This window comes from Diaporthe citri, assembly GCF_014595645.1.
Source record: "Diaporthe citri strain NFHF-8-4 chromosome Unknown scaffold_7, whole genome shotgun sequence".
Lineage (NCBI taxonomy): Eukaryota > Fungi > Ascomycota > Sordariomycetes > Diaporthales > Diaporthaceae > Diaporthe > Diaporthe citri.
The window spans coordinates 3,351,282-3,423,370 of record NW_025064852.1 but is presented as its reverse complement, the minus strand read 5'-3'; the positions used below and the strand labels follow the sequence as shown (position 1 = coordinate 3,423,370).

Sequence of the window (72,089 nt, the reverse complement as noted above, 5' to 3'; positions counted from 1 at the left end):
AGTTAACTTAATTTTAATATTTATAAATTTTATAAATTATATAATTTATATTAAAAAAGAGCTTATAATTTTAAGTAATAATAAGCTTTTTTAAATAAATATTATTATAATTAAAAGAAAGTATATAATTAAAAATATTAAAAATTAAGATAAAGTTATAAAAATTATAAAGGCTAATTAAACTTAACTTAAAAACTTTAAAAAAATAAAAAATAATTAATTTTAAATTATTAATAATAAGTTATAATTAAGGAATAAAAAAAAAGGTAAGGGAAAGAAAAAACTTATTTATTAATTAAAATTAAACTTAAAAGGAAAATGCTAAGTTTCTTATAATAAAAGTAAGCTTAATAAATATAATAAACTTAAAATTAAAAAAGTATACTTAATAACTCTTATTATTTAAGAAAAAAGTAGCTTAAATAATTTTAATTATAATTATTAAAATAAGTATTATAAATATTTTAATGCTTAATAATATTAATTTAATTTTAATTAAGTACTTATTAATAATATAATTTAAAATATATACTTTATTAAAGGTACTTTTTAAGCTAGTATATCTTAAGGATTACATTAAAAACTTATCTTTTAAAGTTAATATAATTACTTTCTTAGGAAATAATATTAAGGTTAATACTTTAATTAATTTATTATAAATTATTTAATATTAAGTTAATTTTATTGCTGCATTTATTATAAATATAGTTAATTAAGAATGTTTTAATTTAGCTTACTTAATAATTTATATAAAAGTAAATAATTATTCTTTATAGCTTGCTTTTTTAAATATTAAAGCTAAGATAAATTTCTTGCCTTTATTATATTATAAATATAATAAACTTTTATATACTTTACTTAATAATATAAACTTAATAATATATAATAAAGATTTTTTATTTTTAATTAAAATTATAAAAGAGTAAGTTTATATTAATTTAAATAAAATTAAAGCTATATTCTTTATTATTAATAATAAAGCCTTTAATATTTTATATTATATTTTTTTAAAAATACCCTTTTTTTTAAATATAAACTTAATATTTAAATAATTTAAGGGATACCTTTATACTTATTTTATCCTTAATAATATTAAGGTAATATATAATTTAAAATAAAAGAATTAAAAGCTCTTTAAAGTAATTTTATTTAAGAAAGCTTAAGTTCCTTAAAAGTATTTATTAGCTTTTATAAGTATTTTTTTACTTTCTTTAAGTTTTAATTAAAGCTTAATATTAATTAATATATTAATTATATTAATTTATTTTAATATTAATATAAAAGAAGATAAAAAGATTTTAAGTATTCTTTTAAATAAAGATATAAGAAGTTTAATTCTTATATTTATAAAAAACTTTTAAGCTAAAGTTTAAAAGATTTATTAAGTTAAAGGAAAAGGTTAATAAATATTAACTTATATTTATAATGCTTATTTATAAAAAAAAGTTATATATATTAAAAAATAAATTAATAAGATTCCTTTTATTTTAATTATTATTAAATTAATTAATAAAATTATTTAACCTTTAATTAAAACTTTTTATAAATAAATAAGCATTAAAGTTTATTTTATAAATAATTATTCTTTTAATAGTATTATTTTTAAGGATATAATTAATTAAAAATTTACTTATAAAGAAGAAGTAAAATTAATTATAAATAAGAATTATGGAAATAAATATAATATTTAAATTTAGCTTAAGTTTTCTTTAATTAATAAGGGATTAAGATTAATGCTTAATTAATTAAATACTCTTTTATAAAAAAATTATAACTCTTTTTTAAAGTAAAAAAAAGAAATATTTATTTATTTACTTTTTAATTAAGAGAAATTTTTAATATAGAATTAATCTTATATTGCTTAAATTAATATTAATATAGCTTTATTGCAATTTATTTAAATAATTCCTTATAAAGCATATTAAGCAAAAATAATTTAGCTTTTAAGAGCTTTAAAAAAAATAGCTATTAAAATACTTAAGGATTAATAAGTTAATAAAGTTATTAAGGAATTTTATATTATTTATAAGAATTAATAATTTCTTATAAAAAAGAAGGACTTTAATTATTAATTTATTAATAATATCTTAAAAGCTAATAAAATTATAATTAAAGATATTTTTATTTTATTATTAATAAATAAATTTATTAAGGAATTTGCAATATATAAAATATTATTTCTTTTTAATTTCTTTTTAAAATATAATTAAATTAAGTTAAATAAAAAAAGTTAAGATATTATAACCTTTTTTATTTTAATTAAATTATTTTAATAATATGGCTTATTTATAAAAGTTATAAATTTTATTACTTAGTTTATGCAATATATAGTTTAAATTTTTTATAACTTAATTTTTATAATATATAAACTTTTTCTTAATAATATTATAATTAAGGGTTTGGAAATAAATTATAAGAATAAAGAAATACTTACTTTATTAAGGGTTTAAAAATATATAATTAAGTATATTAAGAATTTTAATAATGTTTTTTATAATTTTAAGTTAATTAAAAGGGTAATTAATATTATTAAATTAAAATAATATAAGTAATAAGCTAATATTATTAATTATATTTATAAAATACTTAATTAATTTCTATTAAATAAAAAGATTATTAAAATTAATAAGTAAAATATTTATAAAAATATAATTAAGCTTAAATTCTTTTTAGGCTTATTAAATTTTTATAAAGCATAAATGCCTTTTTATAAGATTATTATTAAGTTATTATTTAATTTTTTAAAGAAAGGTATATTTTATTAATAAACTTTAAATTATTAAAAAGCTATAAATGCTTTTAAAGCTATAATTACTTTAAAGTTATATTTAATTAATATTAATTATTTTAATAATAAGATTATTTTTATAATAAATATAAATTTTAAGGAATAAAGTATATACTTTATATAAATTAAAAATGGAATATAATACTTAATTTAATATAAGAATAATACTTAAATAAAGGCTAAAAAACTATATAATATAATAAAGTAAAAATGTAAAGTTATTTTATATATAATTAAGCGCTTATGCTTTTATATTTATAGTATTTATTTTACTTTAAAAATAAATTTAAATATCTTAATTTAATAATTAAAGGAATTTATCTTAAATATATTAAGTATTTATATTATAAGATGGCTAATAGTAATTAAAATGTATAATTTTACTATTTATTATATTAAAGGCTTTAAAAATATTATTATAAATATATTTTTTAAAAAGCTATTAAGGTTATTAAATAAGGTAAATTATAAATTTAAAGGAAATATTAAGAATTTATATAATGCTTTTCTTAATTAATTATTTTAACTTTAATTATTTAATTAAGAATTATTATTGCTTAATAATTATTTTTAATTAAAAGAATTACTTAAGATTATTTAATACTTTTATTATAAAACTTATTTTAAAAACTTAATATTATAATAATAATTATTTTTTTATAAAAAAGCTTATTATTTCTTTATTTATAAAGAAATTCTTTAAAAATAATTTAAAAAGAATTTCTTATAATAATAAGTTATAAATAATTTTAATTAAAGGTATAAGATTATTAAGAATTACTATGCTTTTTTTAAATATTATAAAAGGAATATTATTTATTTTTGGATTTAAGCTATATATTATTAAAAAGGAATATATATTAATATTAAAAAGGTTATTATTAATTATTTTTATTATAATAAGTAAAATACTTAAATTTATAATAATAAAATTATTTTAATTATATTAAATTAATTATTTATTAAGATTTATATTAATATTTAATATTTACTTTTTAATTAAGGATATAATAAGCTAATTAAAGGATAATATAATTTAATAAAATAAGTTAAAGCTATGCTTTTTAAGGTAATTAACTTAAAAAGCATTAAAAAGTTCTTTATTTAAAAATTCCTTTTTAAATAAGGGCTTTTAATAAAGATAATAATAAATAAGGAATGAAAAAATATAAGTTAATTTATTTAATATTTCTTAATAATTAAAGTTAAGAAAATTATAATTTTAATATATAATCCTTATATTAATAATATTATTAAATATAAATACTTTATTATTATTATTATTATTAAGAAGATATTTAATAAAGGGATTAAAAGCTAAGTATAAATATTACCTTATGCTTTCTTTATTAATTAAACTTTACTTAAAAGATTTTATAAAAAAAATTCCTTTTATTTTTTTTATAGCTTTAAATTAATTATTTTAATTAAGATTATTATTTTTATATAATATATTTAAACCTAAACTTTAAATATATTTTCTTAAAATGCTTTTAATTCTTAGCTTTAATTACTTTTTAATTTTTTATAAAATATAAAGGTAATAATTAAATTAATTTTTAATTATAAAAAAAAAGCATATAATAAGATATATATTATAATTTCTTTTAATTTATTTTCTTAAAAAAGAATAACTTAATTTTGCTTATTAATAAGTAAAGAAAAGCTAATTATTCCTTATTTTAAAAATTAACTTATTATTAATTTAATTTTTTTATTATTTATAAAATTTATTATAATAATATTTATAAACTTTAAATACTTAATAATATTTATCTTTTAAGTATATTTTTATTAAAATAATTAAAAAGATTTATTAATTATTTTAAAATATAAAAACTTAAACCTTATTTGCTTTGGGAAATTAACCTTATGGATATTATGGATAATAATAACCCCTTTTTAAATATTTTAATGGATTTTAATTTATTTAACCTTATCTTAAATAACCTTAACTTTAATTATTATTAAGATTAATTAAATATATTTTTATTTATTACTTAAATATATTAATTATTTATAAGCTTAAATTTATTAAATTCTTTAAATTTTAATATTTAAGATATTAAATTTATAATATGCTTATATATAAAATAAAGAAATTTAAGAAATAAGCCTTTATAATTTATTAATATTTCTTTATTTTAATTAAATAACCCTTAATATTCTTAATATAATTAATTTAGTAATACTTTTAAATTTTAGCTTAAATATTTATTTAAGGGGGGGGGGTTTATCTTTTCTTATATATATATATATATATTATTTATTATAATATAGAATTTTTTTTTATATATATTTATTTACTTAATTAAATTTAGCCTTGGGTTTAAATATAAAATATTGTATTTTAAAAAATATATTATAAAATTTATTATATATTTATTTATTATTTTCTTATTAAAATTAAAAACTTTCTTTTTCCTTTTAATAACTTAATTTACTTTTCTCTTTTTCTTTTTATCTTAATTATTATTTATATTTTATTAAAAAGCTTATTTTTATAATTAGCATAGTAGGAATTTTGCATTATAGGGTTATAATTGCTAGCTTTAAATAATGCTGGCTTTCTTATTTTAAATAATATTAAAGTTAATTATTTCTTTAAGTTATATTATTTTGCTAATAATGATTATAAAGTTAAGTATATTTTTAAACTTTACTTATTTAATTATTATAATCTTTTATACCTTTTTTATATTATTATATTTATTAAAAATATAATTAAATTTCTTAATATAATAAATATAATTAATATAAGCATTATTATAAAAATTATATAAAGAGTGGTAATTAAAGAAGGGGATTATAATAAGAATGTTTTTATTTATAATTAAGGAGAAGTTATAACTTATATATTTTAGGTAATATTTGCAAAGAAAAGCATTTTAATAATTATAAAAGGCTATAAGTAAAGCTGCTTAATAGTAATAATTAAAGTAATTATATATTATTATTATATACTTTTTATAAAAAGCCTTATTACTTTTCTTAATAATAATAATATTTATATAGCTTTTAATTAAATTCTTAATATTATTTAAAAACTACTTTTTTTATAGCTTATTAAGAAATTTATTAAATAATTTTTTAATTACTTTTTTAAAGGTAAGATTAATAAATTATTAAGTAAGGTATTAATTTTATTTAATATTAATAATTTTATATATATAAATATTTTTTATAAAAGTATTATAAAGGATAATTTTAATAAATTAATTTTTATTAAGAATGCTTTTTAGCTTAAAGAAGGTATAAATACTTTTAATTAAGATTTATTTAACTTATAAGTTATAATAAATAGCTTAAAAAGGGGAAGGGGAATTTTTTTATATTAAACTTCTTAACCTTAATTAAGGAAGGTTTAATAATAAAAATGTTATTATAAAAAGATATTTAAGGATAAGAAGATTATAATATTTTATTTTAATTTTAGCTTAACTTAAAGGCTAATTAAAGTTAAGAAAATATTAAGAAAAAAAAAGAGGAAGAAGAAACTTAAAGAAAGAAAGAAAATTTATATATATAAAGTTATTATAATAAGAAAAGGTAGGCAATCTTAATAATAAGCTATTTTATTATTAAAAGAAGTAATTTACTACTTTGTTTTTAATTAAGGTTAATTTATTACTTAAAAGGAATTATTTATTATTAATTTCTTACTTATAAAAAAGTTATTTATTTTTTTATTATAAAGAAACTTTAGCTAAGTAATTTATTTTAATTTATATTTAATAAACTTATAAATTAAAAAGGGAGTACTTTATAATTAATTATTATTTAAGAAAAATAAAAGATTATATATTCCTTTTACTTTAATTATTAATAAAATAATAAATTAATAGCTTTTAATAATAACTTATAAGCCTCTTTATTATTCTTTTTTTTTAATTAATATTATTATTTAATTTAAGGGTAGTAAGTTATTAGTTTTTGCTACTTTAGCTTATATGCATTGCTATATTTATTTATTTACAATTAAGCCCTTTTTTTCTTTTTTTTTTTTTTTTCTTCTTTTTTTTATCTTTATATTATTATTAATTAAAGATTAAAGGTTAGCTATTATTTAGCTATTTTAATAATAGTATACTTTTAATATATTAATTTTTTTTTCTTTATTTAATTTTTATTTAAAAATAAATAATAATTATTTATAAAAGCTGCCTTAAGTTATAATTAAATATTAATTATATCTTTTTTTTATTTTTAATTCTTTTTATCTTAATTACTTATATAGCAATTCTTAAAAATGCAAGGCTTTTTTTATTATTATACCTTTCCTTTTTATTATTTAACTTTTATTATTTATTCTTTATTTTATTATTTATCTTTTTTATTTCCTTTCTTTATAATTAAAAATTAAAATATTTTTTAATTAAAAAGGTAAGGTAAAGAAGTAATTTTAATTACCCTTATATTATAAGATATTTTAAAATCTTAATGCCTTAATTTTAATAATTAAATTTATTAATTTAAGAAAGAATAATTTAGTGTTAATAATTATAAAACTTTTTTATTTTAATAATTTTAAAAACTTGCTTAATAAAGCATTATAATTCTTAAATATTATAAATATTTAAAATTAATAAAACTTTACTTAAAAAGTAAGTATTAACTTTTTTAAAAATCTTTTTAAAATAAGAATTATTATAAATAAGGTTTGCTTAAATAATATTTAATAATCTTAAATCTTTAATTAGTTATTATTTTTTAATATAAAATAAATAGTATTTAATAATAAGTTTATAAAGATAATATAAGAATATTTCCTAAGTATTAATTTTTATTTTAAGCTAAAAAAATTAATTAAGTTAATAAATTTAATAAGATAATATTAAGCCTTTCTTACTTTTAATCTTTTTAATATAAAAGAGATGCTTTATAAATATAAAGAATTAAAAACTTAATATATTATAGCTTTTATAATTTAATAGCTTTTTAACTTTTAAGATATTATATTTTTACTTAAAGAATCTTTATATTATAATTATATTTTATTTAAGAAATATTAATAATATAAATTAATAAAGAATTATAAATTTATTATTATGCTTATTTATATATTTAATTATTAAATAATAATAATTTTTAATAAGATAAAGAATTATTACTTATTATAAAATAGTTTTATATTAAGAAATAAGAAAAGTAAGATAAATAAGGATATTAAAGTATTTATTTATAAATATTTAATAGCTGCTTTAAAAGATAAAATGTAAGATTTTAATAAAGAGTTTACATTAAGATTAAGATAAATTAATAAAATATTTTATAAATAGTATATTATTAAGTTTATTAAAAATTATTTCAAGGAAAATTAAGGAAAAAATAATTAAAAGATATAGGATTAAGTTAAGGCTTCTTTAATTAAAATTATATACTTTAAAATACTTAAAGTTGTTATTAGCATTATTATTTAAATATTTACTATTTAATTAAAGCTTAATAAAACTAATAAAGCTATTTAAATATTTATATTAATTCTTCTTATTAAAATTAATAATATAAAAGTAATTAAAGTAAAAAATAAGTTTTTATTATAAAAAGAAATTATTTAATAGCAGTTATTTAATTTATAATATGCTAAGATTATTGCTAATTATAAAAAGGGTATAAGGGAAATAATACCTTTAATGTAAATTAATTTAATAATTTAATTTTAAATATTTAATATATAGCAAGGTATAAACTTTTAAATAGCTTAAAATTAGCTAAGCAAAACTTTAATTAAATAAGTTTTTAGCTTAAGCATTATATTATAAGATATTTTAAAGCTAGTAAGAAATGCTTATTTTAATATATATAAGGATCTTTTTTATTTACTTATCTTAATAATAAATATAAATAAAACTTAAAGTATATTAACTAACTTAAAATAATTAAAATAATAATAAAGTTTATTTAAAAATAATTTAAAAAGCTTATAAATAAGTTAATTAAATAATTAAATATAAGGCATAAATATTAAAAGTAAAAATATTATAAAAAATAAAAATAAAAGTAAAAGCTTTATAAAAAGTAGGAATAAAAGTTAATAAAGCTAATATATTATGCTTAATATAATAATTAAAAAAAAGAATAAATTTACTTTTTATTTTATAAAGGTATTTAAGTTTTTAATAGCTATATTAATATTAATTATTAAAGTAAACTTTAATAGTTAAGAAGATATAATTAATAAATATATTATTAAGTAGGTTTTAAGAATATTTAAAGCTTTTATAAAGGAGTAAAAGCTATAATAAGATAAATAAGCAAGGAATTAAAGATAATAATAATAATTAAGATTATAATAAAGTAAATTTTGCAACTTAAAGGCTTAATTAAAAATAATAAAGTTTTATTTTAATAATTTTTATAATACTTATTATAAAGTATTTAAAAAGGGATATATTAGCGGGTATAGGGAAATATATAAAAAATGGTATTATATTAAATTTTAGCTAATTATAAAAAGCTAGCTTTTATACTTATTTTAAATATTTTTTTAAGAAATTAACTCTTTTCTTTTCTTATATATTTAGTGCTTTAATTAAGCTTTTTTTATCTTTTAAGAATTTTTAAAATATTTATTTTTTCCCTTTTTTTAGCTCCCTTTTATTCTTATCTTCCCTCTTTATTATATTAAAGCTCCTCCTTAAGTTATCCTTAAGAGGGTTTAGCAAAACCTATTCTCCATTTATTTAAGTGGCTTGTTTTTAATATATTATATATTATATTTAAGATAATTAGCTTATTATTAAAGCCTCTTATTAAGTTAAGTATAATTTTCTTTACTTAAATTAATAATTTAAGCAGCTATAAATAAATTAAATATAGCTTTTAATTAATAAATAAAAGCTAAGTAAGTATTGCAAGCTTATTACTTAGCATATTATTATTCTTAATTAAAAAAGGTAATTTAAATAAAAGTAATCTTTATACTTTAGCCCTTTTAATATATATTAATAATATCATTTTTTATAATAATAATCTTTATATTATTAAAATTAAGTATTATTTTAAAGGTAAGTATTATTTTTAGCTTATATTAAATATTTACCTTTTTAATTTTCTCTTTCTTTATTATTAAAAATATTAAAGTAATAATAAAGAAAGTATTATTTATTTATATAATTATAATGTTAAAGTTATTTATATTATTATTTAAAATAAAAAAATATAAGTTATAAGTAAAGATAATTATATTTAATTTCTTATAATAATATTTATAATATATTATTTATTAATATATATTAAATTTAGCAATATTATATAAAGATTTAATAATATGTATAATAATATTAAAAAAATATTTATTATAAATTTTTAATAATAACTTTATAAATATTATATATTTAAGTTTTAACTTTAATTATAAATAGGCTTAAATAATATCTTAAAGCTTAATATATATTCCTTATTAAAGAAAAAATAATATTAAAATAATTAAAAGTTATTAACTTAATTATTAAATAATAAGGAATTAAGTAAGAATTTCTTTTTTATTATAATTATTATAATTAATTATTATAAAGTATAACTTTTTATAAGGCTTTTTAATCTTATTCTTAATTTTATATATTATTTAAAACTTAAAGAGTTATATATTATTATATATTTTCTTATTATAAAGTATAAATTTAAAGATATTATATTTAATTAAGTTTAATACTTTCTTATAATTAAATTTCTTAAATAAATCTTTAAGTATAATAATTATATTATTTTATTAAAGCTTTAATATAAGTTTATAATTATTCTTTTTATATTAAGTAATAAATATTTAATTAAGAAATGCTTAAATAATAAATATTTATATTAAAAATACCTTAATAAAAATCTTTAGCTTATTCTTTATTCTTAAAAGTTATCCTTATTGCCTTAATTTTAAAAAATTTAAGTATATATTTAAAGGATTTAACTTAAAATATATAATATATTATAAACTATTATTTAATTATAAAGTTTAAATTATAATATCTTTTATTTTATTATAATAATATAATTATATTATTATAAATTAAAAGATTATTAAGTTATTTAAAAGATTTAAAGTAAGGTTATAATTATTAATAATAAAAAGTTTATATAAGCCTTATTATTTATTTTTTTTTTATTATATTTTTATATTATTTTATAATAATAAATTAAGAGTTTTTATAATATTAAGTTTATTATAAGTATTAAAAGTTATATTTACTTATTATTTAATATTTATTTTTCTTAAAAACTTTATAGCTATTTTAATAACTTTAATTTACTTTTATATTAAAGGAATTAAAGCTAAGTTTTTTATAAGATATAAATAAGTTTTAAAAATAAATAATATAAATATAATGCCTTAAGGGCTATAAGTATTATTAATAATCTTTATTATTATTTAAAGAATAACCTTTTTTATATAAGTAATAATTAACTTAGCATATAAAATATTAAATATTTATTAAAAAAAAGCATAATAATATTTAATTTTATTAATAAATTAATAAGCTTTTATTAAAACTTATTTATAAGCAATTCCTATTACTTATATTATCCCTTAAAACTTAATAAATATAAAGTTTATATTAATATTATAAAGAATTTAATTAAAAGGGCTAAAATAAGTATTAATTTAATATTTATAAAGTACTTTTTATATATTTTTAATTAAAAGTAATTTAAGAAATTAAGCTATTTAAAATATTATTATTAAATTAATAATATAAAGAATAAGCTTATTTTTAAAAAGATATATAATATTAATAATAATCTTATAATTAAAATTATAATTATTTTTTAAAATAAATTTAAATTTTTATAAAGCAAAATTATAAAGTTAATAATAATAATAAAACTTTATAATAATTTTTAAAGCCTTTATTTTTATATTATATTTAGCATTTTTTAATAAATAGTTAAGATATTTAATTAATAAATATTTAAAATATTAATATAATTAATATAATTCCTTTTTTATAAAGAATATAATAAAAATATATAAAAAGTATTATAAATATTTCTATTTTTAAGTAATTAAAAATATCTTTTTAAAGTTATTTAATTATTATTAAATTAATTTATTTATTATATTTTATAAATAAATATATAACTTATTTATATTACTTATATAAAATAAGAAAGAAATATATTTTTTAATAATATAAAAAGTAATTAAATTAATTATAGCCTTTATTATTATTATTCTTAAAGATAAAGCTTATAATTCTTTATTAAATTTAATAAGTGTTTTTCTTATTTATAAGGTATTAAGTTAAATAAAAAGGTTTTTATATTAAAAAGCAAGGTATTATTTATATTTTATTATAAAAAAGATTATAGCCTTTATATTAAAAATAATGCCTTAAAATTAAATATAAGTATATTTTTTAATTAAGATAAATTAAAAAGTAAAAATAAAAATAATTATTATATTTTTTTTATCTTTATTAATATTATCTTTTTTAATAATTATATTTTTTAAAAAGAAATTATAAAAAAAGGCATTATTTATAATAATTTAATAATATATTATATTATCCTTATAATTATTTTCTTTTTTATTAAAGGTAATTCCTATATTAAGTTTTTTATATTTTATAAAGAATATAATATAATTAATATTAATAACTTTATAGCTAATATATTTTATTTATATAAAATATTAATTATAACATTATTAATATTTTATTAATAAATAATTTAAAGATTAATAATTAATTTTATTATAAATATAATACTTTTTATTTTTTAAGGTATTTTATTAGCTATTATAGCAAGAGTTATATTAAGAATAAAAGCTATTATTGCTAAAGTTACTTTAATTAAAGTTATTATAGCTAAAGCCTTTTTAATTATATTTATTATAACTTAATAGCTTATTATCTTAATATTAATAATTAATATAATATGCTTTATTTTCTTTATTATTAATACTTTAATTATTTTTATTATAATATTAATTAATATTATATTAAAAATTAAATTTAAGAAAAAATTTTAATTTTAAAAATAATGCTTTATATAAGTATTTAGGATTAAAAAGTATATATTATAATTTTAATATATTTATATAAGCATAAATAACTATTATTTATAAAAAGTTATTCCCTTAATAAAATATATTAAATGCTTATTAATATAATTATAATTTATTAAATATTATAATAAAAACCCTTTAAGAATGCTTATTAATATTCTTTAAATTAATATATATATTATTAAATATAATTAAGGTTTAATTATAAAAATATTATTAATAATTAACCTTTATATTAAAGTAAGCTTTAAGCTTTAAGTATATATTATAAATAAAGAACTTTATATTAATATAATAAATATAATAAATTTTAATATAGTTTTTAAGAATTAAGGAAAATATTATATAAAATTATTTAAGTTTAATATTTATTATTTAATAAATATTAAGAAAAATCCTTATTTTATTATTTAATAAATTATATAATTTATTGCCTTAATTTTTATTTTTATCTTATATTTTGCTAAATTATATATTGCTATTAATATTAAAAAGATTATTTACTATTTTTTAAAAGGATAAGTTTTAATATAAATTATATAATTATAAAGATTTTAATATTATAATAAATAATAATATTAAGTATAGCGTTTTTATTAACTTCTTAAGGGGAATGCTTATAAATTATTTCTTAAGTTATAAAGTTTTTAAATATTTTAATAAATTTAGTTTTTATTAAAATAATATTTCTTAATATTTTAAAAAAGTTCTTATATTTAATTAATTAAAGGTTTCCTTTTTATAAGATAATAATTATAATATTTATTATAAAAAAGTTAATTAAATAAAGTTTTATTTTAATTTTATAAATAATTAAGGATAAGAAAGTTATAATTTTTAAAATCCTTTATTATTTTTAATAAAGAGAATTGCTTACTTTAAGTTTTAATAAAAAGAAGTTATAAATAGCGGAATTATATTAAAAGCTAGGGTTTCTTAAATCTTTTAAATAATAAGTATTTTTTAAGTATTTATTATTTTTAGCTTTTAAGATTAAAGCCATTAAATATAAAACTTAAAAAGTTTATATATATTAGCTGCCTTATATAATTCCTTTTCTTGCTATAAAGAATACTTATTATATATAAGTAATACTTTTAAGTTAATATATTGCTTATTAATGCTTTCTTTAATATTAACTTTTCTTTCCTAAAGGAATTTCTTAAAGTTTTAAATAATAATTAACTTCTTAAATATTATTATATTATTGGCGGGTGCAGGGAATTATGTAAGAAATGGTATTGCGCTGAATTTCGGCTGGCTATAAAAAGCTAGCTTTTACATTTATTTTAAATATTTTTTTAAGAAATTAATTCTTTTCTTTTTTTATATATTTAATGCTTTAATTAAGCTTTTCTTATTTTTAAGAATTTTTAAAATATTTATTTTTTTCCTTTCTTTAGCTCCCTTTTATTTTTATTTTCTTTTTTTATTATATTAAAGCTTTTCCTTAAGTTATTCTTAAGAGGGTTTAGCAAAATTTATCCTTATTATTTAAGTGGCTTGTTTTTATTAATAATTTAGCTTAGGTTTAATTTTAATTTTATATATCTTTAATTAATAATAAGAAAAATATAAAGTTAGTTATAAGTTAATTATTTATTAATTTTATTTTTTTTTATTTTTATATTAAATATTACTAAATTATTTTATATTTTAACTTAAAGCTTTAATTAAAGCTTGCATTTATCTTTAACTTATTATAAAGAAAAGTTAAAAATAATTAAACTTATAATAATATTATAAGTATTTTAAGATTATTTTTTAATTTTAAAGTACCTTTTATACTTTTAATATTTAAATAAAATATTACCTTAATTTTATATTAATATACTATTAAGCTTTAAATTTATTTTAAGTTTTTTATTAAAGATTATGCTTAAAATATAGTAGTAATATAAATTTAAGATTAAAATAATAAATTTAAACTTTATAAATATTACTTAATATTAATTAAAAGTACTTTAAACTCTTAATTAATATTTATTATTATTATTATAACTTTAAATTTAAAATAAAGGGGGTTATAATGCAAAATTAAGGTGCTTACTTTATTTATTTATAGGTTTAATAAATAGCATTATATTATATATTTTTATATTAATTAAATTATATAAAAGGCTTAAACTTAAAGTATAACTTTGCTTAGGCTTTAATTAAATTTAAATTTAAATTATTAAGAGTTTAATATAATATTAATAAATAAGGTATTAAATATAAATTTAAGAGGCTTTCTTTATTATAATTTTATAATACTTATTTTTTAATAAAATATCCTTTTATTAAGTTTATTTTATTTATTATATTTATTAATACTTTTATTTTTTAAGTTTTAATTTAAATATTTTATAATAATATTAAAGATAAATTTCTTAAAAGTAATTATTTTAATTAAAGATATTATTGCTTTTAAGTTTTTTTATTTTTTTATTATTTTAATAAAAATTATTATAATATATATATTATATTTTTAAGCTTAAAGCCCTTTTAAATTTACTTTTATTTTAAAAATACCTTTAAATTTTAAAAATTATTTATTTTTTTTTACTTAAAGCTAAGAAAGGAATCTTAAGAAATTTATTAAGGAAAAAGGGAAATTTAATTTTACTTATTATTAATTAAAGTATTAACTTTACTTTAATTAAATTTTATAATTTACTTTTAATAATAAATTAAGGATTTAAATTAATATTTTAAAAGTTTTATTTTTTATTAATATAATAATTTTATTATAAATAGCTTTATTTATAATTTATAATTTAAATACTTTAAAGTTTAATAAAATTAATATTATTAAGGTTTTAAATAATTTTAAGATTATTATTTATTAATTCTTTTACTTAAATAATTAAATTTTAAAATTATTTAAGTAATATTATATTATTTTAAATTTAATAAAAATAATTAAAAGTGTGGTTATGGACATATCATAAGGGAATAGCAGCATTAAGCATAATAGGCAATATGGGTGATAGGCACTATAAGCAATTAGCACTAGAGCACCGATAGGCAAGGGTTACGTATGGCAACACATGACTACCTTAGATAGTTTATAGCCAGAGGGAGGTTCTGCAGCTTATAGCCACAACCCTCCTTCCTTTTATATAGCTAATTTAAATACAACTAATTTGCTATTAATTAATATATATTAACCCAGCTAATATTAATTAATAATTGCTTATAAGTAGTTATAAATAGCAAGGTAAGCAAGTAATAAATCTATATTACTATTAATTAAATAGTAATTATTAATAATAAAAACCATTATAATTAAGTTGCGATATTTACGCTAAATAGTTAATATTAATATTATAAAGGTAGGTAATTATTAATAACAAAACCTTACCTAATTAAATGCTAATAATTATGCTATAATTAAAACTAATAAGAAAAGATTAATAATGCCTTAACCTTTTTATTATAAAGATCCAACCTATTAATTAATAAGTTCTTAATAATACCTTGGATTTATTAACTATATAATGCATTTTATTATGCAATTAATGCTAAGAATACCTATAATTACTTTACTTTAGCATAAATAATAATTTATATTCACTTAAGTTAATAAATACTTTTTAATAAATATTCTTTTATTATATAATTAATACTCTCTTTTTATAATTTAAAATAACCTTATTATATTTCCTTAATTACTCTCTTTCTTTTTCCCCTATATATAAATTACTTAAATATTTTAATAGCTTAGCAAGATAACCAAATTTAATAACAATGCTAAGAAGATACCCTTAAATATTAATAATACTTTTATGCAAAAACTTTAATTACTTTTTAACCTTAACAAAAGGTTTTAAAGTTAATAAATTAATTTTAATTATTAAGATAAATTAATAATAAAGGTAAATAGCATAATTAATTAAGTAAACATTATTATTCTTAAGTTTATAAAGGAAATAATAAAATATTAAGATATAAATAATAATTTATTTTAATGCTTTATAAAAGACTTTACTTCCTAAAACGTAATAATATTTAAAAAGTTAATTATTATCCAAAACTTTAAGAAATTTCTTTAAGAAAAAGGAGTTAATATTAAAAAAAGCATTAATAAATAATATATTAATTTAAAAATATTATTTATATATAATAAATATCCTTTATAGCAGGAAAAGAAACTATATAAGGTAGCTAATATATATAAACTTTTTAAGTTTTATACTTAATAGCTTTAATTTTAAAAGCTAAAGATAATAAATACTTAAAAAATATTTATTATTTAAGAAATTTAAGAAACTTTAACTCTTAATATAATTCCACTATTTATAACTTCTTTTTATTAAAACTTAAAGTAAATAATTCCCTTTATTAAAAATAATAAAGAATCTTAAAGATTATAACCTTTTTATCCTTAATTATTTATAAAATTAAAATAAAACTTTATTTAACTAACTTTTTTATAATAAATATTATAATTATTATCTTATAAAAAGAAAACCCTTAATTAATTAAATATAAGAACTCCCTTAAAATATTAAGAAATATTATTTTAATAAAAATTAAGTTTATTAAAATACTTAAAAACTTTATAACTTAAGAAATAGTTTATAAGCATTTCCTTTAAAAAGTTAATAAAAACTTTATACCTAATATTATTACTTATTATAATATTAAAACCTTTATAATTATATAATTTATATTAAAACCTACCCTCTTAAAAAATAATAAATAATTTTCTTAATATTAATAATAATATATAATTTAATAAAATATAAAATAAAAATAAGAATTAAAGCAATAAATTATATAATTTATTAAATAATAAGATAAGAATCTTTTTTAATATTTATTAAATAATAAATATTAAACTTAAATAGTTTTATATAATATTTCCCTTAATTCTTAAAGATTATATTAAGATTTATTATATTTATTATATTAGCATAAGATTCTTTATTTATAATATATATTTAAAGCTTAAAGCTTATTTTAATATAAAAGTTAATTATTAATAATATTTCCATAATTAAACCTTAATTATATTTAATAATATATATATTAACTTAAAGAATATTAATAAATACTCTTAAAAGGTTCTTATTATAATATTTAATAAATTATAATTATATTAATAAGTACTTAGCATACTTTATTAAAAAAATAACTTCTTATAAATAATAATTATTTATGCTTATATAAATATATTAAAATTATAATATATATTCTTTAATCTTAAATACTTATATAAAGTATTATTCTTAAAATTAAAATCTTCTTTTAAACTTAATTTTTAATATAATGTTAATTAATATTATAATAAAGATAATTAAAGTATTAATAATAAAGAAAATAAAATATATTATATTAATTATTAATATTAAGATAATAAGTTATTAAGTTATAATAAATATAGCTAAGAAGGCTTTAATTATAATAATTTTAATTAAAGTAACTTTAATAATAATAGCTTTTATTCTTAATATAACTTTTATTATAATAGCTAATAAAATATCTTAAGAAATAAAAAGTATTATATTTATAATAAGATTAATTATTAATCTTTAAATTACTTATTAATAAAATATTAATAATATTATAATTAATATCTTATATAAGTAAAATATATTAATTATAAGGCTATTAATATTAATTATATTGCATTCCTTATTAAGTATAAAGGACTTAATATAAAAACTACCTTTAATAAAAAAGAAAATAATTATAAGGATAATATAATATATTATTAAATTATTATAAATAATGCTTTTCTTTATAATTTCTTTTTAAAAGATATAATTATTAAAAAAAATAATATTAATAAAAATAAAAAGAATATAATAATTACTTTTACTTTTATTTTTTAATTTATTTTAATTAAAAGATATATTTATATTTAATTTTAAGGCATTATTCTTAATATAAGGGCTGTAATTTTCTTTATAATAAAATATAAATAATACCTTACTCTTTAATATAAAAACCCTTTTATTTAACTTAATACCTTATAAATAGGAAAAGCATTTATTAAATTTAATAAGGAATTATAAGCTTTATTTTTAAAAATAATAATAATAAAGGCTATAATTAATTTAATTACCTTTTATATTATTAAAAAATATATTCCTTTCTTGCTTTATATAAGTAATATAAATAAGTTATATATTTATTTATAAAATATAATAAATAAATTAATTTAATAATAATTAAATAGCTTTAAAAAGATATTTTTAATTACCTAAAAGTAAAAATATTTATAATACTTTTTATATATCCTTATTATATTCTTTATAAAAAAGGAATTACATTAATTATACTAATATTTTAAACATTTATTAATTAAATATCTTAATTACTTATTAAAGAATATTAAATATAATATAAAGGCAAAGGCTTTAAAGATTATTATAAAGTTTTATTATTACTATTAGCTTTATAATTTTACTTTATAAAGATTTAAATTTACTTTAAAAAATAATTATAATTTTAATTATAAAATTATTATTAATATTATATATTTTCTTTAAAATAAGCCTATTTTTTATATTATTAATTTAGTAATAATATTCCAAGCAGCTTAATTTCTTAAGTTACTTTTAATTAAAGATATATAAAAAGCATTATATAAGTATTAAATTAATACTTATCTTAGCCCCCTTAATTAAATTCTTTATAATGCTAATATAAACTTTATATTTATTAAGTTTTAAGGAATAATATAAATAATGGGAATTATTTATAAATAAGTTTTAATAAAAGCTTATTAATTTATTAATAAGGTTAAATGCTATTATGCCTCTCTTTAATAAGCATTTAATATCTTATATGCTAAGTTAATTATTACTTATATAAAAAAAGCTATTTTTTAAATAATAATAAAAATCATTAATAATATTTATAGCTTTTAAGGCATTATACTTATATTACTTATCTTTAAGGCTTATTTATACCTTATAGAAAACTTAGCTCTTACTTTTTTAATATAAAAGTAAGTTAAAACTATTAAAATAACTATAAAGTCTTTAAGGAAAATAAATGCTAAATAATAAGTAAATATAGCTTTTAATACTTATAATAAACTTATAATTATAAAAACTTTTAATTTATTATTATAAAATAATATAAAAGTATAATAAGAAAAAAATAAATAATTAAGCTTATATAAGCTTTTTATTATTAATAGTTATAATTTTATTTTAAATTTTTTAAATAGCTTAATAATTTTTTAATTTATAATAATATAGCTATATTATTATAATAAGATAAAGGATGTTATAATTTAAACTTTATAGCTAAATAATAATTTATAATATATTATATACTTTAAGTTAAATCCTTTAAATATATATTTAAATTCTTTAAAATTAAGGTAATAAGGATAACTTTTAAGAGTAAAAAATAAATTAAAGACTTTTGTTAAGGCATTTTTAATATAAATATTTATTATTTAAGCATTTCTTAATTAAATATTTATTATTTAATATAAGAAGAATAATTATAAATTTATATTAAAGCTTTAATAAAATAATATAATTATTATATTTAAAAACTTATTTAAAGAATTTAATTATAAAAAAGTATTAAACTTAATTAAATATAATGTTTTTAAGTTTATACTTTATAATAAGAAAATATATAATAATATATAATTTTTTAAGTTTTAAATAATATATAAGATTAAAAGTAAGATTAAGAAGCTTTATAAAAAGTTATACCTTATAATAATTAATTATAATAATTATAATAAAAAAGAAATTCTTACTTAATCCCTTATTATTTAATAATTAAATTAATAACTTTTAATTACTTTAATACTATTTTTTCTTTAATAAGGAATATATATTAAGCTTTAAGATATTATTTAAGCTTATTTATAATTAAAGTTAAAGCTTAAATATATAATACTTATAAGGTTATTATTAAAGATTTATAATAAGTATCCTTTTAATATTATTATATATATTATTAAATCTTTATATAGCATTATTAAGTTTAATATATATTAATAAATAATATATTATAAATATTATTATAAGGAATTAAGTATAATTATCTTTATTTATAATTTATACTTTTTTATTTTAAATAATAATATAAATAACTTTAACATTATAGCTATATAAATAAATAATACTTTCTTTATTATTATTTTAATATTTTTAATAATAAAGAAAAAGAAGATTAAAAAAATGAATATTTAATATAAGCTAAAGATAATATTTATTCTTAAAATAATACTTAATTTTAATAATATAAAGATTATTATTATAAAGGATGGTATTATTAATATGCATTAAAAGGGTTAAGGCATAAAGATTGCTCTTATTTAAATTATTTTTTTTAATTAAGGATAATAATATGCTAAGCAATAAGCTTATAATACTTATTTAACTTTTATTTATTAACTAGAAGTTGCATTTAACTTATTTATAGCTGCTTAAATTATTAATTTAAGTAAAGAAGATTATGCTTAGCTTAATAAAAAGCTTTAATAGCAAGCTAATTATCTTAAATATAATATATAATATATATTACTTAACTTAATTATGGCTAAATTGCTTATTTTTATTAATAATTTTTTCGCTAATAATTAAAATCTTAGCTTTTAAATAAGCTTTATTATTACTCTTATTAATAAAACTTAAAGCAATAGCTTTATAAAATTAAATATTTATAGCAATATTATTTATTAATCTTTTATTAAGTATAAAAGAATTATTAAAAGCATTTTAGCTTTTAAGATTTATAGTATAATTTATAAATTTAATATAAATATTATTTTAATAGCTACTTTATATTAAATTACTACTTATCTTAGCATTAATATTATTTCTTTTATAATTTATATAAATTTATACTTTTTATATAAGTGCTTAGTTAAGCTTAATATAATTAAAGAAAAACGCCTTATAATTAACTTAATAATACTTTAATAATTATATAAAAAATGTAAGATTTTTAAAATTTAATAAATTGTTAATAATTACAACTTAATAAATATCTTTATAAAGAGTATGCTAAATAAAACTTTTAAATAGCTTATAAATATTAACAAAATTATAATTAAGATATAAGGATATATTAATTAAGAATAATTATTTACTTAAGTAAAAGGAAAAGGTATATTAAAGCTTAACGTATTGCCTATTATTAAAAAAACATTTAAATAAAAGTTAATAAAAGTTAATAAGTTAGGTTAATTACAAATAAAATTATAAAGAAAAGATTGCTAAAGCAACTTAATTTTTACTTTTATTTAATAAAAGTATATAAAATTAATAAAAGTTTAAATCTTTCTTTTATTAATTAATTATAAATTACCTTAAGAAATAATATAATATAGCCTATATTTAAAATTACTTTCCTTTTAAGGATAAACCTTATAATTAAGATTTTTATAATAATGCTTATATATTAAGGGTTTAGGTAATAAGGGTTATTACTATTCCATAAGCATTTAAGTTGCTAACTTATATTTAATAGGCGTTTTTAATTAAATTTTATAATTTAATACTTATATATTAATCTTATATATATTTTTATTTATTAACTTAATTAATATTAAATAATTTCTTAATAATCCCTTGCACTTAACTTTTCTCCTTTATTTAAATACCTTATTTATTAAACTTTTATAACTTATTTTACCTATCTTTCTTTTATAATTAATTAATCTTTATTTAATTATAAAGATTAAGTATAGTTAAGCTTAAGCTAAATTAAATTAGGGCATATTATAAGCTAAAAATTAAATAATAATATTATTAATCCAAGAGTTTAATTTAATCCTTATTTAACTTAAGCGCTATAAGCAATAAAAGCATAAATTTATAAAATGCATTATAAATAAAATATTTATATAATAAAAGTAATAATTTACGCTTTATTAATTAATATAATTAGGATAATTTGCTATGCATAATTATTAAAATAATCTTTATTTATTAATCACATACTTTAATAAAACAATTAACTTTCAACCCCTTAATAATAACCCAGGCCTTTTTATATGCCTACCTTTTATAAGCACTTAATATAATTAAATAAGTGCACACCTTTAATTAATTTAATTAATTAATAAATTTAAACTTAGCGGCTTTAAGTTTAATTTAACTTCTTTTTCTTATATATTTTTTAGAAATATATATTAATTACTTAATTAAAGATTATTAATATAGTTATGAATATATTATAGGGGAATAGCAGCATTAAGCATAATAGGTAATATAGGCGATAAGCATTATGGGCAATTAACATTAAAGCATTAGCAGGCAAGGGTTATATGCAGTAACACGTAACCACCCTTAGATAGTTTATAGCCAGAGGGAGGTTCTGCAGCTTACGGCCGCAACCCTCCTTCCTTTTATATAGCCAATTCAAATACAACCAGTCTGCTATCAACCAATGTATGTTAACTCAGCCAATAAAAAGCATTATTGCTAAATAATTTATTTAAAAAGATTAAAAGAAAGAGCTTTTTACTTTTTATAAATTTAATAATTAAACTTATTATATAAACTTAATTATAATTATTAAAGATATTATTTATAATAACTCTTATAATAACTTAAAAGTATAAAAAAAAAAAATTATAAAATATAATTAAAAACTTAATAATATAAATAATATCTTTCTTATTATAATTTAGCCCTTTTATAAAGCGCTTTTATTATATTTAAAAAAGTAGCTAATAAAAAAAGAAATTATTTATAAGTTAATAAAAAATATTTTTTAACTAAACTTTAAGTATACCTTATTAAAAGTTATTAATTAAGAACTTAAGTATTTTAAGTAAGATAAGTATTTATTTATATAAAATAATTTTAATTAAAATTTACTTAATTTAAAAAGGCTAAATTTCTTTTAAAAAAGCTAAAATAATTTTAATTCTTTAAATTACCTTTAAAATAAAAATTTATAAGCTTAATAATTTTTATTTAAATTTAATTATATTAATATTATTAAAAAATATAATTAAAATTTATAAAATATAAATAAACTTATTAAAAGGTTTATAAAATTAAAACTTAACTTAATTAAGTTTAAAAATAAATTTAAGTTATTTTAATAAAATATTAAAGCTTTTTCTTATAATAAATAATAAAGTAATTTTAAAATAATTAAGCTAAGGGTTATAAATTTTATTTAATAGTTTTTAATAAAACTTAATTAAAATAACCTTAATAATAATAAAGTATAAGCTATAATTTTAATGCTTTTCTTTAAAAAAAATAAGTTATTTAAAGTTTATTATAATTATACTTTTTAAAATTATAATATATATTAATATAATAAGCTTAAATAACTTTTTTTAAATAGCTTATTAATAACTTTTAAGTTAAAGAAATTATTAATATTCCTTAACTTATTTAAAAATACTTAAGCTAGCTTTTTAAAGTATTTAAATTTTATTTATATTTAATTATATTATAATTAAAGTAATTATAATTTAAAAAGATATATTTATAGTTAATTAAAGTTTTTATTTAAGAAGGAAAGGTTTAATTTACCTTATATAATTAAATATTATAAGTTTATTAAGATAAATCCTTTATTTAAAGGAAAGGCTTTATTAAAAACTTTAAAAGTAATTTAAAAGCTTAATAATTAAAAGAAAGTTAGCTTAATTTTAATATTTATAAATTTTATAAATTATATAATTTATATTAAAAAAAAGCTTATAATTTTAAGTAATAATAAGCTTTTTTAAATAAATATTATTATAATTAAAAAGAAGTATATAGCTAAGGATATTAAAGATTAAAATAAAGTTATAAAAATTATAAAGCTTAATTAAGCTTAACTTAAAGACTTTAAAGAAATAAAAAATAATTAATTTTAAATTATTAATAATAAGTTATAGCTAAGAAATAAAAAAAAGATAAAGAAAAAAAAAACTTATTTATTAATTAAGATTAAACTTAAAAGAAAAATGCTAAGTTTCTTATAATAAGAGTAAGCTTAATAAGTATAATAAACTTAAAATTAAAAAAGTATATTTAATAATTCTTATTACTTAAAGAAAAAGTAACTTAAGTAATTTTAGCTATAATTATTAAAATAAATATTATAAATATTTTAATATTTAGCAATATTAATTTAATTTTAATTAAGCATTTATTAATAATATAATTTAAAATATATACTTTATTAAAAGTATTTTTTAAGTTAATATATTTTAGGAATTATATTAAAAACTTATTTTTTAAAGTTAATATAATTATTTTCTTAAGAAATAATATTAAGGTTAATATTTTAATTAATTTATTATAAATTATTTAATATTAAGTTAACTTTATTATTATATTTATTATAAATATAATTAATTAAGAATATTTTAATTTAGCTTATTTAATAATTTATATAAGAGTAAATAATTACTTTTTATAACTTATTTTTTTAAATATTAAAGTTAAAATAAATTTCTTACTTTTATTATATTATAAATATAATAAACTTTTATATACTTTACTTAATAATATAAACTTAATAATATATAATAAGGATTCCTTATCTTTAATTAAAATTATAAAAGAATAAATTTATATTAATTTAAATAAAATTAAAGTTATATTCTTTATTATAAATAATAAGGCCCTTAATACCTTATATTATATTCTTTTAAAAATATCCTTTTTTTTAAATATAAACTTAATATTTAAATAATTAAAAAAATATTTTTATGCTTATTTTATTTTTAGTAATATTAAGGTAATATATAATTTAAAATAAAAGAATTAAAAGCCCTTTAAAATAGCTTTATTTAAGAAAGCTTAAGTTTCTTAAAAGTATTTATTAACTTTTAAAAGCATTTCTTTACTTTCTTTAAGCCTTAATTAAAGCTTAATATTAATTAATATATTAATTATATTAACTTATTTTAATATTAAGATAAAAGAAAATAAAAAGGTTTTAAGCATTTTTTTAAATAAAAATATAAAAAGTTTAATTCTTATATTTATAAAAAACTTTTAAGCTAAAGTTTAAAAAATTTATTAAGTTAAAAAGAAAAGTTAATAAATATTAACTTATATTTATAATACTTATTTATAAAAAAGAGCTATATATATTAAAAAATAAGTTAATAAAATTCCTTTTACTTTAATTATTATTAAATTAATTAATAAAATTATTTAACCTTTAATTAAAACTTTTTATAAATAAGTAAGCATTAAAATTTATTTTATAAATAATTATTTTTTTAATAATATTATTTTTAAGGGCATAATTAATTAAAAACTTACTTATAAAGAAAAAGTAAAATTAATTATAAATAAGAATTATAAAAATAAATATAATGCTTAAATTTAACTTAAGTTTTTTTTAATTAATAAGGGTTTAAGATTAATGCTTAATTAATTAAATGCTTTTTTATAAAAAAATTATAATTCCTTTTTAAAGCAAGAAAAAGAAATATTTATTTATTTACTTTTTAATTAAAAGAAATCTTTAATATAAAATTAATTTTATATTATTTAAATTAATATTAATATAGTGTTATTATAGTTTATTTAAATAATTTCTTATAAAGTATATTAAGTAAAGATAATTTAGCTTTTAAGAGCCTTAAGGAATATAGCTATTAAAATGCTTAAAAATTAATAAGTTAATAAAGTTATTAAGGAATTTTATACTGCTTATAAGAATTAATAGTTTTTTATAAAAAAGAAAAACTTTAATTATTAATTTATTAATAATATTTTAAAAGCTAATAAAGTTATAATTAAAGATATTTTTATCTTATTATTAATAAATAAATTTATTAAAAAGTTTATAATATATAAAATATTATTTTTCTTTAACTTTTTCTTAAAATATAATTAAATTAAGCTAAATAAAAAAAGCTAAAATATTATAACCTTTTTTATTTTAATTAAATTATTTTAATAATATAATTTACTTATAAAAGTTATAAATTTTATTACTTAATTTATATAATATATAATTTAAATTTTTTATAATTTAATTTTTATAATATATAAATTCTTTCTTAATAATATTATAATTAAGAGTTTAAAGATAAATTATAAAAATAAAGAAATACTTACCTTATTAAGGGTTTAAAAATATATAGCTAAGCATATTAAGAATCTTAATAATATTCTTTATAATTTTAAATTAATTAAAAGGGTAATTAATATTATTAAATTAAAATAATATAAATAATAAGCTAATATTATTAATTATATTTATAAAATACTTAATTAATTTTTATTAAATAAAAAAATTATTAAAATTAATAAATAAAATACTTATAAGAATATAATTAAGCTTAAATTCTTTTTAAGTTTATTAAACTTTTATAAAGTATAAATGCTTTTTTATAAAATTATTATTAAGTTATTATTTAATTTTTTAAAAAAGGGTATACCTTATTAATAAACTTTAAATTATTAAGAAATTATAAATATTTTTAAAGTTATAATTATTTTAAAGTTATACTTAATTAATATTAATTATTTTAATAATAAAATTATTTTTATAATAAATATAAGTTTTAAAGAATAAAGTATATACTTTATATAAATTAAAAATAAAATATAATACTTAATTTAATATAAAAATAATACTTAAATAATAATTAAAAAGCTATATAATATAATAAAGCAAAAATATAAAGTTATTTTATATATAATTAAGTGCTTATGCTTTTATATTTATAATATTTACTTTACCTTAAAAATAAATTTAAATATTTTAATTTAATAATTAAAGAAATTTACCTTAAATATATTAAGTATTTATATTATAAAATGGTTAGTAATAATTAAGATATATAATTTTATTATTTATTATATTAAAGGTTTTAAGAATATTATTATAAATATACTTTTTAAAAAGCTATTAAAGCTATTAAATAAAGTAAATTATAAATTTAAAGAAAATATTAAGAATTAATATAATGCTTTTTTTAATTAATTATTTTAATTTTAATTATTTAATTAAAAATTATTATTGCTTAATAATTATTTTTAATTAAAAGAATTATTTAAGATTGCTTAGTATTTTTATTATAAGATTTATTTTAAAAACTTAATATTATAATAATAATTATTCTTTTATAAAAAGGCTTATTATTTCTTTATTTATAAAGGAATTTTTTAAAAATAATTTAAAAAGGATTTATTATAATAGCAAGTTATAAATAACCTTAATTAAAGGTATAAGATTATTAGGAATTATTATGCTCCTTTTAGGTATTATAAAAAAAACGTTACTTATTTTTAAATTTAAATTATATATTATTAAAAAGGAATATATGCTAATGTTAAAAAGGTTATTATTAATTATTTTTATTATAATAAGTAAGATACTTAAATTTATAATAATAAAATTATTTTAATTATATTAAATTAATTATTTATTAAAATTTATATTAATATTTAATATTTATTTTTTAATTAAAGATATAATAAGTTAATTAAAAAATAATATAACTTAATAAAATAAATTAAAGCTATGCTTTTTAAGGTAGTTAATTTAAAAAGCATTAAGAAGTTCTTTATTTAGAAATTTTTTTTTAAATAGGGGCTTTTAATAAAAGTAGTAGTAAATAAGAGATAAGAAAATATAGGTTAATTTATTTAATATTTCTTAATAATTAAAGTTAAGAAGATTATAATTTTAATATATAATTCTTATATTAATAATATTATTAAATATAAATACTTTATTATTATAGCTATTATTAAAAAGATACTTAATAAAGAAATTAAAAGCTAAATATAAATATTACTTTATACTTTTTTTATTAATTAAACTTTATTTAAAAGATTTTATAAAAAGAATTTCTTTTATTTTCTTTATAGCTTTAAATTAATTATTTTAATTAAAATTATTATTTTTATATAATATATTTAAACTTAAACTTTAAATATATTTATTTAAAATGCTTTTAATTCTTAGCTTTAATTATTTCTTAATTTCTTATAAGATATAAAAGTAATAATTAAATTAGTTTTTAATTATAAGAAGAAAGCTATATAATAAGATATATATTATAGTTTTCTTTAACTTATTTCTTTAAAAAAGAATAATTTAGTTTTATTTATTAATAAGTAAAGAAAAGTTAATTATTCCTTATTTTAAAAATTAACTTATTATTAGTTTAATTTCTTTATTATTTATAAGATTTATTATAATAATATTTATAAACTTTAAATACTTAATAATATTTACCTTTTAAATATATTTTTATTAAAATAATTAAAAAGATTTATTAATTATTTTAAAATATAGGAATTTAAACCTTATTTGCTTTAAAAAATTAATCTTATGGCTATTATAAATAATAACCCCTTTTTAAATATTTTAATAGATTTTAATTTATTTAACCTTATCTTAAATAACCTTAACTTTAATTATTATTAAAATTAATTAAATATATCTTTATTTATTGCCTAAGTATATTAATTATTTATAAGCTTAAACTTATTAAATTCTTTAAACTTTAATATTTAAGATGCTGAACTTATAAAATGCTTATGCATAAAGCAAAGGAACTTAAGAAATAAGTTTTTATAGTTTATTAATATTCCTTTGCTTTAATTAAATAATTTTTAATATTCTTAATATAATTAGCTTAATAATATTTTTAAATTTTAGCTTAAATATTTGTTTAAGGGGGGGGTTTTATCTTTTCTTATATATATATATATATATTATTTATTATAATATAAAATTTTTTTTTATATATATTTATTTATTTAATTAAATTTAACTTTAAGTTTAAATATAAAATATTATATTTTTAAAAAATATATTATAAAATTTATTATATATTTATTTATTATTTTCTTATTAAGATTAAAAACTTTTTTTTTTTTTTTAATAACTTAATTTACTTTTCCTTTTTTTCTTTTTATTTTAATTATTATTTATATTTTATTAAAAAGTTTATTTTTATAATTAATATAATAGGAATTTTGCATTATAAAGTTATAATTATTAATTTTAAATAATGTTAGTCTTTTTATTTTAAATAATATTAAAGCTAATTATTCCTTTAAATTATACTATTTTGCTAATAATAATTATAAAGCTAAGCATATCTTTAAACTTTACCTATTTAGCTGTTATTATTTTTTATATTTTCTTTATATTATTATATTTATTAAAGATATAGTTAAATCCCTTAATATAGTAAATATAATTAATATAAGCATTATTATAAAAATTATATAAGGAGTGATAGTTAAAGAAGGAAATTATAATAAGGATATTTCTATTTATAATTAAGAAAAAGTTATAATTTATATGCTTTAAGCAATATTTATAAGGAAAAGCATTTTAATAGCTATAAAAGGTTATAAATAAAGCTACTTAATGGTAATAATTAAAATAATTATATATTATTATTATATACTTTTTATAAAAAGCTTTATTATTTTCCTTAATAATAATAATATTTATATAATTTTTAATTAAATTCTTAATATTATTTAAAAATTATTCTTTTTATAATTTATTAAGAAATTTATTAAATAGTTTTTTAATTATTTTTTTAAAGATAAGATTAATAAGTTATTAAGCAAGGTATTAATTTTATTTAATATTAATAATCTTATATATATAAATACCTTTTATAAAAGTATTATAAAGAATAGTTTTAATAAATTAACTTTTATTAAGGATGCTTTTTAGCTTAAAAAAGGTATAAATGCCTTTAATTAAAATTTGCTTAGCTTATAAGTTATAATAAATAGCTTAAAAAGGGGGAAGAAAATCCTTTTATATTAAATTCCTTAATTTTAATTAAGGAGGGTTTAATAATAAAGATATTATTATAAAAAGATATTTAAGGATAAGAAGATTATAGTATTTTGCTTTAATTTTAGCTTAATTTAAAGGTTAATTAAAGTTAAGAAAATATTAAGAAAAGGAAAGAAAAAGAAGAAAACTTAAGAAAGGAAAGGAAATTTATATATATAAAGTTGCTATAATAAAAGAAAATAGGTAATATTAATAATAAGCTACTTTATTATTAAAAAAAGTAATTTATTACCTTGCTTTTAATTAAGGTTGGTTTATTGCTTAAAAAGAGTTATTTACTTTTAATTCCTTATTTATAAAGAAGTTATTTATTTTTTTATTATAAAGGAATTTTAATTAAATAATCTATTTTAATTTATGCTTAATAAACTTATAAATTAAGAAAGGAATATTTTATAATTAGCTGCTATTTAAAAAAAATGAAAGATTGTATACTTTTTTTACTTTAATTATTAATAAAATAATAAATTAATAGCTTTTAATAATAACTTATAAGCCTTCTTATTATTCTTTTTTTTTAATTAATATTATTATTTAACTTAAAGGCAATAAGTTATTAGCTTTTACTACTTTAGCTTATATATATTATTATATTTATTTATTTATAGCTAAATTTTCTTTTTTTCTCTTTTTCTTCTTCTTTTTTTTCTTATCTTTATATTATTATTAATTAAAGATTAAAGGTTAACTATTATTTAGCTATTTTAATAATAATATACTTTTAATATATTAATTTTCTTTTCTTATTTAATTCTTATTTAAAAATAGGCAATAATTATTTATAAAAGCTACCTTAAGTTATAATTAAATATTAATTATATCTTTTCTTTATTTTTAACTTTCTTTACCTTAATTACTTATATAATAATCCTTAAAAATGTAAAGCTTTTTTATTATTATATTTTCCTTTTTTATTATTTAACTTTTATTACTTACTTTTTATTTTATTATTTATTTACTTTACCTCCTTTCTTTATAATTAAAAATTAAAATATTTTTTAATTAAAAAAATAAAGTAAAGAAATAATTTTAATTACTTTTATATTATAAAATATTTTAAAATCTTAATGCTTTAATTTTAATAATTAAATTTATTAATTTAAGAAAGAATAATTTAATATTAATAATTATAAAACTTCCTTACTTTAATAACTTTAAAGACCTGCTTAATAAAGCATTATAATTTTTAAATATTATAAATATTTAAAATTAATAAAACTTTGCTTAAAAAGTAAGTATTAATTTTTTTAAAGATTTTTTTAAAATAAGAATTATTATAAATAAAGTTTGCTTAAATAATATTTAATAATCCTAAACCCTTAATTAATTATTATTCTTTAATATAAAATAAATAACATTTAATAATAAGCTTATAAAAATAATATAAAAATATTTCTTAAGCATTAATCTTTACCTTAAGTTAAGAAAATTAGCTAAGTTAATAAATTTAATAAAATAATATTAAGCCTTTTTTACTCTTAATTTCTTTAATATAAAAGGAATGCTTTATAAATACAAAAAATTAAAAACTTAGTATATTATAATCCTTATAATTTAGCAGCTTTTTAACTTTTAAAATATTATATTCTTGCTTAAAAAATCTTTATATTATAATTATATCCTACTTAAGAAATATTAATAATATAAATTAATAAAGAATTATAAATTTATTATTATGCTTATTTATATGCTTAATTATTAAATAATAGTAATTTTTAATAAAATAAAAAATTATTGCTTATTATAAAATAATTTTATATTAAAAGATAAAAAGAGTAAGATAAATAAGGATATTAAAGTACTTATTTATAAATATTTAATAGCTATTTTAAAAAATAAAATATAAAATTTTAATAAAAAGTTTATATTAAGATTAAAATAAATTAATAAAGTATTTTATAAGTAGTATATTATTAAGTTTATTAAAAATCATTTTAAGGAAAACTAAGAAAAGAATAATTAAGAGGTATAAAATTAAGCTAAGACTTCTTTAATTAAAATTATATACTTTAAGATACTTAAAGTTATTATTAATATTACTACTTAAATATTTATTATTTAATTAAAGCTTAATAAAATTAATAAAGCTATTTAAATATTTATATTAATTTTTTTTATTAAGATTAATAGTATAAAAGTAATTAAAGCAAAAAGTAAGCTTTTATTATAAAAGGATATTATTTAATAATAATTATTTAAATTATAATATATTAAAATTATTATTAATTATAAAAAGAGCATAAGGAAAATAATACCTTTAATATAAATTAATTTAATAACTTAATTTTAAATATTTAATATATAATAAGGTATAAATTTTTATATAGCTTAAAATTAATTAAGTAAAACTTTAATTAAATAAGCCTTTAACTTAAGTATTATATTATAAGATATTTTAAAGTTAGCAAGAAATACTTATCTTAATATATATAAGGATCTTTTTTATTTATTTATTTTAATAATAAATATAAATAAAACTTAAAATATATTAATTAACTTAAAATAATTAAAATAATAATAAAGTTTGCTTAAAGATAATTTAAAAAGCTTATAAATAAGTTAATTAAGTAATTAAATATAGGGTATAAATATTAAAAGTAAAAATATTATAAAAAGTAAAAGTAAAAGCGAAAGCTTTATAAAAAGTAAAAGTAAAAGTTAATAAAGCTAATATATTATACTTAATGCAATAATTAAAAGGAAAAATAAATTTACTTTTTATTTTATAAAGGTATTTAAATCTTTAATAATTATATTAATGCTAGCTATTAAAGTAAATTTTAATAATTAAAAAAATATAATTAATAAATATATTATTAAGTAGGTTTTAGGAATATTTAAAGCTTTTATAAAAGAGTAAAAGCTATAATAAAATAAGTAAGCAAGGGATTAAAGATAATAATAATAATTAAAATTATAATAAGGTAAATTTTAAAATTTAAAGGCTTAATTAAAAATAATAAAGTTTTATTTTAATGGTTTTTATAATATTTATTATAAAGTATTTAAAGAGGGGTATATTAATGGGTATAAGGAATTATATAAGAAATAATATTGCATTAAATTTTAATTAGCTATAAAAAGCTAGCTTTTATGCTTATTTTAAATATTCTTTTAAGAAATTAACTCTTTTTTTTTCTTATATATTTAATGCTTTAATTAAGCTTTTTTTATTTTTAAGAATTTCTAAAATATTTATCTTTTTCCTTTCTTTAACTCCCTTTTATTTTTATTTTTTTTCTTTATTGCGTTAAAGCTCCTCCTTAAGTTGTCCTTGAGAGGGTTTAGCAGAACTTGTTCCTATTGTTTAGGTGGCTCGTTTTCAATATCTTAAGAAGTAAAGTCTTTTATAAAGTATTAAAGTAAATTATTATTTATATTTTAATATTTTATTATTTCCTTTATAAACTTAAAAATAGCAATATTTATTTAATTAATTATATTATTTACCTTTATTATTAATTTATCTTAATAGCTAAAATTAACTTATTAACTTTAAAATCTTTTATTAAGGTTAAAAAGTAATTAAAGTTCTTGCATAAAAGCATTATTAATATTTAAGGGTATTTCCTTAATATTATTATTAAATTTAGCCATTTTACTAAGCTATTAAAATATTTAAGTAATTTATATATAAGGGAAAAAGAAAAAGGGTAATTAAGGAAATATAATAAGGTTATTTTAAAGCATAAAAAGAAAATATTAATTATATAATAAAAGAATATTTATTAAGGAATATTTATTAATTTAAGTAAATATAAATTATTATTTATATTAAAGTAAAGTAATTATAAGCACTTTTAATATTAATTATATAATAAAACGCGTTATATAATTAATAAATTTAAGGCATTATTAAGGACTTATTAATTAATAGGTTAGATTTTTATAATAAGAAGGTTAAAGCATTATTAATTTCTTTTTATTAATTTTAATTATAATATAACTATTAGCATTTAATTAAGTAAGGTTTTATTATTAATAATTACTTACCTTTATAATATTAATATTAACTATTTAGCATAAATATTGCAACTTAATTATAATAATTCTCATTATTAATAATTATTACTTAATTAATAGCAATATAAATTTATTGCTTACTTACCTTATTATTTATAACTACCTATAAGTAATTACTAATTAATATTAACTAAATTAATATATATTAATTAATAGCAGATTAGTTATATTTAAATTGGCTATATAGAAGGAAGGAGGGTTATGGCCATAGGCTGCAAAACCTCCCTCTGGCTATAAACTATCTAGGGGTGGTTATATGCTGCCGCATATAACCCTTGCCTGCCAGTACTTTAGTGTTAATTGCCCATAGTGCCTATCGCCCATAGTGCCTATCGTGCCCAGTGCTGCTGTCCCCCTATGGCACGTCCATAACCACATAATTACTTATTAAAGAATATTAAATATAATATAAAGGTAAAAACTTTAGAAATTATTATAAAGTTTTATTATTATTATTAACTTTATAGTTTTACTTTATAAAAATTTAAATTTACTTTAAAAAATAATTATAACTTTAATTATAAGATTATTATTAATATTATATATTTTTTTAAAAATAAGCTTATTTTTTATATTATTAATTTAATAATAATATTTTAAATAGCTTAATTTCTTAAGTTACTCTTAATTAAAGATATATAAAAAGCACTTTATAAATATTAAATTAATACTTATCTTAGCCCCCTTAATTAAATTCTTTATAATATTAATATAAACTTTATATTTATTAAGTTTTAAGGAATAGCATAAATAATGGGAATTGCTTATAAATAAGTCTTAATAAAAGCTTATTAGTTTATTAGCAAGATTAAATGCTATTATGCTCCTTTTTAATAAATATTTAATATCTTATATATTAAGTTAATTATTATTTATGCAAAAAAAGCTATTCTTTAAATAATAATAAAAATTATTAATAATACTTATAGCCTTTAAGGCATTATATTTATATTACTTATCTTTAAAGCTTATTTATACTTTATAAAAAACTTAATTCTTACTTTTTTAATATAAAAGTAAGTTAAAGCCATTAAAATAATAATAAAGTCTTTAAAGAAAATAAACATTAAATAATAAGTAAATATAGCTCTTAATACTTATAATAAACTTAATATTATAAAAACTCTTAATTTATTATTATAAAGTAATATAAAAGTGTAATAAGAAAAGGATAAATAATAAGGCTTATATAAACTTTTTATTATTAATAATTATAACCTTACTTTAAATCTTTTAAATAATTTAATAATTTTTTAATTTATAATAATATAGCTATATTATTATAATAAAATAAAAAATGCTATAATTTAAACTTTATAGCTAAATAATAGTTTATAATATATTATATACTTTAAGCTAAATCTTTTAAATATATATTTAAATTCTTTAAAATTAAGGTAATAAAGATAACTTTTAAAAATAAAAAATAAGTTAAAGATTTTTATTAAGGTATTTTTAGCATAAATATTTATTATTTAAACATTCCTTAATTAAATATTTATTACTTAATGCAAGAAAAATAATTATAAACTTATATTAAAGCTTTAATAAAATGATATAATTATTATATTTAAAAACTTATTTAAGGAATTTAATTATAAAAAAGTATTAAACTTAATTAAATATAATATCTTTAAGTTTATACTTTATAATAAAAAGATATATAATAATATATAACTCTTTAAGTTTTAAATAATATATAAGATTAAAAGCAAAACTAAGAAGCCTTATAAAAAGTTATGCTTTATAATAGCTAATTATGGTAATTATAATAAAAAAGAAATTCTTACTTAATCCCTTACTATTTAATAATTAAGCTAATAACTTTTAATTACTTTAATATTATTTCTTTTTTAATAAAAAATATATATTAAGCTTTAAAATATTACTTAAGCTTATTTATAATTAAAGTTAAAGCTTAAATATATACTATTACAATTAGCTGCTCCGGGTGAGATTCCTTATGGGGAAGCTGCATGTTGTGCTGGAGGGATCACCCAACCCCTGCCCTAGCCACAATGCCAAGACCAGCCCAGGTACCGTCTCCGCACGGCGTCCAGTAGTTGAAGGTACTGCTCACCAGAGCAGATGTCACTTTATAGGCCCCACCCCAGCTCCTCGCAGCTGGTAGCGCCCAAGGCCCTGCATATATACTCCCTAATGCCTTCCTGGTTTACTTTGCCCAGGTGGATTTGATACACTTTGCAATACTTATCACCACTCCAGCCCAACAGGTCCTTGTCAGGCATCATGTTTGCAAGCAGCAGGAACCATGATCAATCATCATTTGCCCAGGTCCTTCGCCAACGGCGGCCGCGCAGAAGAAGACCAGAGCGCACAGCTAGCGGCAGCCCACCTCCCAAGTCGACCCCAGGGTCGTCGATCACGGCGGCTCCAGCAGCACCCACCATCGCGAGCCCGGCTGAGATCGCGCCCGACCAAACCCCCAACTTCCCCACAACGGCGGCCCTCACAGTACATGGCTCATCGAATACAATTCTGTCCACCTTGGAGGCCTCCGCTGCAGGGGCGACAGCAACAGTTCCACCAAGCCCGCCGAGCAGTACACCGGGTTCCCAAAGTCCCAGGCCGCAGCCCTGGGCAACGCGCAGTCGCCGTTCCTCCCACCCAGCGATACTTTCCAAAAGAAGAGCAATCCAAGGGGTGGACATGTCGGCGTCCGGGGCTGCAGGCACGTCCGCTACGAGGCCCGCAAAGCGATCGCGGACGTTCGAGCCTGGAACAGTTAGGGCGAGGACAAGCACAGTCATGGCTAGACCAAACGGTGCGGATATACTTGCGTCTGGTCCACCGGGCCCAACCAAAAGGGACAGCTGCGAGCTCTGTTCAAACCTCATCGACGGCCAGCCAAGAAAGCAGTGCCAGACATGTTCAGATATATATTTCTGTCTGAAGTGCGCCATCAACTCGGCGGTCTTACATCCAGGACATGAGTTCGAACTGGTGGAGCCCTCAGGTAAACCGAGCATTCAACAAAACAGACACGAGAGCCGCAATCAGCTGGCACTAAGTCGGTCTTCCATCCGCAGCGGTACAGTCTCGTCTCGAGCACAGTCGGATGAATCACGAGGGACGCCTTCCCGTGAGATGCAGGCTGAGGTTGGCGACGAGGTGGGAGAGGGGATCCCCGGGCAGACCGGCGGGGAGGTTGACGACGAGGAAGCTCGCCAAATGCTAAGGACGGTGATGCGGATACCCTTCTGCAAGAATTGCGAGACAAAATTGTTCGATCTACGCTACGAATGCCAGGACTGCCCCGATACGAACTTTTGCTCAAGCTGTCGTTTAGTTCATAATCGTCATACGCTGAAGCTCGTTACCTCGCCAATCATTATCAGCAGCTGGGACAACTCTGATGAAGACGGGGAAGTTCCCGATGACGCAAGCAGTACCCATGACGGGACGGATGAGGATAGCGACGCTTCTATACACCCCGAATTCGATGGAGGTGGTGAAAATGCGGAGTATGGTATCGAGCACGCCAATATCGAGTACATTTCTGACGATCGTGGCCGGGGAGAGACCGATGAGTGGGTTGATAGCAGCCCTGAAAACATCATCAACAGCAAAGAGTGCCGCCCAATCGAGCTACGATCAAGGGCACGAAAATCACCGGTCCGGCAGCCTGACATTCCTTTCAAGGACTTCTCACAAATCGCGAGAACAATGACGAAGGCAATGAAGCGGATGCAGGCCGTGGTTCGCGCTGCAGAAGACATGGTGCGTGTGCAGACTCACCAGAACTCGTCCCAAAGAGGCGTCCCAAAGACCCATGACAGCGAACGCAGTAGATCCACGTCGAGAAAGCGACCCGTGCCTGAGGCCCTTCTCGACTTCCCCATCGACTTCGCTACACTGGACTATGATGACAATGACGACGAGGAGAGTGAGGAAGAGGGCAAGGATGAGGGGAGAGGTGACGAAAGTAGCAGCAGCAGCAGGATATGCCCACGGCCCCGGAAGAGGAATAGGCAACGTCCACGACAGTGGTCATCGAAGGATCGGCGTCGACTTGCCCAGCTGAAGCAGAAGGGGTGGAAAGATGATCGAATAGGCGCCGATTTGGGCCGGAGCGCGAGTGCTGTGTCGCAGCAATGGCGCAAACAGAGGTTGCCTGAGGGCTAGAAGAGGAAAGGAAAAGTGTATCATGTAACATAGGACTTGTGATCAGGATATCCAACTGATTATTGGCAATGGAAACCGGCAGCCCATCCAATAGCTGTGGAGAGCTTTCAAACTGAGAGCTCAAGGTTGGCGCTACTCGCAGGGCCACCCATCTCACAGACCCTTTACATTGTGCCCAACAAATGAACACTGATGAACAGGCGCGGTTGCCGTGGAGGGAATCCTTCGAGGACGTGATCCTAAGGTCAAAGAGCCTGACCTGAGTCGTTCGCGCACGCGTCTGACATCGTGTAGGGTTCCTCATCAAGGGCCTTGAACAAATGCGATCCTTAGGCAGCAGAGGTACGTTGGCCGGCCGTAGCTGTCGGCGGCCCATGCGAGAGCGCGGTGTTCGGACTCTCCATCCTCGATCGAAGTGGAAAAAGTACATCGAAGCGGTGTGCTGTCACGACCTCCTGTCTACGACTTCATCTCAGCCGCGAGGGCGAGGCTCACAATATGTATAAGTATCAGAAAGCGACACTGTCCCACTCAATGTTCATGAGAGAAAACACCTCTTCCTTCATCATTCTTCAGTCGCGGAACCTCCTAGACCTCAGATATCTTTCAACCTAAGACGATATGCACTCCACCAACAGTACCAGACTGGAGAGATTTGAGAGTCATAGAACCGACACGGAAACCTTGCTCCAAAGCTTCTACCAACTCAAGCAGACGACGAGAGACCATGTCGAACTGGTGTACGGATTGACCATGAGGCAACAAGACTTTCCCGAAACGGACTCGTACTGTCGGATCCAACAGGCGTTACGTTTTCTCGGGGCCAACATCACCACAAAGACAGACCCCGAGGACTTACTTATAGCATGGGTCGACAAGAGAAACAAGGCGGCGTTCAATTTCGCTCAGGAATCCGACCGCGAGCTGAAAGACCAGGCAGCTAGAAGCCTTTGGACATTCCACGAACTAAAAGTCATCACCGCGAAGTGGATGCAGGGGAAGGACGAGGACAGACTTGTGCGCCTGGGACAATGCGCAATGCAGGTCGCTGCTAAACATGCTGCACCCAGGCCTCCTGATGTCACAGGGAGCGTCCCACGGACGTTGAAGGAGGCAGCACGGCTAGGAAAAGGACAGTGGGGGTCGGGCCATGCTGATCCAAGTTTCAAAGAGAGAGTGTGCGAGCCGGGCGAACTACCAGGCATGCACCAAGGCGGAAATGCAGGAAGCAGGCGGTGGCGACGACATAAACGCAGAAGAGGAAGTGGTGCGAGATGATTTGACGGTACGAGTCGGCGATTCTACAACATTGGATTTGATCACGTCTGTCACCAAGGCTCACAACGCCGCTATGAAAGCGAACGAGGACGCCACAAACGCCTATAACGCTGTTGCGCGGAGGACTGCAGAACTGGTCACCAATCTGCTCCAACAGCCAGACCGTACTGGCCGTCCTGTTGTCATGCCAGGACGATACCTCGAGCCCGCCCAGCACGTGAATTATCCATGGAGGAGCAAAACTAAGGGACGCAAATGAGCGTGGGAAAGGGCTGACAGGGTGTTAATGAGAAAGCAATAACACGGCAGGAACGGTATTCGGTATGGGCCATCTTCTTGTACTGCGCGCAGAATAACGCGGAGGTTAGATGCATTTATAGAAGAAAGGCAAGCTCCCAACCAGGCGTAAAATGAATATTTATCACCGGACGTAATACATAAGGACACGTACGAAGAGACCGCGTTCCGTCGCGACCTGGCACAATCCCCTTCAGGGAAATACACCTGGGCAGGGTTGCAACGCTTTCACGTTTAGGGTGGCTCACCTCGGCCGGGTCATCCACTTGTGCGGTTGCGCAGGCGTCTCGCAGGTGCCTGGAAGGAGATCAAGGTTGGCACTACTGTGGGCCCCCTCAGCCGTGACCCTTTGACACCTGGTAAATCATACATCCGGGCGTAATTTCCTTGTTGGGTGTTTTGCAGCTGCGATGATGCCACATGGCATGGACGCTGTGCCGTGCCCCACCGTTTGCTAAGGTGTGAGTGCGTCATTCACTTCCAATCAAGGAGGGAGCTAATAGATGTCTCATGTGGCAAACAATGCAGAAGATTGCGAGTCTATGCCGCATGAGGATTCAAAGCCCAGGCAATCCCCGGGTGCCATCTCAAAAACGGCCTCCAACATCAACCTCTGGCCTTGACGCTTTCCCAAGCACAATACCCTTATACTGTGAACCAGCATGGGTTGCACTCCTAGCCACATTGTGGGCGAAAGCACTGTTGCCATTAATGACATCTTGCAGGATGACATGGTAAGTTCCGGATTCTGAGTACCAATAGATTCAAGCTCTAAGAATAGCAGGTTATCAGAAATCTATCAGTGTACAGCTCATCGCTGTCGGAAAAGTCACGGCAAAACCTATTGTTTCTAGCGAAAATAACGCCCAAAATAGCGGAGACCTGCACATCCGATGCAGCTAGGGAGTCAGGCCATCTCGAATTACTGGATCATCGCAGGGACCTCAGGAAGTTCTTACGGCTCGGGCACGCTGACACCGATCTTGCTTACAGCCTTCAAAGGGACTTCGAGTGTTGGAAGAAAGAGCCGATGACTTTCTTTGAGGGTCTTAATATGGAAACAGGCGGGGGAATGGAGGCGTACCTCACCAGGCAAACTGGTAATGCTTGCCTCCTGGACAACGATGAACCCAGAAATCGCGTCAGGTTGAGATTCTTCAAGGTCTTCTTCACTGAGGCTGAAAGAATCTACCACAACTCCGGCGAGCTGGAGGAACATGGAAGGTGGGATTGGGCCAGTCGGGGTCGTATATACGACTATCTGAGAGTCAATTTGGGCACTGGTTGCCTTTTCTTACTGCCTATCGCTGTTGGTGATAGTGTGTAAGTTTCTACCAGTTCCAGCAGGTCGCACCTTTCTGACATCTGCATCTGGGCAGCTGGGAGAGACGGTTATCAGCCAAAGGCAAGGAGCGCGAAGCAGTAGTATATATCCTGAAAGAGCTTCGCATCATGCAAAAGGCCGATGACATCGAGGCAGACATGCTCGGCACTACCATTTTGACAGAGCTTCTAAGACCCCTCACATCTGGTCATACTGCGTCAGCACCAACGTCGACCAGCTCTAGACGGGACTCAGCTCTTGTCGAGACACGACTGAACAGACGATCCGAACAGGTCTATTACCGGCTTCCGATTGTCACCCAATATGATTCACCTGTTTTCATATGCGTGCAGAACGGAGATATCGAGGGAATGAGATACCTCTGGGGGTCAGGCTCAGCCTCCATCGACGCGGTCGATCCATATGGCCTTGGATTACTCTACTATTCCACTTACTACTGTTGGCGGAATTGCGGTATAGAGGCCTCATTTGCCACATGCAAAGCATTGGTTGATGCTGGTGCTAACGTTGAGTGGGTGGATGATGTGGGAAAGTGCGTGCCCTCCCCTGTCCTAGGAAGATTCAGTGTGACTGACGGGCTCAAAGCTCCCCAATAGATACGATGGTAGATCTTATTTTGGTTGAGTCGGCTATGGCAGGTCAGCCTTTCATGCCTTTCCTGAAGGAGCTCGGACGACTGTTCGGGAGCCCCGCCGATGAGATTTGGACGACATACAGCTGCTCGCGAGGGTTCACGGACTTGCACAATATCTTGCTGAGGATCGACATACGAATGTCGCTGGAAGCGTATCTCACTGAAACGGTTGCAAAGAACAAGGACTCCGCCGTCCTTCAGGCCAGAGACCTCACGGGCAGGACAGCTCTTGATTGGGCGGTCGAGCACGGCTGGGTAGGCGCAGTGAACACACTAATATTCTACGGAGCTGATGTCAACGAGAGGAGAGGACGTGGCTTGTCTTTGCTTCACCTCGCCTTAGCTGGGCCACTATCTGGCAACCTGTTTTCCTCGTTCTTGGAGATTGTGAAAACGCTACTCGCAAATGGAGCTGACGTCAATGCGATTGACGATGAGGGGTGGACACCATTACACGTTGCTGCATCATGGGGCTCGGATGTGGCTGTCGATGTTTTACGACAATTTTCTGGCGACAACTTGCTTACAGACCAACGCACGTACTGTTGTCAGACTGCTGATCAGCTGGCTCAAAACAACTGGGATGGACACTGCTTGGCCAAATTGATTGTACCTAGTCCGTTCTAGCACGCGTGGCATACAATCCTGTCATGGGCACTGAGCCGTATTCACCAGTGCCATGAGGCCAAATGCACAGTTGCCGTGCTCGCGTTCAATGTACTCGCGAACAATACTCAGCCCCCCTGAAGCTAGCATGTCTTCCTCGGGGGCAAGCACCAGACCTCTGTCAATAGGACCCTTCCGATCACCATCCAGTTCGTACAGATGCCCGTTTCTGTGAGACTTCACGAAACACACAAAGTGATAGTCCACTTCGTCCTCTGCATTTTCGGGGACTGTCGATATCCCTTGCACCGCAACCTCCATGTACGCGCGTTCAAGTTCTAGCGAATTCTCAAGGTATGAAGATCGCTGGTGCGGCAATAAGGAGGCGCATTCATCGACTAAGGCAGCAAAGAATGATCCACGTTCTTGACATGTCAGTGCGTGGCCACGCTTGATCCAGGCACAAGAGATGTGAAGAAATAGAAGGAACCCGCTCGCTCACCGACTAAATCCCGCGCAGGCCCATTGCTAAGAGCATGGAGGATGCCGTAGAGTCCACATGCATTGTTGATGGTTTGCATAAACCATGTAATGTTTTCATCTGTGTTGCACTCGGAATCGCTGCGTGTTGCATCTTCAGCCGCCCGTTGGTCCTCGTATCGGTCAGTAGTAGGAAAGACCAGAATTAAGGCAAGGGCGGGGTGGGGTAGCAGATCTGGATCATCAAGTGACACGACATCTTGGAACTCGAGGCAATGGGAGCTCCCAAGGGAGCGGATAAGTCTGTTGAACACGTCCGGGTTCGACTCAAGCGGGAGAAAATGCTTTGTGTACGTGGTAGACATGTTTGATGCATGCATCATCACACAGGATCTGTCTTGTCGGCTGGCGACGAGTAGCCAGCCCTATCATTCCCCGCAGAACTGCTATTACAAACGACCTTCGCCCCACTTCTCCCGTTTGGGAAAGCTGCGGAGGCGCTGCAGGGGCTCTCAGCGCTAAAGTCGAAACTCGCAAGGATTAACGACGCTATTCTCGAAGGCTGCTGCAAGTCGGATGCTCGCACATGCCACTTCCGCTCTCCTCACGCAGGACATTGTGTGCTTTCCATGCCGGACAATGCTGACGCCGCAGACGTAAGGTCTGATTCAGCTGTGAGAACTTGTTATGTGCGTCTGCACCTGCTTCTGGTCTTGCGTCTGAGTCTGCCTCTGCCTCTGCACCTGGAACTGCACCTGGACGTGAACCGCGTCAATGTCACTCCAGGCTGCAACCTCGCCCAATCCCTGCTTCATGCGGGTCATCTTTGTCATGGTCAGTCCAAGGCCTGTCTATTTGGTGAAAAGATATGGTTCCTCACAGTACGGCTGGGCCTGTTGGGAGTAGGTGGCCTAATCTGAGCTCCGTCGGTCTTCCTTGAGCTATTCATGTTGGCGATGCGTCAAAGCTGGCGTTTTCTTCGTTTCCATAAAAGGAGAGGATCTGTAAGGTCACTCCGTGGTTAGACCTGGGCGCAGCACGAGTATATATGGCCAGAATCTGGATGTGCTTAATATTCATATGAGGCTTAGCATGCTCGGGAGACTACCGCTGTTTAAATTCAAACGAGTGCTGATCTGGAGTGCATGACTGATGTATTTGATCCTACCCACCTGCATCAAGTTCACACTATTACCCCTGAATATTTACACATTTGTAATCTTGGATCCTAGTCACAGTTGCAGCTACAGAAACGTGGATCCAGCGTATCACTGGGCTTTGGAGGCGTGGTGTGCGCATCCCGAAGCAGTTTACTTCCTAGGCATCGATGAGCACGAATCTTGGAATGGCATAGTCTTCGAGTGGCATTTTCGACACCTTAGGCTGCATTCGAATATGCAATTAACATACAGCCATATCTGTGTCGAGAAAAGTCGTCAGCGAGTATGTGCCGCTCAGTTCCTCTGTCCGGTCACTGCGTATATATATATCTGCTGCGTCTCATGTTTTGCAATGCATCAATACGTTATCGCAACGACCATCCATGTATCAAACATCTATCACTCTGCTTCAATCACATGATCTCCAGCCTGCAGACAATGCAAAATCCCTCGTCTGACACCAAAAAAGAAGGCGGTAATGACGGAGCCCCCTCCTCAGGGCAAGGGAGTGGTACCAGCACCACGGGCTCTATGGACTCCATCGGAGGCGGGTCAGGCCAAGGAACAGTGCCTCGATAAAGTAAGAGCATGCCACACCCAAGCCGTATGGATTGAGCTGATGCGTGGGGTGCTTTAGATTTGTTGAGACGATTATGGCTGTGCTTTAATGTTCACTTACTTAGAAGTGAAGTCGGTGTTTTGTTTCTCCGAGAGCCGTTTTTTTTTTTTTTTGGAGATTGATTAGCGGGGACTTGACTGGGTGGAAAGTCGTTGCCTGAGGATTTAGCAATGAATGTATCAAGATAGCTGGTAACGGTCTGTAGCTCAAAGGCAGAATGACTCAAAAACATCGACAGAGCAGTTTTCCGGGTGTCTAAATTAGCATTGCATCCTTTCTATTTCAACTTTTCAGCATGTCACCAACACTTGTTGAAGGAGGCCCGAAACTTGAAGCGGCTATCTGTGAGGTTCGATCTATCATCAAGCAGGAAGATTTTATCAACATCAAATTTGAGAAGGATGAGTTTGGACATGACAAAAATCTAGATGTATCTAAGCTTGTGGAGAACGACATCTACAACGAAGCCGTCCAAAAGGTTGGCCAAGAGGTCGTGAATCAAACGGTATGTACGACAGCTTCCGATGAGACAACACTGCTGACCAACCAAACATAGAAGACAGCGGTTCGGCAAAGATGGCCAAACGATGAAATCAGGTGGCGCGCCAATGTGATCCGCCATAGACATGGTTCTATAGCGGGCTACTTGAGCGCCCTACTGCCCATACCTAATGAGGCCAGCGCACGGCCCCAAATCGTCTTTCATTCGGCAAGTCACGACCACCAGGCACAGCGTCCTGCGGCAGTGACCATCACAGAAGGGAATTCTGAGATATACCTGTTTGACGAAGACACCAGTATCAGTGTGTACAACGGAGAGCTCATCTATGTGCTGGTACGGTTCGATAATAAGATGCCTGAGCAGCAGACCGGTGACAATTAAAACTTGATTGATACTATCGATACATGATACCGTCCAAAGAGCCTTGCCCGAAATCGCTCTCGCATCCAAAGTCAATGCTTTCCATGTTGGCAACACCTCCGTAAAGGTTGGGCCAATCTAGTTCCGGCCCTGAACTGTCGCCGAAGCCAAAGCCGGTATGACCGGTTGGCGTCACATTTCCAGCTTCATGGTCATTTGGGGTTCCATTTGCATTGGAGGCAAAGCTGCTGTCCGGCTGTGTGGTTTCGGACTCGGAGGCCATTGGCTGCTGTACATTAACCCCCGTGGCCCTCCAAGATGCTTCCACCAGAGAGAAATCTACCTTCATAAGGAGATTTTTGCTGCTTGAGTCTCCGACCCATTGAGGTTCCAGATCCAAAGCAGCAAGGTTGGGGAAAGCCAAGTCACGGCAAGCATCTTGAAAACTGTACACCGGCGTCCCACTCATGGGCCGATTCTTCACCATGGCAACCCAGACAGCCGCATTAGGTATTTGATACCCTGCTGGAGGTATGTGCAGCTTCTCGTGTAACTCTTGAACCGCCAGACTGATAATTTTCTCTCGAGTTGGAGCGTCCGCCCTTGCAATGTAGGTAAGACGGGTTCCAGATTCTGGATCGGCATTTCAGTCAGCAGTGGACCCAAGAGGATGGTCCTTCCACTCACCGGCAAGGGCGCCAAAAATGACCATAGAAACCACCCCGTCAGTGACGAGCAGTCTGTCCACGACCGAGTTGATCACGAATATCGCCTTGGCTGCGCTGGTGCTCTGGGCCACGTCGCCGGTCGCGCGGCTGACGAAGTCCATGCAGCCTTTGAAGTACCAAAAGTCCCAGGAATCGCTCTTAACGCCCTTCTGCTGGCTCTCACGGTGAAACTCCTTTGACAGCTCCCCGAGCACATGCTTACTGTCTTCCTCAGCACATCGCGACAGAATTGCTTGGATCCCGGACAGATGTCTCCCGCCTCTCCTCCTCCTCTTCAGACGCTCTTGTCCTAGTAGTATCAGACTAACAAGGTCACCAACAAGTGTTTCAACGGATTTGCGTTCTTTTTTTGGCCTTTTAGGATCGTGCTCAGCAGATTCAGCCGTCTTTGGAAACTCGGAGCCGATAATATTGCCAGGCGCCGTGGATGTCTCATTGTGACTTCGCTTCATTTGCAGCCCTGGAGTTGGCGGCGGTCTCGAATGGGGATCTGGTGGTGCTGCCTCATTGGAGCTGTTCAGGTCGAATGACCGTGGATGGTCCGCCGTTTTGTGTTGGCAGCAATGGGCATCCGATGTCAGTGGTGCTCCCCGAACGATATCGATGCTGAGGCTCAGAGTCAGTTTGAGTTTTGACATGGGAACCAGGTACCTTACCAGTCACTGTCAAAGGTCCATTGCACGGGAACGATGGCGTCGTAGACCTTCTGAATCTGGTCAGAGAGCTCTCTGTCGCTGAAGCTGGGATGGCACGGAGTGGCGCGACAAAAAGCTCGAAACCCGCAATTGGACGTGCCTTCGAGACGGAATGGTTGAATGTTGATATCAATAGAAGCACAGTATCCGTTACATCTCACTGTGAAACAGATGCTGGTGGCTCTCTCCGTCGGCAATCTAGGGATCGGGCGTATTGCTTTGACCGCCTCCGTTATCATGGACTCGGATATAAAGAACGATCCCTCCTCAGAGGTAGAAATTGAACCTGTGTCTGCCATTGCTCATGCGAATCTCTTGCCCGCTCAGTCAAGGACGGATCCGCTTCATTTGTAAAATGCACAATCTTACAATCGAGGTGGGGTTACAATATCTCCCTGGTTGTATGCACCTCGTTTGTAAAATGATGCATTTTACAAACATGGGGCGGGCCTCATGTCCCACACCACCTCCCCAGGCCGCGGCGCGCACCAAGGCGCGCACCCAGGCTTCTTTCTGTGGGATTGAACTCATAATTCAGACATCTAAATGAAGACCAACCGTCTCTGTTGCCCTCAGACATTCTCGGACCAGCGAACATTCATTCTGAGATGCTCTCGGCAAGCTCCAGCATTCGCCGAGGTGCGCTCCAGCTCTTGCTGAGCTTTTCGACGTGCGTGTCTAGCGACAGAACATCCTTGAAGATCATCCCCACCACTATGCCCCCTGGTGCAGAAGTACTTGTACGCCTACTTTCTACTAGGCACACACCAAGAATGACGCTCGCCAGAAAACCTTGTCGTAGCAGGCCGCCTGCGACCCTACCAGTCCTCGCCGCCGCGAACTCTGATTGGGCTAGTTCTAGACCGTCGTGATCAAGGGATTTGCTATTAGAATCAGCCGTTTGCCATAGACAGGGTTCCTGGCCGTACTTACAACCTCTCGTTTCTGATGTCCTTTTTTTCCAAAACATGCACAGGTGTGCTGAATCCCAGTTGCACTGTCACTTGCCGTAACGCCAATATTGTTGCTAAGGCAAGGCAAGGGGTAAGAAAAGCTTCTGCCGAGATGAAAATCAACGACACTGTAGTTGGCACGAACTTGAAGAAGACCGTGTGCCCCCAGCTGTCGAAGGATTCGGATTTGCTCAGTGCTCTTCTGTCCATGACAGAGATGGGGTCAGGGTGACGGGCAGCCCGGAGCTGAATCGAACGGTCGAAGGCACACGAAACTCTCGTCCAGGCAAGTTTGCCAGTCCCCTCAAGCACTGAAGTGGCAAGAAGATACGTTCCAACAAAAGTGTTGTGAGGAAGCAAGGTCTCCAGCCTCTTGCAAAGAAGGGTGACGCAGATTTGAGCGCAGGAGACGAAAATGCACAAAACAGCTTGAGGCTGGCGTCTCATCATCTCCTTCAGCTGGCAGGAGACAGATATTATCTCACTGTTTTCGACGAGTTCGTAGGTAGTATGAACAGTGTGCTGTGCGGCTGTAACACAGTGACCCAGTGAGCCTTGGAACGTTGACCACCTGCATAGGCGGCCATCTGGCGGCTGTACATTGTAGTTGTGAGTTGGGAGTAGCGGTTCGTACTCATTCATCGCAGCGGCTGTGATAGATGCACCCATGGATACTCGAGAAGTTTCGAGTTTACTCGATCATCGAAGAGGTAACTCGATCAAGTTATACTTGAGGAGTTGCTTTTGATGGCCAGAAAGTTGCGCGCATGGAGGCTGATCCCGTGGAATCGCCAATTGGCGGAAACCACGACCCCCACGGTGTTGCCCACGACCGTCACTGCGAGCTGGCCGCACCGGTCTGGAACTCCTCTCACTCATCTCATCCGATTCACGGTACCCGGTGCAATGCGAATGCTCCGCCGATCCCGTGCATTTTCGTCCCGGTTTGCCAACTGAGGATTGGGGGATATAAGACCTCCGTCACTTTGCTGACGACTCCGATCTTGACGGATTACATCAGACGCAAGACGTTGATATCATGTGCGGATTCAACAAGGTGCGTATACGCCGGAGCAATCTTTGCCCTCTAAGTATTGCTGACCCCCTTGTGGACAGATTTGGTGCCACTGCGGTGAATCTGTCTGGCAAGGAGCTTCTTGGTGTGAGGAATACAATGCAGGGAAACGCTGCCGCGGCCGCTGGAAGGAAACGGAGGAAAGCAGTGTCGCGGCCTCATTCCCAGCAAGCGTGAAGCCCGTGTCCTCACGAGACGGTTGACCTGCCTGAGACGACATGCGTCATACTGTTTGCACACAGTGAAATTCAAGCATCATCTTCCTTCGCTTCTCGATGGATCCTCAGCCACAGCTCTGCATAAAGTCCAAAATCTTCGACCTGGCTATGACTAAGTTGCTCCTCTTTGAGCCTCACTCGCGGGGTTAACTTGGCTTGAGACGGGCATAGTACCTTGAGGGATTGGTCGGTCACGATTGCAACCCGATGGGACTCTAGGCCAAGCGGTAGCGACTGTCCGCTTCTGCTGAGACAATTAGAGGTTTGAATCCAGTTTCATCTCGGAAGTGAGTGGCAAGGCCGAAAAACGTGCAAGTGGTGTTCATGAACAAGTACACGGATGCTCGGGCCCAAGACAACGCTAGAGGATGCATCGCAGTTGAGCCTACCTGCATCGAGCACGTTGTTGGAGGGTGCAAATCCGCTCGCAATGCGACTAGCTCTTGGTCCACAGTTCCGGTTCACAACTTTGCATTTGCGGGAGCGGCGCTTCCACGGTTTTTCGAGGCCAGATAGAACGGTTCCAGAGAAAGTTGGCAGGTACACCACGAGTGCTTCGGCGCCTCGCTGGCAGGGCTGCATGCACTTCAAGGTACGGGTCCGGCTTGGCTCCCCGTATGCTAATAACGTACACTTGCTTCTTTGTGCCAAGAGCAATGTGCGCTAGTAAAGTATCTCTCATCTCCCATGTCCCTGTCATCCCTCCCCCCAGCCCCTCATCTTCCAGGGCCAATGAGAGATCGAATGCCAACCCTAGCAAAACCAGGTGGAAAGCCCCTATCGGGGCCCTGGGAGCTATTTATCTGGGCAGGCTGCGGAGGGGAGGTCACGTGACATTGCTTAATAATGGCGCCTTTTTATATTTGGAAAGGAATGTAAGTATATTACGTGGTTTAGCTGGTAGTTTTAATGATTAAAATATATTATATAGGCGTAAGGAGCCCCTTTATTAAAGTGCTAATTCCTTTTATGCTTAAAATAATATACCTTAGGGTATCTTAAAATTCTTTAAAGGTAAACTTACTTTTTTTAAGTATTAGCATTCTTAAAGGAAGTTTGGAATTATTTTTCTTAGCATAAGGCATTCCTTTTTGCGGTAAAAAGTCTTGGTTTTTAAACTTTATGCTGTAAAGGCTATGAGTGCGTTTCTTACCTAAGTTAAATTTCTAGGCTTTTTTTTAAGTTTTTCTTTAACTTAGGATATCTTTAGGAGATAGCGAGATAAGCTTAGCGATCTTTATAAAAAAGGCTTTTTTATAATAAAGCCTAAATTAAGCATAAGGAGGGGCCTAGCAATTCTTAAAAGGAGGGCTTTTTAATAATAAAGCTAAAATTAAATATAAAAATAAGCATGGCAATCCTTTTAAGTAAAGCTTTTTTATAATAAAGTTTAATTTAAGTATAGAAATAAGCATAATAATCTTTATAAGGAGGGCTTTCTTATAATAAACCTTAAATTAAATATAAGAATAAGCTTAGTAATCTTTATAAGAAGGGCTTCTTTATAATAAACTTTATAGTAAACCTTAAATTAAGTATAGGGATAAGCTTAATGGTCTTTATAAGTAGCACTTTTTATTAATATAGCTGGAAATAAGTATAAAGATGTTTATAATAATGTTATTAAGCAAAACTTTCTTATAAGAAAGCTAAATATAAGGCTTTTAAGCATAATAAGCTAAGTATTTATTTAATAAATAAACTTTAAGGTATATAATATATATTAATTAATGCTTATAGCTAAGGGCTTAAGAGCTTTATTTAATATATTATTGGCGGGTGCAGGGAATTACGTAAGAAATGATACCATGCTGAATTCCGGCTGGCTATAAAAAAGCTAGCTTTTACGCTCATTCTAAACATTCTTTTAAAAAATCAACTCTTTTCTTTTCTTATACATTTAATACTTTAATTAAGCTTTTCTTATTTTTAAGAATTTTTAAAATATTTATCTTTTCCCCTTCTTTAACTCCCTTTTATTCCTATCTTCCTTCTTTATTACATTAAAGCTCCTCCTTAAGTTATCCTTAAGAGGATTTAATAAAACCTATCCTCTATTTATTTAAGTAGCTTATTTTTATTAATAATTTAACTTAAGCATAATTTTAATTTTATATATCTTTAATTAATAATAAAAGGAATAAAAAGTTAGCTATAAATTAATTATTTATTAATTTTATCTCTTTTCTTATTTTTATATTAAATATTGCTAAATTATTTTATATCTTAGCTTAAAGCTTTAATTAAAGCTTATATTTATCTTTAACTTATTATAAAAAAGAATTAAATATAATTAAATTTATAATAATATTATAAGTATCTTAAAACTATTTTTTAATTTTAAAATACCTCTTATGCTTTTAATATTTAAATAAAATATTACCTTAATCCTATATTTATATACTATTAAGCTTTAAATTTATTTTAAATTTCTTATTAAAGATTATGCTTAAATATAATAATAATATAAACTTAAGATTAAAATAATAAATTTAAACTTTATAAACATTACTTAATATTAATTAAAAATGCTTTAAATTCTTAATTAATATCCATTATTATTATTATAATTCTAAGTTTAAAATAAAAAGGGCTATAATATAAAATTAAAATGCCTATTTTGCTTATTTATAAGTTTAATAAATAGCATTATATTATGCATTCTTATATTAACTAAATTATATAAAAAGCTTAGATTTAAAGTATAACCCTACTTAGGTTTTAATTAAACTTAAATTTAAATTATTAAGGATTTAATATAATATTAATAAGCAAGGCATTAAATATAAATTTAAAAAGCTTTTTTTATTATAACCTTATAATTTTTATTTCTTAATAAAATATTTTTTTATTAAATTTATTTTATTTATTATATTTATTAATACCTTTATTTTCTAAACTTTAATTTAAGTATCTTATAATAATATTAAAAATAAATTCCTTAAAAGTAATTATTTTAATTAAAAATATCATTACTTTTAAGTTTTTTTATTCTTTTATTATCTTAATAGAAATTATTATAATATATATACTGCACTTTTAAGCTTAAAGCCCTTTTAAATCTACTCTTATTTTAAAAATATCTTTAAATCTTAAAAACCATTTATTTTTTTTTACTTAAAGTTAAAAAAGAAATCTTAAGAAACTTATTAAGGGAAAAGAAAAATTTAATCCTACTTATTATTAATTAAAGCATTAATCTTACTTTAATTAAACCCTATAATTTATTATTAATAATAAGTTAAAAACTTAAATTAATATTTTAAAAATTTTACTTTTTATTAATATAATAATTTTATTATAAATAGCTTTATTTATAATCCATAATTTAAATACTTTAAAATTTAATAAAATTAATATTATTAAGGTTTTAAATAGCCTTAAAATTATTATTTATTAATTCTTTTATTTAAATAATTAAATCTTAAAATTGCTTAAGCAATGTTATATTACTTTAAACTTAATAAAAGTAATTAAAAGCATTATTATTAAATAGTTTATTTAAAAAAATTAAAAGAAAAAGCTTTTTACTTTTTATAAGTTTAATAATTAAACTTATTATATAAACCTAATTATAATTATTAAAGATATTATTTATAATAACCCTTATAATAACTTAAAAGCATAAAAAGGAAAAATTATAAATTATAATTAAGAACTTAATAATATAAATAATATTTTTCTTATTATAACTTAGCCCTTTTATAAAACGCTTTTATTATATTTAAAAAAATAGTTAGCAAGGAAAGAAATTACTTATAAATTAGCAAGGAATATTTTTTAGCTAAACTTTAAATATACTTTATTAAAAATTATTAACTAAGAACTTAAGTATTTTAAATAAGATAAATATTTATTTATATAAAATAATTTTAATTAAAAATTACTTAATTTAAAAAAATTAAATTTCCTTTAAGAAAGCTAAAATAATTTTAATTTTTTAAATTACCTTTAAAATAAAAACTTATAAGCTTTATAATTTTTATTTAAGTTTAATTATATTAATATTATTAAAAAATATAATTAAGATTTATAAAATATAAATAAATTTATTAAAAAGTTTATAAAGTTAAAACTTAACTTAATTAAGTTTAAAGATAAATTTAAGTTATTTTAATAAAATATTAAAGCTTTTTCTTATAATAAATAATAAAGCAATCTTAAGATAATTAAGTTAAGGGCTATAAATTTTATTTAATAACCTTTAATAAAATCTAATTAAAGTAATCTTAATAATAATAAGGTATAAGCTGTAATTTTAATGCTTTTTTTTAAAAAGAATAGGTTACCTAAAGTTTGCTATAGCTATACTTTTTAAGACCATAATGTATATTAATATAATAAGCTTAAATAACTTTCCTTAAATAGCTTATTAATAGCTTTTAAGCTAAAGGGATTATTAATATTCCTTAGCTTACCTAAAGATACTTAAGCTAACCTTTTAAAGTATTTAAACCCTACTTATATTTAATTATACCGTAATTAAAGTAGCTATAATTTAAAAAGATATATTCATAGCTAATTAAAGTTCTTATTTAAGAAGAAAAGGTTTAATCTACCTTATATAATTAAATATCATAAGCTTATTAAGGCAAATTCTTTATTTAAAGGAAAGGTCTTATTAAGAGCTTTAAAAGTAATTTAAGAGCTTAATAATTAAAAGAAAATTAGCTTAATCTTAATACCTATAAATCCTATAAATTATATAATTTATATTAAGGAAAAGCTTATAATTATAAGTAATAATAAGCTCCTTTAAATAAATATCATTATAATTAAAAAAAAGCATATAGCTAAGGATATTAAAAATTAAAATAAAGTTATAAGAATTATAAAAGCTAATTATACTTAACTTAAAGACTTTAAAAAGGTAAAAGATAATTAATTTTAAATTATTAATAATAAATTATAGCTAAAAAATAAAAAAAAGATAAAGGAAAGGAAAAACCTATTTATTAACTAAGATTAAACCTAAAAGGAAAACGTTAAATCTCTTATAATAAAAGCAAGCTTAATAAATATAATAAACTTAAAACTAAAAAAGCATATATAATAACCCTTATTACCTAAAGAAAAAGCAACCCAAGCAATTTTAGCCATAACTATTAAAATAAATGCTATAAATATCCTAGCGCTTAGCAATACTAATTTAACCCTAATTAAGTACTTATTAATAATATAATTTAAAGCGCATACCTTATTAAAGATACCTTTTAAGTTAATATATCTTAAGAATTATGCTAAAAACCTATTTCTTAAAATTAGTATAATTGCTTTCTTAAGAAATAATATTAAGGCCAATACTTTAATTAATTTATTATAAATTATTTAATATTAAGTTAACTTTATTGCTATATTTATTATAAATATAATTAATTAAGAATATTTTAATTTAGCTTACTTAACAATTCATATAAAAGTAAATAATTACTTTCTATAACCTACTCTCTTAAATATTAAAGCTAAAATAAATCTTTTACCCTTATTATATTATAAATATAACAAACTTTCATACACTTTACTTAATAATATAAACTTAATAATATATAATAAGGATTCCTTATTTTTAATTAATATTATAAAAAAATAAGTTTGCATTAATTTAAATAAAATTAAAGCTATATTCTTTATTATTAATAATAAAGCCCTTAATACTTTATATTATATTCTTTTAAAAATACCCTTTTTCTTAAACATAAACCTAGTATTTAAGCAATTAAAGAAATACCTTTATATCCATCTTACTCTTAGCAATACTAAAGTAATATATAGTTTAAGATAGAAGAATTAAAAGCCCTTTAAAATAACTTCACTTAAAAAAGCTTAAATTCCTTAAAAATACCTATTAACTTTTAAAAACATTTTTTTACTTTCTCTAAACCCTAATTAAAACTTAATATTAATTAATATACTAATTATACTAACCTATCTTAATATTAATTTAAAAGAAAATAAAAAGGTTTTAAGCATCTTCTTAAATAAGGATATAAAAAGTTTAATCCTTATATTTATAAAAAACTTTTAAGCTAAAGTTTAAAAAATTTATTAAGCTAAAGAGAAAGATTAATAAACATTAACTTATATTTATAATACTTATTTATGGAAAAAAGCTATATATATTAAAAAATAAGTTAATAAGATTCCTTCCGCTTTAATTATTATTAAATTAATTAATAAAATTATTTAGCCTTTAATTAAGACTCTTTATAAGTAAGTAAGCATTAAAGTCCATCCTATGGATAATTATCCTTTTAATGGCATTATTTTTAAGAGCATAATTAATTAAAAACCTGCTTATAAAAAAGGAATGAAATTAATTATAAATAAAAATTATAAAAGCAAATATAATGCTTAGATTTAGCCTAAGTTTTCTTTAATTAATAAGGGATTAAAACTAATGCTTAATTAATTAAGTGCTTTTTTATAAAAAAATTATAACTTCTTTTTAAAGCAAAAAAAAGAAATATTTATTTATTTACTTTTTAATTAAAAGAAATCTTTAGCATAAAATTAATTTCATATTACTTAAATTAATATTAACATAACGTTATTATAATTTATTTAAATAATTCCTTATAAAGCATATTAAATAAAAATAATTTAGCTTTTAAAAGCTTTAAGGGAAATAGCTATTAAAATGCTTAAAAATTAATAAGTTAATAAAGTTATTAAGAAATTCCATACCGCTTATAAGAATTAATAATTTCTTATAAAAAAGAAGAACTTTAATTATTAACTTATTAATAATATCTTAAAAGCTAATAAAGTTATAATTAAAAACGCCTTTATCCCGCTATTAATAAATAAATTTATTAAGAAGTTTACAATATATAAAATACTATTTTTTTTTAACTTTTTCTTAAGATATAATTAAATTAAATTAAATAAAAAAAGTTAAGATATTATAACCTTTTTTACTTTAATTAAATTATTTTAATAATATAGCTTACTTATAAAAGTTATAAATTCCATTGCTTAATTTATATAATATATAATTTAAATCTTTTATAACTTAATTCCCATAATATGCAAACCTTTTCTTAATAATATTATAATTAAGGGTTTAAAAATAAATTATAGAAATAAAGAAATACCTATCTTATTAGGGGTTTAAAAATATATAGCTAAGCATATTAAGAATTTTAATAATATTCTTTATAATTTTAAGCTAGCTAAAAGAGTAATTAATACTATTAAATTAAAATAATGCAAATAATAAGCTAATATTATTAATTATACTTATAAAATACTTAATTAATTTCTATTAAATAAAAAGATTATTAAAATTAATAAATAAAATACTTATAAAAATATAATTAAGCTTAAATCCTTTTTAAGCTTATTAAACTTTTATAAAATATAAATACCTTTTTATAAAATTATTACTAAGCTATTATTTAACCTTTTAAAAAAAGATATACCCTATTAATAAACCCTAAATTATTAAAAAGCTATAAATACTTTTAAAGCTATAATTACTTTAAAACTATACTTAATTAATATTAACTATTTTAATAATAAAATTATTCTTATAATAAATATAAGTTTTAAAAAATAAAATGCATACCTTATGCAAATTAAAAATAAAATGCAATACTTAATTTAATATAAAAGTAATACTTAAATAAAAGCTAAAAAGCTATATAATATAATAAAGCAAAAATATAAAGCTATTTTATATATAATTAAGCGCTTATACTTTTATATTTATAGCATTTACTTTACCTTAAAAATAAATTTAAATATCTTAGTTTAATAATTAAAGGGATTTGCCTTAAATATACTAAGCGCTTATATTATAAGATAGCTAATAATAATTAAGATATATAATTTTATTATTTATTATATTAAAGGCTTTAAGAATATTATTATAAATATACTTTCTAAAAAGCCATTAAGGCTGTTAAATAAAGTAAATTATAAATTTAAAAAAAACATTAAGAATTAATATAATACTTTCTTTAATTAATTATCTTAACCTTAATTATTTAATTAAGAATTACTACTGCTTAATAATTATTTTTAATTAAAAGAATTATTTAAGATTGCTTAATACCTTTATTATAAAACTTATCTTAAAAACTTAATATTATAATAGTAATTATTCTTTTATAAAAAGGCTTATTATTTCTTTATTTATAAAGAAATTCTTTAAAGATAACCTAAAAAGGATTTATTATAACGGCAAGTTATAAATAACTTTAATTAAAAGTATAAGATTATTAAAAATTATCATGCTCCTCTTAAGCATTATAAAAGAAACGCTACTTATTTTTAGATTTAAGCTATATATTATTAAAAAGGAATATATGCTAATATTAAAAAGGCTATTACTAGCTATTTTCATTGCAATAAATAAAATACTTAAATCTATAATAATAAAATCATTTTAATTATGCTAAATTAACTATTTATTAAGATTTATATTAATATTTAATATTTACCCTTTAATTAAAGATATAATAAGCTAATTAAAGAATAATATAATTTAATAAAATGGATTAAAGCTATGCTTTTTAAGGTAGCTAACTTAAAAAGCATTAAAAAGTTCTTTATTTAAAAATTTCTTCTTAAATAAAGGCTTTTAATAAAGATAATAATAAATAGAAAATAAGAAAATATAGGTTAATTTACCCAATATTTCTTAATAATTAAAATTAAAAAAATTATAATCTCAGCATACAACCCTTATGCCAACAATATTATTAAATATAAATACTTTACTATTATTATTGCTATTAAGAAAATACTTAATAAAGAAATTAAAGGCTAAGTATAGATATTACCTTATGCTCTCTTTGCTAATTAAACTTTACTTAAAAGATCTTATAAAAAGAGTCCCTTTTATCTTCTCCACGGCTTTAAACCAATCATTCCAATCAAGACTACTATTCCTATATAACATATCCAAACCTAAACTTTAAATATATTTACTTAAAATGCTCTTAATTCCTAGCTTTAATTATTCCTTAATCTCTCATAAGATATAAAGATAGTAATTAAATTAATCTTTAATTATAAGAAGAAAGCTATATAATAAGATATATATCATAGTTTCCCTTAACCTATTCCCTTAAAAAAGGATAATTTAGTTTTGCTTATTAATAAATAAAAGAAAGTTAATTATTCCTTATTTAAAAAACTAACCTATTATTAATTTAATCCTTTTATTATTTATAAGATTTATTATAATAATGTTTATAAACTTTAAATACTTAACGGTATTTACCTTTTAAGCATATTTCCATTAAAATAATTAAAAAGATTTATTAACCATTCTAAGATATAAAAACCTAAACCTTATTTGCTTTAGGAAACCAACCCTATGGATACTATGGATAATAATAACCCCTTTCTGGATATTTTAATAAATTTTAATTCATTTAACCCTATCTTAAATAACCTTAACTTTAATTACTATCAAGATTAATTAAATACATCTTTATTTGCTGCTTAAGCATACTAATTATTTATAAGCTTAAACTTATTAAATTCTTTAAACTTTAATATTTAAAATACTAAACTTATAATATATTTATATATAAAATAAAAAAACTTAGGAAATAAGCCTTTATAGTTTATTAATATTTCTTTGCTTTAATTAAATAACTTTTAATATTCTTAATATAATTAGCTTAGCAATACTTTTAAATCTTAGCTTAAGTATTTATTTAAGGGGGGGGGTTTTATCTTTTTTTATATATATATATATATACTATTTATTATAATATAGAATTTCTTTTTATATATATTTATTTACTTAATTAAATTTAGCCTTAAGTTTAAATATAAAATATTATATTTTAAAAAATGCATTATAAAATTTACTATATACTTATTTATTATTTTTTTATTAAAATTAAAAACTTTTTTTTTCTTTTTAATAATTTAATTTACTTTTCCCCTTTTTCCTTTTATCTTAATTATTATTTATACCTTATTAAAAAGCTTATTTTTATAATTAGCATAATAAGAATTTTATATTATAAGGTTGTAATTATTAACCTTAAATAATGCTAATCTTTTTATTTTAAATAATATTAAAGCTAATTATTCCTTTAAGCTATGCTATCTTATTAATAATAATTATAAAGTTAAATATACCCTTAAACTTTACTTATTTAGCTATTATAACCTTTTATACCTTCTTTATATTATTATATTTATTAAAAATATAATTAAATTTCTTAATATAATAAATGCAATTAATGTAAGCATTATTATAAAAACTATATAAGGAGCAATAATTAAAGAAGGGAATTATAATAAGAACGTTCTTATTTATAATTAAGGAAAAGTTATAACTTATGCATTTTAAGCAATACTTATAAAGGGAAGCATTTTAATAGTTATAAAAGGTTATAAGCAGAGCTACTTAATAATAATAATTAAAGTAATTATATATTATTATTATATACTTTTTATAAGGAGCCTTATTACTTCCCTTAATAATAATAATATTTATATAGCTTTTAATTAAATTCTTAATATTATTTAAAAACTATTTTTTTTATAATTTATTAAGAAACCTATTAAATAATTCCTTAATTATCTTTTTAAAAATAAAATTAGTAAATTGCTAAATAAAGTATTAATTTTATTTAATATTAATAATCTTATATATATAAATGTTTTTTATAAAAGTATTATAAAGAATAATTTTAATGGATTAACTTTTATTAAGAATATCTTTTAGCTTAAAGAAGGTATAAATGCTTTTAATTAAGACTTGCTTAGCTTATGGATTATAATAAATAGCTTAAAAAGGAAAAAGAAAATTTTCTTGCATTAAACTTTCCAATCTTAATTAAGAAGGGTTTAATAATAAAGATATTATTATAAAAAGATATTTAAGGATAAAAGGATTATAGTATTTTATTTTAATTTTAATTTAACTTAAAGGCTAATTAAAGTTAAGAGGATATTAAGAAAAGAAAGGAAGAAAAAGAAACTTAAGGGAGGAAAGGAAATTTATATATATAAAGTTATTATAATAAGAAAAGGCAAGTAATGCTAATAATAAGCTATTTTATTATTAAAAGGAATAATTTATTACCTTGCTTTTAATTAAGATTAATTTATTATTTAAAAGGAATTACTTATTTTTAATTTTTTACTTATAAAAAAGTTATTTATTTTTTTATTATAAAGGAATTTTAGCTAAGTAACTTATTTTAATTTATGCTTAATAAATTTATAAATTAAAAGAAGAGTACTTTATAATTAGCTATTATTTAAAAGAAATAAAAAACTATATACCCTTTTACTTTAACTATTAATAAAATAATAAACTAATAGCTTTTAATAATAACTTATAAGCCTTCTTATTATTCCTTTCTTTTAATTAATGCAATTATTTAACTTAAAAGCAATAAATTATTAGCTTTTGCTACTTTAACTTACATACATTACTATACCCATTTATTTATAATTAAATCTTTTTCCTACCTTTCTCTCTTTTTCTTCTTCTTCCTACCTTTATATTATTATTAATTAAAGATTAAAGGTTAGCTATTACTTAGTTATTTTAATAATAATGCACTTTTAATATATTAATCTTTTCCCTTATTTAATTCTTATTTAAGAATGAGTAATAATTATTTATAAAAGCTGCTTTAAGCTATAGCTAAATATTAATTATATTTCTTTCTTATTTTTAACCCTCTTTACTTTAATTACTTATATAATAATTTTTAAGGATGCAAGGCTTTTCTTATTATTATACCTTCTCTTTTTATTACCTAACTTTTATTACTTATTCTTTATTTTATTATTTATCTTCTTTACTTCCTTTCCTTATAATTAAAAGCTAAGATATCTTTTAATTAAAAAAATAAGGTAAAGAAGTAGTCTTAATTACCTCTGCATTATAAAATACCTTAGGACCTTAATGCCCTAATTTTAATAATTAAATTTATTAATTTAAGAAAGAATAATTTAGCATTAATAATTATAAAACTTCCTTACTTTAATAACTTTAAAGACTTACTTAGCAAAGCATTGTAATTCTTAAATATTATAAATATTTAAAATTAATAAAACTTTATTTAAAAAGTAAGTATTAATTTTTTTAAAGATCCTTTTAAAATAAAAATTATTATAAATAAGGTTTGCTTAAATAATATTTAATAATTCTAAATTCTTAATTAATTATTATTTTTTAATATAAAATAAATAATATTTAATAATAAGCTTATAAAGATAATATAAGAATATTTCTTAAGTATTAACTTTTATCTTAAGCTAAGAAAATTAATTAAGTTAATAAATTTAATAAAATAATATTAAGCCTTTCTTACTCTTAATTTCTTTAATATAAAAGGAATGCTTTATAAATATAAAGAATTAAAAACTTAGTATATTATAGTTCTTATAACTTAATAGCTTTTTAATTTTTAAGATATTATATTCTTACTTAAAGAACCTTTATATTATAATTATACCTTATTTAAGAAATATTAATAATATAAATTAATAAAGAATTATAAATTTATTATTATACTTATTTATATATTTAATTATTAAATAGTAATAATTTTTAATAAGATAAAGAGTTATTGCTTATTATAAAATAATCTTATATTAAAAAATAAGAAAAGTAAAATAAATAAGGATGCTAAAGTATTTATTTATAAATATTTAATAGCTATCTTAAAAAATAAAATATAAGATTTTAATAAAAAGTTTGCATTAAGATTAAAATAAATTAATAAAGTATTTTATAAATAATATATTGCTAAGTTTATTAAAAATTACTTTAAGGAAAACTAAGGAAAGAATAATTAAAAGGTATAGGATTAAGCTAAGGCTTCTTTAATTAAAATTATATACTTTAAGATACTTAGGGCTATTATTAGCATTGCTACTTAAATATTTATTATTTAATTAAAGCTTAATAAAATTAATAAAGCTATTTAAATATTTATATTAATTCTTTTTATTAAGATTAATAACATAAAAGTAATTAAAGCAAGAAATAAGCTTTTATTATAAAGGGATATTATTTAATAGCAGCTATTTAAATTATAATATACTAAGATTGCTATTAATTATAAAAAGGGCATAAGGGAAATAATACCTTTAATATAAATTAGTTTAATAACCTAATTCTAAATATTTAATATATAATAAAGTATAAACTTTTATATAGCTTAAAATTAGCTAAGCAAAACTTTAATTAAATAAGCCTTTAGCTTAAGCATTATATTATAAAATATTTTAAAGCTAATAAGGAATGCTTACCTTAATATATATAAGGATCTTTCTTACTTACTTATTTTAATAATAAATATAAATAAAACTTAAAGCGCGTTAATTAACTTAAAATAATTAAAATAATAATAAAGTTTACCTAAAAATAATTTAAAAAATTTATAAATAAGCTAGCTAAGTAATTAAATGCAAGGTATAAATATTAAAAGCAAAAGTACTATAAAAAGCAAAAGCAAAAGCGAAAGCTTTGCAAAAAGCAAGAGCAAAAGTTAATAAAGCTAGCATGCTATATTTAATATAATAATTAAAAGGAAAAATAAATTTACTTTCCATTTTATAAAAGTATTTAAATCTTTAATAGCTATATTAATGCTAGCTATTAAAGTAAACTTTAATAGCTAGAAAAATATAATTAATAAATATATTGCTAAACAAGTTTTAAGAATATTTAAAGCTTTTATAAAGAAGCAAAAGCTATAATAAGATAAGTAAATAAAGGATTAAAAATAATAATAATAATTAAGATTATAACAAGGTAAATTTTAAAATCTAAAAGCTTAATTAAAGATAATAAAGTTTTATTTTAATAATCTTTGCAATACCTATTATAAAGTATTTAAAAAGGGGTATATTAATAAGTATAAGGAATTACATAAAAAATAATACTGCGCTAAATTTTAGCTAGCTATAAAAAAGCTAGCTTTTATGCTTATTTTAAATATTCTTTTAAGAAATCAATTCTTTTCTTTTCTTATATATTCAATGCTTTAATTAAGCTTTTTTTATTTTTAAGAATTTCTAAAATATTTATCTTTTTCCCTTTTTTGGCTTCTTTTTATTCCTATCTTCCCTCTTTATCGCGTTAAAGCTCCTCCTTAAGTTATCCTTAAGAGGGTTTAGCAGAACCTATCCCCCATTTGTTTAGGTGGCTCGTTTTCAATATATATTAATACTTATTAAGCTAGCTAGATTTTATATAAATGGGAGTATTAAAGGCATGGGTATGGCTTTAGGGTATATAATAAGCTTTATTATTTTTTTTCTTTAAGAACTTAATATCCTTATAACTTATTAAAATTATCTTTAGGGTAAGTTAATATTATAATTATTTTAATTATAATTAAAGTTAATAAATAAATTTTATAGCTATTATAATAATAATAAATATAATTAATAAATTTAATGAAAAGATAGTTAAATTTTAAAAGCCCTTGTATCTTGCAAAGTATATATTTAAATATGTAATGCATCTTATAAGGCATAAAAACTTTTAAAAATTAGTTATTTTTAATGATTATATTAATTTTAAGAATGGTAATGTAACTTTAATTAAAATTACTTTAAATTTTTTATTATTTTAGCTTAAGTTAAATTAATTAATTATATATTATACTTTAAGTTATATAATATATATAATATATATTATAATTAAACTTACTTTAAAGATTTTATTATTTTAATTAAAGTTAAATTAATTAATTATACTTTAAGCTATGTTAATTAGCTATTATATTAAATCAGCCTTTCTTTATATAATTGTCTTTAGTATTGCCATTAATTAATACCTTAAATATACCTTTTATATAACTTATGCTGATTTTAAGTAATGCTTTATAGCATGCATTTTGCCTTATATTTGCTAAGCATTAAGTTAATTATAAATAAGGTTTATAAAATTATAATGCTTATAAGTATATATATAGCTTTTATTTTTATTAATATTAAATATAAATAATAAGTAATTATGGCCCTTAAACTTTATAATTATTTAATTATTATAGCTTTTATAATTCTTAAGTTATAAGTATATCTTTAAGTTTTATATTAAGTTATATATATATTTCTTAATAATACCTTAAAATATATAGCAAAATATATTAATATTAATGGTTTATGTAAACCTTATTATACTATGTTATTTTAACATTCCTTATTATTATATAATTACATTCCTTTATAATATTCTATATTACTTAAAAATAAGAGGTAATATTTATAGTAAAAAGGGAAAATATATTAATTATATTAAAGGTTAAACCCTTAATATTATATTATTTAGCAATTAATTGCTTAAGTCTTAGCTATAAGGTACTTAATAATATTATATTAATAGTTAATATATTAAATTATGCTTATTTAAATTAAAAATATTTATTTTAATTAAAAGTTTAAGGTAATTTAAAACTTATTATAAATTTTAATAATTATAATTATAATAATAAACTCTTTATTAAAATTAAGTAAGGAGTTTATAATATTAATTATACTTTTTTTTAATAAAATAATTATTGCTTATAAATAATTAAATATAGTGGCCTTTTATGTTTTTAAGTATAGGGTTAGTTATGGTATTTTATAAAGGATAGGTTAAGGTAATAAAGCCTTTTAAAGGGTTGGGGTAATAACAATAATAATAAGAAGTAATAGGTTTGCTAGGATGATTTATAGGTAAAGTTATTTATATTTTATGGTTTTTATTATTATTTATATTATTATTTTTATTATTATCCTTCTTTTTATTATTATTTTTATCTTTCTTTTTCTTTTTCTTTTCTTTAAGTTCTTAGGTATTTTATTATTAATCTTTATATTATTAAGGTGGCAAGCTTTAAAAGCTAATATTGCTATTACTTAAGTAGTAATTATTTGCTATAATTTAATAGTTATTATAATTTAGCTCTTATTTTTATTTTAAATTTTATTTTTATTATTACCTTTATTTTTATTTTAATTTTCTTATTTATATTTTTTTTTGTTTTTATAGTTATCTTTATTTATATATAATTTATAAAAGGGGTAGTTATAATTATATTTATTATGGTGGTTTTGCTTTGGCGTTAAAAATGCTTTAAATAAAAATATTATAAAGTTAGCTTGCCTTTATGGATTTTAAATATATTAAATATTATTAGCGTTATTGCTTAAGGTAATGCTTATATTTTTTTTTAACTCTTTTAAAGAATTTAGCTATCTAATTATATTTAAGTAATAATATTATTTAATAATAGCTTAACTTGCTTAAGCAGTATAATATTAAAAGAGGTAGTAATAAGTATTATATATTTTAATTAAGTTATAATAAGCTATAGGTAGTAAAATATAGGGATGGGTTACTACTTAGCTATATATTATAAATAATAAATATTAATATTGCTTATAGAGATTTTAAAATAAGTAAATAAAGCAATTAATCTTGCTTAATTTCCATTAATTTATTTATTATATTGTTTTTTTGTGATAAGGGATAGGTTTTTTCTTTTAATTTTAACTTTATTTATCTTAAGTTAATTTTATTTTTTTATATAGCATTATTATATATAATATAATGTTATCTCTTTTTAACTTATATAATATTATATAAAAGTAATTTATGCCCTTATTATAATTTGCTTATAATGGTAACTTTAAGGATTAGAAATAATATAGGTTTTATTATATAATAAATACTATGCTTAATGTATGGCGGGCTGCTACCTTTTGTTGGTTATTATATATTGCTGCCTTATAATACCTTAATTTTAGCTATAAGGAATATATATATGTTTTGCAATTTATTAATGTTAATATAAATGCATATAAAGATATTGATTTTATAATATATGTTATGCTTAGTTATTAGCTATTTATATTTAAGATGATAAAGCTATTTAAATTTTTAGAAGAATTAATAAAGTAGCAATATAAAATATAAATTAAGTAGATTTAGCTTGCGCTTTATTTTTTATTAGCTTAGGATATATTTATATAATATAATTTGCTTAATAAGGGTTTATTAATAATAATAATAATATTATTATTACTTCCTTATTATAAGAATTTAATACTTAATAATTTCTTATTTTAACTTAAAATAGTTTATATTATTTTATAGTAGCGTAACCTTTTATAAATAAAGAGTTTAAAGATTTTGTAGATTTAAGGGCTGCCTTTAAAATAAACTTAGCGGTGGATTTGGTGGGAAAAGTAGATAAAGATATTAAAGATTTTATTGTTAATTTTTTTGCTAACTTTTATTAAGGAGGATTTTATATATATTAATTAAGAAAGCTTTGTTTTAGGATTGCTAAGGTTGCGGTTAAAAGCTTTTAAATAAGTAGATAAGGCTTAAAGGAGATATATATAATTTAAGGTAGGTATTTTAAGGAAATAAAAGGGTTTTAGAATTATGTGTTTAATACTTATTATTAGTTAGGGTATATAGCTTTTAATAATTATAAAAGGAGAAAATTAAATATTATATAGAAACTTATTCTTTTTATATTAATTAATATAATAATATATAATTATTTAATTCTTTAGCTTTAATTTAATAATGTTTATAATTATTTAATTATTATAATTATTAGAAAGGAACTTTAATTTTATATTAAAAATATTATTTTAAATTAATAAAATGCTTTATTAAGGGCTGTATTATAGGGTGTTGTAAAGTATTGATATATAGTGCCTTTGCCCTAAATTAATTAATAGAGTAATCTTAAGCGAAGGCTGGCATTTTGTATTTAATGCCCTTATTATTAATTATATAGTTTATATAGGTAGTGCTGGGCAAGGATTTTATAATAAAATTATTAAGTAGATATTTATTTATATAATAATTAACTTAGTTTTTATATTTATTTATGCACCTTTTATAAGTACTTAGCTGGGAGGGGTTGTTAATTATTTATATAAGCAAGATAGCAAGGTTTTTAATTTATTGGAAAGATTTATTGCTTATTTGCTATTTCTTTATATATTTATTTCTTTGGTAATTTAATATAAGTTTATAGGTAATAGGTAGATTAAGCTATATATATAGTTAATAAGTGTATATAGAAAATATAAGCAAAGGATAGGTGTATTAGCTATATAATTTTAAGGTTTATGGGATATTTTTTGCTTAAGTATTTTTTTTGTAGTATTGGATATGCTATATGGGCGGCTTTTTATGCAAAGCTAGGGATAATAAGTAAGTAAGATATTATAAATAACTTAAATATTATTTTTTATTAAGTAATATAATTATTTAGTTTTTTTATTTATTTAATGATTATAGCGTAGTTAATAATGAAGATCTTAGTAAAGATATCTTTAAAGTTGGACTTATAGTTAGACTTATTACTAATGGCAATTAGCAAGGTTAGCTTAGCAAATATATTTAAGCTGTTAAAGGTTAAAATGGCCTTGTTATTTTTTTTAATTGCTAGGGCTGTAAAGAAAGTCTTATAAACTTACTGCTTTTTTCTTATATAAGTATTAAATCTTTAAAAGGTTAACCGTTTAATGTTAAGGAATATTTATATATATTCTTGGGAGGAGTAATTAGGTAATGGGGGCTTATAGTATTGATTTTAAAATAATATGTAATTAATTAGTTTTATAAATCTTTCTTAATTAATGATGAAATGGAAATATGCTTAGCAAGGAATTTTCTTTATATAACTTAATTTATTATTAATACCTTATATTATATTTATTATAACTATGCTTTAAATTTAATAATAAGGTATAAGCTATATATTAATAGAAAGAGCTTGGTTTAGGTTATAATATTATAAGTATTAATCTTTTGTTATTATATAGTATATATAATGCAGAGATCCTAGGGCAAGGTAGCTGGTAAGGGGCTGGAATTATATTGGGAAAATATAATATAATATAATGTATTATAAGGTATGGCTTTTATATTAAGATAAGTATGGCTAGTTTTTTTATTAGGCTTAAATAGCATTTAAATAGTGATTAAAAGATAAGGGTAAATTATAGATTTAATGGTTATTTTAAATTGCAAACTCTTTATTAAATTTTAATAAGGAATTTATAATTTAAATTAATATTTATATAATATATTTAGCCTTATAATTATAGGATTATTTTAAAAAATATATTGCTATAAGAAAATATATTGCTATAATTAAATAGCTTAAAAAATTATAAACTTATTTATTGGTTTAGGAGTTTTATAATTATATGTGGAGCAAACTTAAGAGATGAAGGGAGGTATGGAAAGAAGGGTATTAGATATTAATTTAGCTTTTAAAAGGATATAATGGAAATTAAAAATATTTAAATATAATTTAGGGCATAAATAATAAATATTTAAATTAAGATCTTAAAGTTTATATTAATATTATATAAAATCTTATAAAGATAAGAAAGATTTTACTAATTATTCTTTTCTTTACTATTTACTTTAGGAAATTATGCTAAGTAGAAAGAAAAATAATAAGCATATTTAGAGAAAGATAATGGTTATTAACCCTTCCTTAGTAGGTATAGGCTAGCATTTATAATATTAATAATTAATTTTTATATAAGGGTTGAGAAAGGCATAAAGTATATTCCTTATTATATAAACTTTCTTATTACTTTTAATAAATATAAAAAGAGGGAGATCTTATTATAAGTTATTTAATAACTTATTAATCTTTAAGAACCTCTTTGCTTTGCTTTAATTTTATAAAACCTTTCCCTTTAATATACTTTATATATCATAACTTATTTCCATATATACTATCCTAAAAGACTTAAGAAACCAAAGTAAATAGTTTAAGGTAAGTAATGTTTATATAAATAATTATATTCTTTTAAATATATTTATATAAGTTTCTTTCATTAGTCTTGTTTTACTTTACTTAAAAGGAAGCCTTCTTTATATATTACCTTTTCGCTATATATATAAAGGGAGTAGTGCAGCTAAGTTTTTTAATAAATTCTTTATAAATATAGTTTTATTAAATACTAATTAACTTATTATAAGCATATTTAATGGGTTATCCTAAAAAGTTTATAGAAAAAGATATTGGCTTTTTAATTATTTATATGGCAAACTTTAAGGGTATAGGACTTTTAACTTTTATTTATAGTTTTTAATTTTTTTACATGCCTTTCCTACTTATTATTATTATAAAACATGTTTTACCTTTTACCTTATTTATATTTACTTATTTATATTCTTAATTATTATTATTAACCTTTTCATTACTTTATTTATATACTTTATATTGCTTACCTATACTTAAAAGCTTATTATATAGCTATATTTAAGATATTAAATAATTATAATAACTATAATAACTGCAGCAATAGCAATAAGGGCGATAAGCTTTATTACTTTAATTAAATTAAATAGGCATAGCATTAAGGCATGCCTAACTATAACCTTAATTATACCTATAATTAATAAAATAGCTAAGCTTTTTAAGGCGGTTAAGATTAAGGTAATAACTTATAACAATATGATTAGCCTTTAGGAAGTAGCTAAGCTTAAGGCAATAACTTATAAAGGGGTGGCTTTAATAATAATAACCATTTTGGCTTTAATAATAGCAGTTATCTTATATTTAATGCTAGTAGTTGCTTAAGTTTTAAGTTTAGTAGTTACTAGGGCTTTAATGCTAATAATTAGCATGGCTTTAATAATAATAGCCGCCTTAGCTTTAATAATGGTAGTTATAGGAACTTTCTTAAATTTAAATTAGCTAGACTTATCTTATAAAAACTTAGAAATTAATATATATTACTTTTTTCTTAATATTGCAGTTATATAATTTGCTAATATATACTAATTATTTAAAGCTCTTTTTAATGTATATTAGCAAAGAGGCGGAAGTTATTAATAATTTATTTTATTTAAGTCCTTTGGATTTAGTAGCTTTAAGGTTTTTAATTAAGTATTACTTGTTTTTCTGCATAATTAGCCTTTTTTTAATAATATATAAGGAGTTAAATTTTTTAAATTTAACTAGCAAGCTATAAGATATGCTTTTAAAGAATTGCATGCTTTAATAATGATAGCTTATGAAGGTTTAGGTTAATTAATGGGCAGTTACTTATCTTATATATTAAAGCATAATGTATAATGCAAAAAGTTAATTTTATTAAGTAATTTTAATTAATATTATAAAGTAAATAATAACCTTAATAAGTTTATATTTAATATTATAATAAATATATTAATTAATATTAATAATTATAAAAATTATTAAGTTTTAAGAGATTATGCATTCTTATTAACCTTAGGTACCTTTGCAAGCCATTTCTTATAAGGGTTACTTATTTTATAATAATTATAATAATAATAGCGTAAGTAAAAGTAGCTATAGCTAATCTTAATTACTTTATAATAGTTAGTATAATATAGCATAAGTTAAGATATAAAAGCTTATTGCCTTAAGTGCTTACTTTAGGCATTAAATTATAATATATAATATAATAATGTATATTCTTTAAATTAAATAGCAAAAGATCTTTTAAAACGCTACTTTAAAAAAGCTTTAAAATAGCTCTTAATATAAATAAGTTTATATATATATAATATAAGGAATTATAAAGAGAATAATTAATTAAGTAACCCTTGCTTGCTTTAATAGCGATCTCCTTGCTAATAGTGGTAATATGTTGGGTAAGGGAAATAATTAATGTAGAAAAGGTATTAAAGGAGGTACTAGCGGACTTATAGGCGTTTAAGCCCTTACATAAGCTTTATTATTTTATATAATAAATAGCATAATATGCTAAAATTAGATATTTATAAGGTTTTTAACTTTTATAATAATTTTTAATAATATAATAATAATATAAATATTTATAAAGTACTTATTTAAGTATAATTAAGGTTTTAAGCTATAGTTTTTATATTAATTTCTTTTAAATATAAAAGATAAAAATAGGCGTTTTTAATATAAAGATAAGAGTAGTATTAAATATAATAATGGGTATTATTAAATGAATTAAGATAATTATTATTATGGCATTTTGGCATTAAAAAAGGGAAGCTTAAGGCTGAGAAACGGCATATAGTTATGGAAATATAATAGCATAATATATAATGAATTAGGGAACTTATTAACTTTACTTTATTTGCTTATAAATAATAAATTATATTTTTAATAATATAATGATTTTATAATAATGGGGGCTCTTTGCTTTATAAATTTATATAGCTTCTATAGTATTATTTAAAGGAAGACCTAGCAAACTTCCTCTTGCTATATTTATTTATAAGGTTATGCTTAAAAAAGAATTATATAATATTTATATTTAATTCTCCTTAGGCAATAGCTATTTTATTAATTAGGAGTGTATTTAAGAATATAAATTCCTTATTAAAATTTAATAAGAAGTTTATAATCTTAATTTAATTTACTTATTTATATAAAAATATTAATTTAGTTAGCCTAAGTTAATAGCCCTTAATTATAAGTAATATAAGGAATATAAGGTATAGTATTATTAAAAATAAATAAATTGCGGGATAAT

The 72,089-nt window shown here is 21.9% G+C and overlaps 8 protein-coding genes across 8 annotated transcripts; 5 read left to right on the top strand and 3 right to left on the bottom strand.

Moving 5' to 3' along the window:
• Positions 1-36,788: 36,788 nt before the first annotated feature.
• INS49_014056 (uncharacterized protein) lies at positions 36,789-37,288 on the top strand (the record flags this gene model as incomplete). Its single annotated transcript, XM_043174747.1, has 2 exons — positions 36,789-37,013; positions 37,091-37,288. 2 exons carry the CDS (start codon positions 36,789-36,791, stop codon positions 37,286-37,288), a joined length of 423 nt encoding a protein of 140 aa, XP_043021692.1.
• A 358-nt stretch (positions 37,289-37,646) lies between these two features.
• INS49_014055 (uncharacterized protein) lies at positions 37,647-38,684 on the top strand (the record flags this gene model as incomplete). Its single annotated transcript, XM_043174746.1, has 1 exon — positions 37,647-38,684. The coding sequence occupies one exon, from the start codon at positions 37,647-37,649 to the stop codon at positions 38,682-38,684; it is 1,038 nt and encodes a 345-aa protein (XP_043021691.1).
• Positions 38,685-39,437: 753 nt separating this feature from the next.
• Positions 39,438-40,263, top strand: INS49_014054 (uncharacterized protein; the record flags this gene model as incomplete). The annotated part of the gene is made up of 3 exons (XM_043174745.1): positions 39,438-39,701; positions 39,856-40,179; positions 40,258-40,263. The coding sequence occupies 3 exons, from the start codon at positions 39,438-39,440 to the stop codon at positions 40,261-40,263; spliced, it is 594 nt and encodes a 197-aa protein (XP_043021690.1).
• A 658-nt stretch (positions 40,264-40,921) lies between these two features.
• Positions 40,922-42,865, top strand: INS49_014053 (uncharacterized protein; the record flags this gene model as incomplete). Its single annotated transcript, XM_043174744.1, has 4 exons — positions 40,922-40,993; positions 41,044-41,582; positions 41,639-42,136; positions 42,190-42,865. 4 exons carry the CDS (start codon positions 40,922-40,924, stop codon positions 42,863-42,865), a joined length of 1,785 nt encoding a protein of 594 aa, XP_043021689.1.
• Positions 42,866-42,886: 21 nt separating this feature from the next.
• Positions 42,887-43,689, bottom strand: INS49_014052 (uncharacterized protein; the record flags this gene model as incomplete). Its single annotated transcript, XM_043174743.1, has 2 exons — positions 42,887-43,242; positions 43,347-43,689. The coding sequence occupies 2 exons, from the start codon at positions 43,687-43,689 to the stop codon at positions 42,887-42,889; spliced, it is 699 nt and encodes a 232-aa protein (XP_043021688.1).
• A 303-nt stretch (positions 43,690-43,992) lies between these two features.
• On the bottom strand, positions 43,993-44,273 carry INS49_014051 (uncharacterized protein; the record flags this gene model as incomplete). The annotated part of the gene is made up of 2 exons (XM_043174742.1): positions 43,993-44,148; positions 44,205-44,273. The coding sequence occupies 2 exons, from the start codon at positions 44,271-44,273 to the stop codon at positions 43,993-43,995; spliced, it is 225 nt and encodes a 74-aa protein (XP_043021687.1).
• A 1,125-nt stretch (positions 44,274-45,398) lies between these two features.
• INS49_014050 (uncharacterized protein) lies at positions 45,399-45,964 on the top strand (the record flags this gene model as incomplete). Its single annotated transcript, XM_043174741.1, has 3 exons — positions 45,399-45,608; positions 45,660-45,900; positions 45,957-45,964. The coding sequence occupies 3 exons, from the start codon at positions 45,399-45,401 to the stop codon at positions 45,962-45,964; spliced, it is 459 nt and encodes a 152-aa protein (XP_043021686.1).
• A 35-nt stretch (positions 45,965-45,999) lies between these two features.
• Positions 46,000-47,687, bottom strand: INS49_014049 (uncharacterized protein; the record flags this gene model as incomplete). The annotated part of the gene is made up of 4 exons (XM_043174740.1): positions 46,000-46,598; positions 46,653-47,299; positions 47,350-47,399; positions 47,550-47,687. 4 exons carry the CDS (start codon positions 47,685-47,687, stop codon positions 46,000-46,002), a joined length of 1,434 nt encoding a protein of 477 aa, XP_043021685.1.
• Positions 47,688-72,089: the final 24,402 nt, after the last annotated feature.